This window comes from Numida meleagris, chromosome 3 (genome assembly GCF_002078875.1).
Source record: "Numida meleagris isolate 19003 breed g44 Domestic line chromosome 3, NumMel1.0, whole genome shotgun sequence".
NCBI classification, from domain to species: Eukaryota; Metazoa; Chordata; class Aves; order Galliformes; family Numididae; genus Numida; species Numida meleagris.
This window is the reverse complement of record NC_034411.1, coordinates 93414796-93486884: the sequence shown is the minus strand read 5'-3', so window position 1 is coordinate 93486884 and position 72089 is coordinate 93414796. Positions and strand designations below refer to the sequence as shown.

Below are 72089 nucleotides of genomic sequence, written 5' to 3'. Positions count from 1 at the left end.
ATTACTTTTCTTCCAAATCAAGAAAAACAAAAGCCATTACTTTCAATGACCACCGAACATGAAAGAAAACTCCCACCAATTTCAAAAGGAATTATTTTTTAACAACTGCAATGCTGATGCTGTACCATTCTCTTACCACTGTATATGCCTCCTTCAGCTATAAACTTTTTCTGTGACACATTTACAGTAACTTGACTTCTATAGCATTCTACAGGTTCAATACATTTTGATGTCACTCTTTCAATTCTATGTGGTTTATCACAATTTAAGAAAGGAAGTAGCTCAAGTTACAGACAGGAGCTTAGAGGATTGTTTTGAACACTGAAATGCTTGTTTCTTGCTGCTTTAAAAATCCCATTAGGTTGAAAATGCTTGTACAAATCTGGTTCACTGTTTAAATTTCTTATTCTCCTCCTACTCCCCAAATCTCTTTTTCATTACTTTCATTCAGCCCCTGGATCTATCCTTTCTACTCAGCCATTCTTGTTCTAAGTGCTTTAATCTTCTGAAAGTGAATATGAGTTTCATTGGTAATCTTGACTAAATTGTGGCTCCTGGAGTACTTTCTCTCCTGAACTGTGGGTTCTATCCACACCTATGGTTGATCGACCTAGCCTAACTGCACCATCCTTAATGCCAAGGCACTGTGTTTGGGGGATCTGATCATTTAATGATCATTTATTTAATGCAACAAAGAAATCAAGAAAAAAGGAATTTTCAGCACATAAAATATAGTCTTGAGTAATACAGCCATGACATTTCTTCCAGATGTCATCTCGTCCATAGATTCTTGTAAACATTGTGACTTTATATATAATTTGTATGCTTTCCTAACACTGCTGGAGAAAGTAATGAATATCTTCTACTACAGAAGGACACTGGAATACAAATGAGCATAATTAACACGAAAGAACAATGTAGCATTTTTAGCAGATCATTAAGAAAAAAATTAATAACACAGCTAAAGGCTAGTTAGTTTAAGTAGTTCCCACCTCTGATATGATACCTTATCTACTTCACAGTATGACACTGATCTGTTCTCTATATTTTTAGCCATAACAGAAGTTTGAGTGCTGCAACTAAACCAAATGATACACAAACAACCTGCATGTATCTGTCCTAAAAAGAGGTATGTTTGAATTTTGATGTAAAAGTGAAATTCTCAGTATTTTCTTAGTTTTAATGCCCATTTATTAATTTCACTGTTATTAATGTTATATTAATATTCTCTTGTTGGTTTAATACTCTTACGTATATATGTGATCTGTATTTTTATCTTAATTATATTTAAAACAGTTGTGTTTGGTTTATAAGAGATCCTAGACTCATAGCTTATAGTATGAGCCAAAATGGGAGACTTTCCAACAGTGTAACTAATGAGGCTGGATAGAAGTGAAATTCAACACTCAGTATTAAAATCCTTTTTTCCTCAAGTACCAGGATTCACTGACTTCTGCATTATCTATATTTTAATGTATTATGGGTGGGTACACATCCTCAGTGGGTATATCCGCAGCTTTGAAAGACTTAACGAATCAACTAGTATTGAGGAGGTATTCCAATATTAAAATACAAATACAAAGCATTACAGAATCTAATATATTTAATAAAAATTTTGAAGAAATTGATATTTGTGCCTTAATTCACCTGCACACTTAGAAATTTGATTTTTAGATTTTTTTTTTAAAACACAGATGCAGTTTACCTTTTCACATTTTCCACCAAAATGCATCTTGCATTTCTTGCATGCCAAAATCCCTAGGATGCAGCCACATCAGAACCACTGTTCTTTCACATAAATGTTTACAGCTTTTATAAAACACCACATAGCTAAGTCGTGATCTTAAAAATTCTTCCTGAAAACATCAAGCATACCAACTCAAAATGATGTAAATTTCCACAGCTTCACAGTTTTGAGTTGCTGTACATATTTGCAGAAGAAAAAACAACTGTACTGTTCCAGTCACTTTTGTACTGCATGATTCCATTTTGATAAATATTAACTTTCTATGTGGGAGAAAGCTAAAAAACAAGATCTCCTCATTTTGTTATATTTCATGCTTTTTCTCTTAGAGAAGCCATTTAAATGGTAAAAAAAGGAGGAACGCAAAATATTTTAGCTACCAAACTCCTAGCCAGCCAGTCACGGCTGCTGCAGTGGTATTAAAATCAGCAGAGAGAAAGCAGAGATAAAGAATCTGTGTCTAGATTGTGGAGTCCTCAGTACAGGAGAGATGTGGACCTGCTGGAGCATGTCCAGAGAAGGGTGATTAAGACACAACAGGTCAAATGTTGCCTGACCAGTTTACTACAAATCCTAGTAGCTTAGGGAGATGGGGAAAGGAAGATGGGCAACAGAGAAGAGATAGGAAATAAAAGCAAGGAGTCTTTGTAGAAAGCAAGAGAGAGATAGTCACCACTGGGATTCAGCATTGCTCATAGTTCAGATGTTGATCTTCAGTGGTGATGAGTCTTTGGAGGCTGTGTTGTTCAGCTGATGGCTGCTAACGACGACAGTAGAAACTTATAAACAAGTCCAAAGTGGTTGAGCCTTTTGGAGTGACAGCTTTCAGCTTTTGGATTGCAGCAGGAACTCCTTTATTCCCATCTTCCAGGCCCTGCAAACTTAAGCCAGCAGATAAGAGGGAACAGGGAGGCACCAGGTTGTATACCATCTTCAGAGGATATAATGGTATCATCCCCCAATCTCCCATACCAAGCTGCAGATATTTGGTCACAGGACAGACCTTCCGCCAGTAAACACTCCTGGCCACTTGCTTTTGAAGGCAAACATCTTCAAAGAAATGCTTTCAAGTGTAAAACTGTCCACAAAGTGATGTGGATTGCCACACAGTGACACCCACCACTCGCCTCCTAGAGGAGTCAGTCTTATCAGAAAAAATGCCTCAGAAAGCAAACTTTGAGCCAAGAAAAAGGGTCCAGACAAAGGGCCACAAAAATGATCCCAGGGAAGGAACACCTCCCCTGTGAGGTCCAAGGGGACCTGATAGCAGCCTTTCAGTATCTAAAGGAGGGCTATGAGAAGGAAACAGACAGACACTTTAGCAGGGTCTGTGGTGATAGGACAAGGGGAAATAGCTTCAAACTAAAAGAGGGGAGATTTAGATTGGTTATAAGGAAGTTTTTTCGCAATAACAATGGTGGGGCAATGGAATAGGTTGCCCAGAGAGGTGGTGGATTCCCCATCCCTGGAGACATTCAAGGTCAGGCTGGATAGGGCTCTGAGCAACCTGCTTCTAGCTGTAGGTGCCCCTGTTCACTGGAAGGAAATTGGACTAGATGACTTTTAAAGGTCCCTTCCAACTCGAACGACTATGACTTTAAGATCAGGCATATAAGTTCTGAAACAATTATTTTTTCCCCTCTCATTTAGAGTGGCTTGGTGAATTTTCAGCTCTAATGGGAAAGATTTGAAGAAGAAAATGCCTGTATTGGCTTCAGAGACTCTCTCTCATCTCTGCTTGACAGATGCAGTCATGTCTGTGGGCTGAGCTCAACAAGAGAGCATTTTGATTGCATGCAGTAATATTTCTCCTAACAGCTTATTCACTTAGAGTGGCTCCCGCGATGTGCAGCTCCATCCATGGTATATTCATTTAGTTCTCAAATGTAACAGAACTTGCTTTAACATTTGCATGCATTTGAATTTCAATGTTGACATGAAAAATACTGGAACTAGTTATAAAAGAACTTATGTATTTGCCCACTTACCTTTCTTACGACTAAGAAATCCCATGGAGAAACTGAAGTGATTGGCAGCTTCTGATAGTTACTTTAAAAAGATTAAGCTACTTTGGTTTGGGCCAACTTATAGCATTCCGCAGGCAATCAAAATTCCCATGAAATCATTAAGACCAGTAAAGAGGCTTACTTCACTCCCATTTACCTCAAAACCTACTCTTCCCAGTTGTATCTTTACAACTCCCACAAACCATTCTCAGCAAAATGGGCACTGCTCCGTGCTCATCAGATGCTCTCTGACAGGTGCATTAAATACTGATTCTCATGTCTGCAGCCCAGGCACTGAAAATGGATCTCTGTCTGGAGAGGGAGACTATTGGTGAGAAACTGGTATGCTGTTGAGCACATACAGGAATAGTCAATGTGTCTCGTGCTATGCAAAGACTGTATGAAAATTCTGTATGTAAAGTTGAAACATATTGCCCAGAGGGATTCCATAATGCTCATCTTCAGAAGTTTACAGACCTGCCTGAAGGTCTGCCTTCTGAGGTCTGACCTTGTTTTCAGCAGGTTGTTGTGTTAGAGAGCTTTTGAGATCCCTTCCAACATAAATGATTGCCTGAATGATGCTTCAGAGTTGGATAATTTATTACAGTAGTACATTTTACTTTGAAAAGTGGAAATACTCCGTATATTGACATAGAATCACAGAATCACAAGGTTGGAAAGGACCTACAAGACCATCCAGACCAACTATCCTCCTATCACCATTACTACCCACTGAGCTACTAAATCATATCTCATAGCACCTCATCCAGACACCTCTTGAGAACTGCCAGGAACAGTGACTCCACCACCTCCCTGGGCAGGCCATTCCAGTGCCTGACCACTCTTGCAGAGAAAAAGTTTTTCCTTATATCTAATCAAAATCTCCCCTGGTGCAACTTGTGGTTATTTCCTTGCGTCCTATTTGTTGTCTCGGAGAAGAGGCTGATCCTCTCCTCATCCCAGCCTCCCTTCAGGAAGTTGTAGAGTGTGATGAGGTCTCCCCCGAGCCTCCTCTTCTCCAGACTGACCAATCCCAGCTCCTCAGCTGCTCCTCATAAGACTTGTGCTCCAGACCCCTCACCAGTTTTGTTGCCCTCCTCTGGACACGTTCCACATTTGCTGCTTTTATTTTCAAGAATTCTAGCAATTTCTCTTACATTAATTACTTTTGTTTCCTTTCCTACTGGATATGCCTTTCATTTACATTCAAAGAAACTTCTGCCTTTTATTTCAATATTGCTGTACCTTGTGGCAAAATAAATTTTGATTATAGTATCCATCTAGACTATCCCAGGTACTCTTTCCTCCTCCTTCTTCTCTCTTTTTCATCTTTAACACTTTCAAATCCTGAAACATGATCAAGCTCATTCATAAATACACCTGGCCTCTAAATCACTGTTTGTCATTGTTCACTGCAGCCTTTACAGGGATTGTGCTAGAAATCAGTGGGAGTGGCTAAAAATCTTCTCATTCTTTTTCTTTTTTTCTCTCCTCAAGGTTCCTTATAGAATCTTTCACAACAGCATTTCTAACTATCAGCTTTGTTTCTATCTAATGTGCATGAATCTCTTTCTTATGCTATATTTCTACTTCGGTGAGGCTAAGAGTCTTTCCTCTTCCATAGCATGGACAATGACCAAAAATGATGGTGGTGATTTCTTTTCCATGCTACTGATCATCAAGCAAATATAATAATTTACATGATTTACAAGTGTCTTCCATGCAGCCACCCCAGGTCTTTGCCACAATCAATACCAAAGAGATACAACAAAATATTATTCATGTAAATTATATGAGGAGACTTTTTATACGTTACAAACCTTCACACAGACAGCAAGTATGCATGGTCTCTAGTACTGGGCAGACATGATCCAGACAGAACTTCTGCAAAGTAAACGTATTTTAGATATGAGTAGTGAACTATGCTGGCTTAATAAGCAATTATTAAAAACATCTTTACACAGTCAATGAATGATTTTGTTTTTGTGTGCAGTGCCCATGTCGTGAAGCAAACTGGAAGTTCTGTGACTGCTTAAACAATCTTTTAGAGAAATATAATAGATTATTTATGGAAAGGATTATTAGAGTCCATAGGGCAGCCTGTCTCAGTTATTCAGAATGACATTTTAGTCTCACTGAGACCAAGAGCAGAATTTCTTGCAACTGCAGATTTTTTTTTAAATATTAGATTTACACTTCTGCTTTTCAAGATACCAAGAATCTACACACTGCTATGTTGACAATACCAAAAATAGAGAGGCTGGAAAGGATATGAAGACTGAATGTAGTTGCCAAGTTTAGATGGATTTCAGCTTTAACAAGGTACATCACCTTATTAAGTTTATGTAGCAAGGTTTCTGATTGTGGCAGACTGCAGGAGTGGTTCCTATGAGCAGAGCCCAGCACTGCCCTATGTCAGAGTAGAGCAGCTCCAGCTGCTCCAACAGGGACCCACCACTGCCATAGCTGCCATGAGCAACACTGGGTTTGCTCTGGGAGAGCAAATTTAAGGAAGGGAAAACTGCTGCGCAACAGCTGGGGGAGAGGAGTGAGAAATGGGAGAGAAGCAGCCCTGCAGACACCAAGGTCAGTGCAGGAGTGCAAGGTGCACTCCAGGTGTTGAGCAGAAGCTCCTGGGAGAGGCCTATGGTGGAGCAGACTTCCCCTCTGCAACCCACAGGCACCACACAGTGCCAATCTCCATATGCAGCTATGGAGGAGCCCACGGGGCAGCAGCGGAGGAGGCCTGAAGGAACCACAGCCCCTGGATACCCCTGTAGGAGAAGCCCCAGGCTGGATCTTCAGCCCGTGGTGGGACAGTGCAGTCCTGAAGAATTGGCTCCTGGTACTGAGCTGGAGCCATGTTGGTGTTGTGCTTGAAGAGCTGCGGGAAGCCCATGTGGGACCTGTTCAAGAAGTACAACATCCCATTGCAGGGAACCTACTCTAGAACAGGGGCAGAAAATTACCACGAAGGAGTGGCAGAGATGAAGTGTTATGGGCTGACTGCAGCCCCAATTCCCCTGCATAGCTTGGGGGAAGGAAGTAGAAGAGGGTGGATGGGGGAAGATGTTTTTCATGTACTTGTAGTTTCTCACTACTCTAGTCTGTTATCAACAGGCAATAAGTTACATTAGTCTCTCTATGCTGAATCTGTTTTGACCATGATGGCAATTTATGAGGAATCTTTAGGTTCTTAACTCATGAGAGTATTTTTATCATATTTCCTCTCCATGTCATTTTGGAAGAATCATATCATAGAATAGCTTGGGTTGAAAGGGACCTTAAGGATCATCAAACTCCAACACTCCTGCTGCAGGCAGGGCTGCCAACCTCCATACCTAATACTAGATCAGGCTGCCAAGGGCCCCATCCAACCTGGCCTTGAACACCTCCAGGGATGGGGCATCCACAGCCTCTCTGGGCAGCCTGTTCTAGCACCTCACAACTTTCTTGGTAAAGATATCCCTGATATCCAACCTCAATCTTCCCTCCTTCAACTTAAAACAATTTCCCCTTGTCCTGCCATTATCTACCCTTTCAAAGAGTTGACTCCCCTCCTGTTTGTAGTTTCCCTTTAGGTACTGGAAGGCTGCAGTGAGGTCACTCCGCAGCCTTCTCTTCTCCAGGCTGAATAAGCCCAGCTCCCTCAACCTGTCTTCGTAGGAGAAGAAGGAGAGAGAGAGAAAGAGAGAGAGAGAGGGCAGCATGGTGGAGCTGAGCTACCTATCAGTGTTAAACCACCTCCAGTTCATGTACAAATATGGAAAAAAGAGAAGCTAGTGCCATGTAGGACACAGAAGAAATAAATAGAAGCAACTCAGTTCAGAACAAGACTGCAACTTGAAAGCGTGCTCTGATTCCATACTTCTTCTAGTGTATAAGAAAGCTCCATAATACTGAAAGGAGTCTAACTCTTGGAGGCTGATTACCTGGTTCTCAGGGCTTTCTTTTTGGAGCTACATACCCTCTTATCCCAAAACTCTACAGGAGGGAGGTGGAAGGAAATCAGGCTAGAATCTGAAAAGGGAACACTTTTTGCCACATAAAAAGACATAATTAAAACTGCAAATTTATATATGGATACCAATTTGAAGATTGTAACACTTCAGTCCCTTGTGTTTATGCTCCATAAACATATATCTGTGCTTCTCAGCATTTTCTTGTCTTTTTTAGTATGTGACTCCATACACCCCATAGGTACTACTTATCATTTAAATTTGACTCTGAATGTGAACAACTGACTTCTTTACAAATTTCATGGTAAGTCTCCATCTCAGAATTCAGACTTGGAGCAATCTATCTCATACTCTGTATTGGAAATGTTGCTAGGAGACTCAGTATTAGATGGGAGAATGAAAGCTGATACAGGTGTAATGCACATTATACATGATGGAAAACACAGCAATAATAGCAAGAGTGCCACAATCCCAGGCTACAGCAAATAAGAACAAGCCCAAATGCAGCAGCCATGAATGCAGAAAGAAAGGAAGAAAAACTACTTACCCTCAGAAGGCCTCCAAGGGCAGGGATCTCCACCAGAAAACTCTCATGCCTGCTGCCAACCCTTAAATGAGGTCTGGGAAGGGGTGGATCTTGGCTCCACCCCTTCTGGTCACTCAGGTGCATTGCATGCACCTGAGCTTCACAGGGTTGGCCTTGTCTTCCCATCAGGTGCTCAGTCACTGGTTCAGGCTGTGATTTAGTGTTGCCTCAACATACAGGCCAAAAAATGTATGGATAATTGTTAGTATAGACACAGCCAGTATACCAAGCTAAATTGTCTTTTACTTTACCTACTCTTGTCCACAGGAGTCCTGGGCTGCATCTGATTGATCAGCTTTCTACGGGCTTGAGATTGTGCTTGTTCTGTTGCAGATAATACCGCCTGATTTTTTTAGCACTACTTGTATGATTGGGAAAACTTGATGTGGCTAAATTTGTGTTTATTAAAAAAAAATCTTGAAGTATGCATCTTGCTATCATTTTCATATCTCGGCTCCAAAACATGGATAATTACAAAGAATATCTGTCAGTATTTTGTAATTCACTTTTGAAAGGAACTAATTTCAGTTGTTTCCTTTTTGAAAAAGAGAACATTTTCAGGTGAAAATTTTGAGACAAAAAGTTCAGACTCAGGACAAATCCTGCAGTGGCAATGTTTAGATCGCAGTGGGATGTCAACAGTTTACAGGCTGGTTCGGCCTGCTTCCATGGCTAATGGGGCAGGAGGACACACGTGCCCTGGGAAAGGGGAAGGGGGAAACGGGAAAAAAGGGAAAGGGTAGGGAGATGGGCCTAAGAGCAAAACAGTGGCAACTATCTGAGGAGAAACAAACTAATTCACTATATAAGATATTGGAATACACGATAACACAATATAATACAATATAATACAATATAATACAATATAATTGGAATTGAAGCTAAGAAATCAAATAAAATGAGAGAGAGCATCCGAAGACCAAAGGCGTTACTCAAAAAAGTAAGCTGAGGTGATACAGCTAGGACCACCCTGAGCAGAGATGAGCCAGAAGGTTGAAAAAAGGGGACATCTTGTAATTTGCAAACAGTTTTATTTTTCACTCTGAGCGGAAAATGGAAACAGAACAATGCAAAGTCCTCTGGGGCATGTAGTTCTTCTCTTCTATCAACGATCCATGGAACTGGAGCATTAACTCTTTAACTCCCAGTGCACTACATGATATTATGATGTGGAATACTGATAACAAAAAGCATAAAAGCATGACATAGGACGAAATAATTAGGAAGCATGGATCATAGTACCTCTGGGGAATTTCAGTGGTGTACCAGATCTGTTTGGAATTTAGAATTACTTCATTTGAAGCAACTCCATAACCATGTTAACACAAGGCTGTAGAATCAGAAATGTTGCCACCTGGCAAGCTTCCTGCTCATAGTAAATCTACTGACAAAGGAGGAGTAAGTTTGCCAGGGCTTTGAGTCTTGAAGACCTCCAAGGATAGAAACACATGACCTATCTGACGTACCTGTTCAAATGGTGAACTATTCCATTAGGAAAAGAAAGATTTTCCTTAGGTCATTAACTATTAGTGTGCAGTAAATGTGGTGAGGATATAGTACCCAAGCAGGGAGCCCCTGCACTATTGGTTGCAGGACTTCACCCTCTGTGTTCAAGGTCAGAAAATTTCTGTTGTTTCAGTCTTCAGACTTGTTGAGGTCCACATGGACCAAAACTCTGCTGTTTATTGTGTCAATTCTAATTTGTTATTGTCTGTACATTTGCTGAACGAGTCTTTCATGTCACTTATATTACTTATAACGAACATCAGTGCTACTCTGGTATTAACGCTTGCTTTATTGGTGTAATGGAAAGTAACTTTCAATCTGTTTTTGTAGTTTTGTAGCAAACTCACATTTTAAATTCTGGAGGGTGTATCTGTTTTTGTCTATGTTGTGCTGTGAAAAAATACCAAGTCATTTGGAGTTAAACCAAATATTTCTTTATGGTGCTACATTCAGACTTTAGTCTCTACATAACATGTATTTGATTCTTATTAGTGATAGAGACAAGAATTCAAGACCAATTGAGATTTCTTCTTTTTCTCCTAATATTATAGCAAGAAGATTGGTGCAGGTGAATTTGTCACTTCAAAGTGATAAATAGAACTCATTAGAAGTTATTTTGCAATGTCTTGCAGTAAATCTGTATTTTACCGCAGAACATTGCTATCCTGCCTTACAATGCAGAAGCAGCACATTGTTAAACCATCCCCTTGAAAGACAAGTCTGAATTTGAAGACAGAGAGCAAGTAAAAATTCTGAAAATACAGCCTGGAAGATCTCAGTGCTACTACTATAAACACATTTTTGATAGCCATTGGCAGTGACAATAACCCAAAATGCGATACTCAATCCTTGCTCACTCTGTGTGCTAGGTAACATTACAGGCATTACCTTCCTGTTTTGTGCATGCTTTCATATTTACATTTGTTTATCTGCCTTAGGAAAAGTAGTTTTTCAAGCATTCTGCTTTTTCTCCCCCATTTATTCTGATTACTTCATTCACAAGAGAAGGCTACAGATTTTTATGTATGTATTTATGAGTTTGTTGGCTGTCTACAAATATTCACTTAAAATAATTAAAAAGAAAAACAACAGCACATATCAAACAACTTTTTTTCCCATGCTGTATCAAATAAGAAATCAGTGTGTTAAAATCTGCATTATTGGTGCCTGAAATTCCAGAAAGAAGCTCAGAAAAAAACAAGTAGCAACAGAAGATAAAGTTTTATTAGAATGCAGTAGGAAAATATTTAGAATTAGTTCATCCAACAGCAATAAAAATGAACTCTCTTTTATGACTTTGCAGTCAAATATATATTATATGTTCCTAGTTTGGTTTTTGGACTAAGATTGCCAAAACCTAGGATCTTTAAAGATTCTAAACAGCCAGCATGTGAAAGTGATAGTTTAGATGAATAGAAAGCAAGGAAGCTGTATTTCCACTGGAAGTGCTAGTGGCTTAGAATGAAGCATTTATGTGCATGAATTGCAAATAAATGAAATTGAGAGAATACGATAGTTCATGGGGTTTGTTTTGGTTTGTTCTTGTTTTTTTTTTTTTCTCTCTTACTGAAATTTTATCTGGAGCTAGATAAATTGTAAACCTGGCCACCTTTTTATACCACAAAATGAAGCCTTCTCAGAGTAAGAGAGTTAAGTATCGTATTACTCTTAAATTGCATCAAGATACTGGAAGATCACATAGATTTAAATGTGCCATACTATGAATGAGGATATTAATGATGATACAGGATACTAAAACTCTGAAAAGTTTAAAATAAGATGAAATTGAACTGTGAATGCTCTTTGTTAAAAGAAGTTCAAAAGTGTCTGGATACTGAATGCTGTCAAACCAATGAAATTGGGTCTGAATTTTTATATTGTCTTCCACAATGTTCTAAGGCATTTATGTACAGACTAAATTATGAAGATCCTAAAGAGAAAGAAAAAAAAATGAATTATTTGCATTTATTGCTTTGTCTGACTTGCATGCACATGCAGAAGATCCCAAGTATCTAATTTTAGAAACCCGAGGCTGATGAATGACACAAACAAAACTGGCTGACAGCTGACAACTCAGAAAATAGCTTTCATGCTATACATCTTCATCAGACAATGGTGATGTTGGGCACTAACTTGCTCTGTGCATGCTGTTGCACAGTTTCTTAGATGCTGTTGTGTTGCTGAACGTTTCCTATGTGCAGGTGAGCACATTCCTTCTCCTGGCAGGCTGCATGCCAGCACCCCAGCCACACAGGCAGGGTCTCCCAGGGGAGGATGTCCCCCTCCTTGGCCTCATATTCTTGCCAGTCAGTGATAACAGCACTGTAAACAGGAACTACCAACTGAACTATGTAGTTGATGAAACCTGTGTCATTTCTGCAGGAGACAGTTACAAGGAACCCCTTCCTTTTCTCTCTGTTTCTCCTTCTTTTTCTCCGTTTTATTTTATTCCACCAAACCAGCTTTCAATTTGTTCTGCTATAAGCCATTGGCTATGAACCCTGTTGGCACATCTTTGTGCACTTGTCTCAGCATCCACTGTCCAACAGTGGCTCTTTCTTCACTTTACTAATACACTCCTGCATGCACTCATCTTTTCTTATCTTGATTTTTAAAAATTTGTATTCTTTGTCTCCCAAAGTTCATGTTCCTTAGTTTATGCAGAGTACAGTTGCCACCTGCTCTTTCATATATGTGCTAAAATACATAATGTCATCATCTCATCCTAGCTAATACAGTTTCACTAGCTTCCTGCTTATTTTGGGATTCAACTCAAAGGTCAGTCTGCAAGCAGGCTTATCCCAGTCTGCACCTAGTTTTTGGCTGACATCTCCAGTCTACAAGTGTTATCTCTAATCTTCCCTTCAATGGTACTCCACGTGGAAGGATATCATGCTCCTGGGCTAGGGCAAATTTTATTTTATCAGTAGGTATCAGGTTGTCTCTGTCATGTATTCAAGTATTTAATATATTTTCAAAAGTATGTCAAAATCAAAAGACCATAATTTGCCCCAAAATATTGGACATAATATTAGGAGAACATTCCAATGCTTCTGCAAGGTTTTAGATGTCCACTTCCATTTTTACTATTGCACTCATTTCCCCCAACCTTACCCTGAATTTGGAAGCTGGATCATTCTTTGTAAGCATATGAGACTGTGAAATCAAGTACACTTTTAAAAATTATTTTTGGAGTTCCACTGATTTCCTTTTTTTTTTTTTTTTGGTAATGAAAAATTGGATCAGATATAGGATTTTACTTCAGAAATCTATTCCATTATATTACAATTTTAGGGGGCTTCACATCTCATTGGTTGGATCAGCTTCCTTTTTCTGGGTAGATTAACTCCATATAGGAGTGTGTTTCACTGACTTGATCTACTAACTGAACAAGCACTGTTTAAAACAAGGAAACGTGTTGAATCTCAGAGACCAACCTGCGGATGGGTGATAAAAGACCACCCAAAAGGCTGGAGGTTTGTCCTTTTTAATCTAACACATAGATACTAGTGTAAGTTTTCACATTTGGGGATAGTCACAAACTTCAAAGATTTTAAGGCCAAATAGGACTGTTGAAGTGGTAGTTGCAGCATACATCTAATTAAATTTCATACATATAATGCTGTGAAGGGGTGTCTGGCTTGAAACAAGAAGTTACCTGTCATAGAAGACACACAAATTGAGCCTTTTTTTAAAAAAAAAAACAAACAAAATTCTTTCAAAAACTGGGCATAAATATTTGTAGATATACACATGCACTTATGCACATCTACACCAGGTCACTATGAGTTTTTGTCCGTATGCAAACTAATATACCTTACAGAAAATACAGTAGAAATTGTATTGGAAGTTGGAGACTTTCTGATGCAATTTTTCCGGGTTAAATTGTCTCAGTTTTACACATAATTATGCATATGTTCCCAAACCAGTAAACTGAAAGTACACAAGCTACTCTACACATAAGTGAAACATCAGTGAAAGCAGAGTAGAAATGCTAATGGATGTCTGTATAGTTTAGCTTTCAGCCTTAGTTCAGCTTTAAAACAATTTCAGACTATTTTTTATCTGCTAAGTAGGGCAACAGATGTGCTTTTAAAATACTCATCTTAAAGCTAAGATGAGCTAAATACTTGCTTCAGTTAATTGACATTTATTTTGCTATAGAGTGTGTATACACACAAGGAAACACACACATACACCCACAGACTGGGACAGGCAGATCAGCTTTAACATTTTGCACTCATACCTCTTTTCAGTGTAATTTACTGTACGACAACAGCAAAAATCAACACTGAACTGGCAAACATCTACATTTCTTTACTACCTCCCCTACAAGGACACACTGAGAGAGCTGGGGCTGTTTGGCCTGGAGAAGAGTAGGCACTGGGGAGACCTGATAGCAGCTTTTCAGTATCCAAATGGGGACTATAAGAAGGAAGGAGACAGACTCTTTAGTAGGGTCTGTGATGATAGGACAAGGGGAAATGGTTTCAAACTAAAAGAGAGGAGATTCAGATTGGATATAAGGAAGAAGTTTTTTATGATAAGGATAGTGAGGCACTGAAATGAGTTCCCAGAGAGGTGGTGAATGTCCCATTTCTGAAGACATTCAAGGTCAGGCTGGATGGGGCTCTGATCAACCTGCTGTAGCTGTAGATGTCTCTGTTCATTGCAAAGGAATTGAACTAGGTGGTTTTTAAGGGTCCTATCCAACTCTAACAATGTAATAATTCTATGACTCTACTGCATTTAAGTTTTTCAGCAATGGAACTTAAATAAAAATGTCTTCCTCTGAGTAATATTTCTTTTTCAATCTTAAAAAAAAAAGAAGAAACAAAAAATACAAAAAGGAAATTTAAATCCCATTTACATGACTATACCTATAGTGTTAGGTAAATTTTTAAATATAAAGAAGTGGTATTTATCTCCATGCACTGTGAATTTAGAGTGCTGACAAGATATTGTTAACTCATCATCTGTACAGTTCTCCTGCAGTGGGTTGGCCACTAAATAAGCTGCTTGTTGAGGTGGGTCAAACATAAATTAGCTCAGCACAGGTGTTGCGTTGTTCCTTTCCTCCAATTCACCTAATGGAGATATACTCTGTACACTCAAGCAATAGATTTAATCCCATAAAGAGTCTCTTCATTATTACCGCATATTTTTCAAGAGTGAGGATAGTGTAACAAGTCGTATCAGACATGGCATGTTTATGGGAAAATGATAAAAATAAAAAAATAGAAAATTCCACATAAGCAACACACTTTATATATTGGTCAGAACAAAATTAATTTCATATACACAATTGAGTCTAAGACACCTTCTTATACTGCTAATTTACTGCTAATTCAGCTTCGCTGGATATCAGTACACCATGGAACAACATCAAGCATCAAATTTCTGATTAGTGGTCTACTCGATGTTTTGGATGTAGCTGTGTCTTGTCTTCTCCAAACTATAAGCTATTAGGGTCTAGCCAGGAAAATGTAGGTCCTAGACTTTTTTTCAAGAAAACTCACATTAGGGACAGTTTTGGATCTTGAATGCAAAAAATGAATTTGCCTTCAGCCTTCAAGTAGATACTGAGGTGATAGAGTTGCCTGGACATGCTTCATGCAACGGGCCTGAATTGCAGGCAGTTCTCTCTGTGTGTGAGTATTTGATGAGGGGGGCTAAATGTCATTCTGATGCAAATCACTCACTGCATAGAAAACCTAGCTGTTCATTTGCTGTACTTGATCTTGCCTTTGGGCACCTATGTACATTTATAAATGTCTGAAGAAAAAGAACCCAGTGTTTCTGAAAAAATGGCAAATAGTAAATATAACTTCACTGTGGGAATAAGCACAGGGACTTAAAAAGGGTATATACATTCTTGTCTAGTATGAAAGCCAAATTATAAGATCAAATTTTATTCAACAAATGACTTACCCATGGATGGCCTAGACCTTTGCAAGAAGACAGTTTTTAAACAAGTCTTTTGTATGTGTGTATATCTGTTCTTGGAATGGACATGAAAGAATCCATCAGTTCAAGGGAAAGGAGGTGAAGAAAACACATCTGACTCAGGACAGGAAAGGGGAGAGGAAAGGTAAATCCAGGATGTAGAATGCATTAACTTTCTCATCCATCACTCTTCCTATCATGTTTTATTATGCTCCTAATGTTTGGGGTGTAACTTGGAAGAAAGATCAGATCTGATATTACTGAAGGCAGGAAAATGCTTTAGGTGACAAAAGCAGGGAAAATTTAAAAGTGAGCAACAGTCTCGTAAGTAAATGAACTGGATGAGTTTCTTTGTTACAAATTCTTGTTAAACATTGTGTGTCTCAATAATCCTTTCCAAAGTATTAAGCCCATTGATGCTCCTAAATTTCCAGTTTGCTGGAAATTTAATAACTATCATTAAAACTGAAAAAAAGTTTTCTTTCTTTTCTAAAGAAACAAGCAAACAACAACAAAACAAACAACCCCTAAAAATCTAATTTGTATTTTTTTCTAGAAAAGCTGCTGTAATTGATTATAAACCCAATGGTGTAAGAGAGTCCTCCTGATAGTTCAGGCTGGACTAATTGTCTCCAAAGTGTTTCCAGAGCATACAGGAAAAGAAAGACTTTGTGGAGATACAATTATTCATCATTCATTTCTTTAAATAAATTTCAGTCTTGCTTATTAGGTTTTAGTAATAGCAGGATTAATAACAAATTCTCTTAAAAATTTCAAGATGCATCAGAAAGTAAGTTCAGATGCAAGCAGTTTGCATAGGAATTGTTAAATGTTATGCAGTCTTTATCGTAACAGGGAGAAACCTGTGATTGAAAAGATAAGGAAGATTCTATAAAGTAACCAACAAAGCCTTCATTTGTTCCAGAAAAATAAAATATTCACTGTCTGCCCAGCTCCTGGCTGGTGGTGGGACTGCACCAAGCCCTGCCTGGCTGTCACCACTGACCCCTGCCCAGCAGCTCAGGCAGCCGCACTTTCTCCAGGCAGAATCATCAGGCTGAATATAGATATCTGTATTTTGAATGTCTACATTCCTAGTGTTACGCACTTCCAGAGTATTAATTTCATCCTCATGTAGACAGCTGAAGTAAGTCAGAAGAACTTTAACAGAAGAACTATACCCCAAATGAGCACATTTTCCCTGCGCACCCAAAAAGGGAGGCTAACTTCAGCTAGAGGCAAAAATTTAATTTCCCACTATATGGAAAAGCAACATGTAATAAAGTATATCATAGTTTGCAAGATAAAGCAACGCTTGTGAAGTAGGCAGACCAATGGATTAGATTCATAGGAAGGGAAATGACCAGCTTAAATCATTGTAATCTCAAAGGTTACATGTATATATATATGAAAATTTTAATACTTGTACTGTAATACAAAATTTGAAGGAGTACAGATGTTATTTTACTTGTAAAAAACATCCTTCCATCTTTCATAAGCAGAAGTGATGAAGAGCTTGACTTCATGTGTCATAATTTTTCCTCTTTTATCTTAAGCTAAATTACTTATGATATTGCTTTATGCAATGTGCCTTTAATCACAAGAAATCAAGGGACTTGTCTGCTGCAGGAAGATTTCTGGAGAGAGGGCCATACCTTACATGAGCTGCTTTAAATTCTTCTTTCTATTGTTGCCAGGGTTTTTCACAGAAAATATAAATAATCATTTGGTTTAATGTTAAACATAGAGAATTTGCAATAATCCAAGAACAAACAGGTATAAAAACACTATAAAAAAACACCGTAGGATCAGACTGTATAATATACTCACTTTAATACTCCCATTGTACTTAACTCAACTAAACAGAAAGATTTCCTTTGCTTTAAAAAGTGTAATACATAACCAGATAGAAGCCAGATATCACAAGCTTAGAAACAGGTCAAAGAGAACAGTACTGCTTTACATGGTTACGGCCCAAAGGCAGATTTCTTTTTTTTTTTTTTTTGTGAAAGAAAATGGCAGAATTTTACAGTGTGAGGACTTGTTCTCAGTCCATGAGAAATAACTTCATTTAATGAGTTTATTTGAATAATATGTCAGATGGATATAATGGAATAATTCATTCATAAACAGTCAAAAATAGGTCAGAACTGATTATGAATAGCATCATTCTGAAACATAACAATTATTTTAATTCCTTCTGGTAAGACTGTGTATAACTGTTGTTGTGACTTCATCATGTTTTTTACATTTTAGTTGAAGAATTCAAATTTGAATACATAGGATAGAAGTAAACATCAGCAATTATTTATACTCAGTGGTCTCTTTGTAGCGAGCAACAGCTTTGCTATCTTACCCGACTCTGCCTCCCAAGGTCACAATTTTTTTGGGTGGTCAACTGTCACAAAACGCCACTTGATATTTGGAGATTATGTGCAGCAGATCAGAATCCATAATGACAAGTTCATCATGGCAGAGTTAAAAAACTAAGGATATCTCCAGATCTATTCTAACTGGAGGATGACCTAGACCAGCTGAGAATCCTTTTTCCTAAAATTAATAACAGAAAGCAAATAAGTCCTGCAAATCTAATCACAGAATGGAAAATGGTAAAAAAAAAAAAAAAAAAAAGTTATTAATGCTATATATATATTGTTTTAGTCAAAGAAGGAAATGTTAAAATACTTTCCAGCTGACATCTCGGTTACTTGTCAACTCAGTGAAAAATGTCAGAAACTCCCTGAAGCTTTGTGGAACACAAGAACTTTGAACTATAGCTCTAAATCTCTCCACTCAAAGGATCATGGGATTTTAATGGCCCAGATGGGTCAGTACCTTTGATTTAAAGCTCACCTAGTGGGGCACTAACCTCAGCCTGTGCTTGTTTATGTTTATTGATATTTGGCTTTATAGAGAGCGGCAGTGTCCATGATTCTTCATTCCACGCACTCAAAAGGAAAGAAAATACAATACGTTTATTTCAGTCACATCAACTATTATTGAAGATGTGAAACTGAGCACTTGTAATGTATAGTGCTCAACCGAGCTGAACCGCAGGTAAGTTCTGGGAAGAAATAACAGTTCATTTTAAACGTTGGCTGAATTCTCTCTTGCCATTTCCATAAGACTGAACCAATATTAGTGTTTCTTTGTTCTTATCAGAAGATAATGTTCATCCTGTCCTTTGTGGCCAAGTCTCATACCTCAATCAAAACAGTGAAGTGATAATTAATTACCATTAATATTGTAACCTCAAGAAACAATGAGTGGAAATAAAGGATCAGCACTCCACACTTTTATCATAAAAAGGCAGAGAAGACCTTGCAGGCCACATATATGATAAGAAAGCTAGTGTATGAAATATATAAAAGGAGGGTGGGAAGAGTGTGACAATCCTATCTGAGCACTGGCTGCCTATCCAAGCACTGTACAGATTGGCAACGTTGCTTCGCAAATGCACAGCATCTAAAATCATAGCTTTCGCTCTGCACCATGTAATAAAGCATGAAACATCACCCTGGGGAAATACTCCGTACACCTTTGGATTTTCACATGCCTTTCAGCATGAGTTCAACCCTGTGGTCTGGACTTGCTTGCCTTGAGGTGCTTGCCTCTAATTTAACCCTGGGTTAATGCGGTCTACATGCAGGTTGACTGTCCATGCTGTGTGTAGAGACTTGGGATTCAAATCTATTCTGCAAGTTCAAGTGCCAGAGCATCTTCTCCTTTTTTTCACTCTACTTTGCTATCGTTCTGATGCAAACAGAAGTATGATCAGCTGTAAACAGGTATGTTGTGGTAAAGAGGCAAAGCTTTCCCAGAGGGTGGATTTTGCATCCCTGCAGTGATGGGTATGCAATGCATCTTCATCTGCCATCTGTATCCTAGTAAAATTGGTTTGCTGTCTTGGGAGTGGGCATCCATCAGCTCTGCAGATGTGTGTGCTTCTAGTGTAGCACACCATGTAAAATAAAGGTGACCCTCCAACATGGGAAGTCTCATCATCGATTCATTTTAAATTTCAGTATTCAGAGAGTGTAATAATGAGACTGACAGAATTCTGGACTAGATATGACAAGTTCCTTTGTAGTTTGTGAGCCAGGATGGAAAGAATAATAGTAAGAAAGGTAATTCTTCATTAGCTTTCCATCAAAATCCTTGCAGAATATTTAAAATACTGATAACATGGGTACCATAGCTGTGTCATTTTCAATGCTCTTAACTTACAATAAATGTGCAAAACTTTTCATATGTAATCTGAAATGCCAAAAAGCAATTTCTGTGAATATTTCACATAATAATTTAGTTTTAATATTTTTCATGTCCCCTCTCTTAGATTGTTTCAATATCTGAAATGGTTATAACAGCTATTAACCATTTTAAAAACAAGCTTCAATTCTGCTTTCATTCACACACTTCATTTTGCTTTTATACATCTCAGTCATTAGTGGAATAAAATAATGGTTTGAGTTTAGTACACCTGTAATTTGAAGCGCTGTAGTCTTTTTCTTCAATCTATCCTCTTCATCATCCTCTGAAAACAGCTCAGTATTTATCTCAGTTTTCACTTAAGTATTTAAAAGGACATCAATCCATCTATTGGGAAACAAAAAATACAGCTTGTCAAACTATCTGTTTCTAAGGACCTGAATAGCACGGAATCAGGGGATCCCTTAGCAAAAATTTCTTAAAGAGAGAAAGGATTTTTCTCACAGCTTTGACAAAGGTGCCAAAACTCACAGGTTTTTTCACTTCAAACCAGCTGATATTTTTACCCTTGCAGGGTACAATGTTTGAGAGTAACAAGAGGATTTGTCAGCTAAACACCTACTATGATGAGTCACTGAGTTCATCCTGCATTTTCTCCTTTATTTTACTTATACAAAAGTTTAAAGAAGTATCGTTTTCAGGATTTATGTAGATTTGATGTTTTCACGTCACAGTACAAGCATGCAAAAAGGTAAGAATGTTTCTCCAAAGGTTACAATCCGCCACTGTCATAAAATTCAGAACAAAAAATAAAGCCAAATAAAATTATGAGGCCACAGTTTTGAGTTGGATGATTGTGAGGAATCCTGAGACTAAATTTTATTGTGTTGATGTAAAATGCATGATAATAGGTAATAGGCCTTTCTAAAAATATTTAAAGAGGACAACATATAGGGAAAAAAATCATGTAGGCTAAACTATATATTTAGCACTGTACTGAATACTAAAATTTTCACAAAGATTAAATTCTGGCATACTTTTTTTTTCCCTAACTATGGAGACTGGCTTTGAAAATCACAAGTTATACTTTTCAAGTTACTGTGGAAAAATGCACAATAAATTCAAAATAATGTATTAGAAAGCCAGACAATATTGATTAGATATCTTCCATTGAAGATGGAACTTCATGAGAGAAGATTCAGTCCCAAATGCTGCTACGGTTACACCTCTTGATCTTATCAAACACACCTCAATAACTTAATACTTTTAGATTATAAGAAATCAGAAATGTATCCAGGAAAGCATGGGATGAGAGAGATACCCAGAGTCTAATCCATTACATCCCAACTTTTATATTCTTTCAGCATTGCTAAGGTAGAAGTGTAAAAGCAGCAACTAGGAGACAAGCTAATTTCAAAACACATAACAAAAGAAATAATCCATCACCTCCTTTTTTTAATTTGAAAACATTACTGTATTTTTTCTATGCCGTTTCTGTTTGATTAAGCATCTTGAACCGAAACTTGAAAATATGCTGAATGTTCTTTGCTGCATTCTACAATAAACAAACAAAACAGCGTAGAATGTCTAATAATATTCTGCAGAGAAGAAATTCTACAAAGAGTCAAAGTTTGGGAACTTTATGTCTGCTGCTCATTGGCAATGCAAAGAAAAAAATCAAGGACAGAGGATGTAAAAAGAAAAATAATATTTGCATGTGTAAATTAAGATAGAATATAGGTTAAAATTACCACTCAAAGTCCTTTGAAACTTAATAGTGTAAAAAAAATAATCATGATGACTCCTAGCATGAAAGAAACTAAGGATTCTTTATTCCAGAATCTTCAACATCAGAATGTATGCCATACATATGGTATCACACAGTACTTTTTACAGAACTATACTGACTGTAAGTTAATTTCAAATTTGAAAATAGAAGTATGTTTCCTTAGAAATATTCAGGGTTGACAATAGCTTGTAGTCTAAGAGCCCGAATACTCCAGAATTAGATCACAATTGTCTCACCATTGTATTGTAAGTACTCCCATCATTCTTGCTACATCCACTTCTTTTCTCTCATCTTCTGTTTAAACCAAAATGTCTCTAAAGAATTGTTCTAATGACAAATTGGTGCAGATCCTACTTTTATTGGACTGGTGCCTCTAGTCCTTTCCCAACACATATCAATATCAGATACAGAAGTTACAATTTCTGAATGAATGATGTATGTATAGTAATTAAGAGATCAGGTTTGGCATTGGTATCACACAGGTACCAAGGCAGAACCACAAAAAACACAAGACCAGGTAGTCAGTGATGCTCAGTATGCTCCTTAGACTAGGCTAGTGAAAAAATTTCCTGCCTGTCTCAATTACTTGTCAGAAGATGATACTGTGCTTGTGTAACTCCAAAATGGAAAGCATTCTTGCTGAGATATCATGAGATATGGCCAGGTCTCTGCTGCCTTTCCCCTTTTAATCCATGTATGTGATAACGTCAAACAATAAGGAAAGGACATTTCTGATTCTAGGCAAAGCCTGCAGCACTGCAGATAAAGTTCATAGGAAGCAAGAACTCAACTTTGCTTGGAATATGTAGAAATAAAATACATTCCCAATACCAGGCTGTGGGATCATAACTTCAGTTGAGTCCATGGCTGCCATAGCATGTATGCTTAGGAGAAATTTTCTACTATGTCTCGGGCACCTGGGGAGCTGATCTCCTCCTAATGCAAGAAAAGGGGTGAGTTGTTTCAAATATTCAAGGCCTCATTCTGGTTTTCTTCAGTGGGGAAAGCAATTTTACAGTTTCAGAACTTCATTCATTACAGAGAGCCTATGAAGTAATGAAACAATATTTAAAATCTGTTCAAGAACTGAATTCCACGTGTGCTACTTATAAAAAACATAAATTGAGAGAGAAAAAAAGGTGAGAGTATGCACTGCAATATACTATCACTTGTGTTGACAATTTTCTCAGAGATTTAGAATTAACTAGGTAAATATGCATAACTTGATTGAAAGCCCTTGTAAGCCCTTGTAAGCACCCTTTCCCAGAACAGAGCATCTACAGCACTCATTCAAAAGTAACCACCAAGTCAATGCCCAGAGAACAGTCTGCAGGGTCTCACCATCACATTTTTTAGTTATTTTAGCCAAATGAATCAAAGGTCTTGCTTTCATTCTGATATACATATATATATATATGTATATATATGGGACTGCATCATTATTTCTTGGCAGCTAGATCTTATTTCAGTAGCAGAGAGGGAACCACCTCTTACTTTTTGGTGTGGTCTTTCAGAGATCTGTTATTAGAGTATTACAGGTAAACGTGACATACCACTCTATCTCTGATCTTCTCTCAAGTTAATCTCAACTGTCAAGGACAGTATCTGAGTGGGAGTTGTCCTCTGATCAAGTCAGTGGGAGCTGAAAAGTTTTATCTGCTTTATTTTTCATGTATATCATAAAAAATAGGTTAAACTGTCTAAATAAAAGTTGTTTTTTTTTCCCCAGATCTCAAGCTTTAATAATAATAAAAAACTATCAACCAAATGTAAACATTATCTTAAGACAAATAGAAACAACATAATCTCAAACCCAATAGTTATCATGAAAGCACAAGAGTAATAGTTCTCATGAAGTTACAGCAGTAAATACTACCAGTTGATAGTAAAATAAATTGAGCCAAGTATCCAAGACCTAGTATTTTTCAGAGCAATGTTTCTAGAATATTAACACTAATGTGCTTCAGGAAAACAGAAGGCTTACAAGTGTAATAACTACCTAGTGAGCTGGACTTCACAGTCTTAAAAATTAAGAGAGAGACTTGATACATATGGATATTTATGCTGAAACAGACAAGTAATTGTTAGCACTGTGGGAAACAGCATGGTAAAAAAGAATGAGTTTCTTTCCAATTTGAAATTACACTTGCTTCAGTATGCAGTGCTGGAGATGATGTTAACGTACTTATCAAGACTACAGAGACGAAGATGAAACTCTTTCACACTTATATACACTGATCTTTAATTTTAAGCCTATTCACCTGTTCACGTTAATTCCTTTAGACTACATTACAACACCTTTAATGGCTTTATAGACTTCCACATGCTGTCCTGTGATGAGGTACAATCATTGCCTAATTCAGGCCAGCTGTCCTTGCTCTGCTCTACCCCCTGCTGCTGAACAGTAAAGGTAGTGGTTCTTTCCTGCCAATGGTTCCACTTTGCTCTGGGTGTGTTGCTATCACTTATCAGCAACTGAAAGAGTAGTGTGTTATTAATGATATCTCAGATGAAACTAGGACAATGATGCACTTCACTTTAAAAAGTTTCCGCCTATTGGTTAAGACTCCACAAATTATTAGCTTTAGCCTGCTTCATATATTTTAAATATCTGCATTGTATGTTGGCATAACAGTCCTTACCTCATGGTTAAAAATATGCGCAGATTAGAAGTTGGGATATTTCTCTTCAGTACTGTGTTTCTGTGCTTTTATTTTATTTTTTTACTTCAGACTTTGATCAACAACAAACAGAAGTGGCAAGGGGTAGTTAGCTTTTGTTTGAGGCAACGTAATGAATTCATCTCCTTAATGAAGTCACCCTATTCGAGTTTCCACCTGAGTCAAAAACATCATCCGAACATAGAAAAGACAGGCTTGAGCGTACTGATGAATTCCCTCAATGAAATAGGAGTGAAAGTTATATAGATATGCAGTATTGTACAGTTGACATTACTAGAGCTCTTCAAAATTTTATGAGCACTTTAGTTTTGAATATTGAAATGTCCATAATAATGTGAAGTGCCCTCATAACTCTAGATCACTCTATACTGCAAATCCCCAAATTCTTACTACTGTCAATTTTCAGCTGCTCATTTACTGCAATCAACCTGCTGGTTTAGAAAGTGCTGTACTGTCTTTTTTTTACCAAGGTTCAAAATCTCATTCCAAATATATGGTAATAGTATCTGGGTCTGAACAGAATTCATAAAAAAGCAAACAAACCAAGACACCAACAGCCATGATAAAACTTCTTACATTAATCAAAGTAAAAACACATAATTTTTCATAAGCATTTCTAAGAGGGAAATTGAAGAAATAGAATACAGCTGACTCGTGTTTTCCTTTCAGTTGTTAATACTTTTTAGAATAATCTTCTATCAATTAGCTAATTAACTACATCTTTCTCAGTGGAAACAGTATGAGAGATGATAGTGAGATGTGCTCATGTGCATATTTAGTAGTAGTTTACAAAGAAACCACACAAAATACTGCTAGGAAGTGCTTTTCATCATGCCCAATTACAGAATCACAGAACTGTTGAAGTTGGAAGACATCTTCTTTTGAAGAAACCTAGTTAAATTTTCTTGTTTAAGCAGGTTTCTTGGGATTACGTACAGTCAAGTTTTGAATAACATCAGGGATGGAAACTCCACAAACAATCTGGGTAACATTCCAGCGTTAAGTCACCCTCACAGTAAAAAAGTGTTTTCTTGAGTTCAGCTGGAAGTCATGGTTTTTAGGTTGTGCCCATTGCCTCTTTTCCTGTCAGTGGGCACTATTAAGAAAAGTCTTGGTCTCTCATCTAAATTACCTTTCAAAAGACATTTACACACATTGTTAAGGCCTTCTTGAGCCTTCTTCTCTTCAGACTGAACAGTCTCAGCTCTCTCAACATCTCTTTGTGTGAAAGATAATTGAGCTCATTCATCAGCATCATTTATCTCCACTGGACTCAAATGAAGACTCAGTTTGGTAACCCCGTGTCTCTATGTCTTTCTTGTACCAGGGAATACAGGAGGCAGAGCACTCCTGATGCTGCCTCACCAGAGCTGAGTAGAGAGTAGAGGGAAGAGTTACACCTCTGTGCTTTTGTTGTTAGAAGGCCAATGAGGCTCAGAAAAGCACAGTTGGCTTGGTTTGGGGTAATGATCAGTTGGTACAGTAGAATGCTATGTTTCCTGCCTTGAAATATAAACATATAATATAACTAATATTTGGAGCTGCCCTGGTTTCATGCCACTGCAATGTATTCATATATAATCTCTGTTCTCAACACCTCAACACCAATGAACTAATCTCTTTACATTAATCTGAAGGCAGGTTTTGTCTCTGGATTTAGAGCAGCAAAGAAATATGACCATGGCTGAACGGATAAAGAAATACAACTGTAAATAAAGATAAGAAACACCTTCAAATAAGGTATTCTTTTTTGTCTCTCTTTCTAGTATTTTAAAAGATAAAACTCTGGATATCTTACACCATTCCTTTTTACTTTTATCCCAGAAAGAAATAAGCACATAGACCAACAAAAAAAGTCTTGAAGAGTGGTGCTGAAGCACAACTGGAAAATCAGCTATATACACATCATATCACTGAAGAATGTTTTTTCTTTTTGTTTGTGAGAAGATAGATTTGCTGGAGAATAATCATCCTCTGTTTTCTTTGTGCAAATAACAATGATGGACAGCTCAATCCGGCGTCATATCTCAGGAATTCATTGAAACAGGTAACAAGAGATGTGCCAACAATGAAACTCCGAATCTACTTATAATTAGTAATATACAGCACAGAATATGCAAGTTTTGAGCACTTTAAAGTTTCTGTGCTTCTTTTGGGCACTTTAGCAAAGAAAATATTCATCCACTTGAGTCTGGATTGTAGGTGAAGTCCAGACTTGAGTCGGGATTGTAGGTTTCGACAGATGTAGTCTCTCTTTCCCCAGAGTGGGTATTACTTGACATAAGTGGGCAACTACTCTAATGCTCCCAACCTAAACTTTAAAACACAATACATTTTCCAGGGGTGCTGAAATATTAAAGAACAAGAAAATGTGTAATTTATGCTAGAGTAAACTGTTTTGCAATGTAACAGGTGGAACTAACTAGGTGAACTGAGATTAGTTCCCCCTTCATACACAGTCGGAAAATAATGTTTTATACAAATGAAGAATGGAAAATGACAACCTTCTCTGTCCATGTTATTTATTCAATACCTTCATTTACTTTACAGAATCTGATGGTATCTTTATGTCTAAGACTTCAGAAAATTGTAGGTATTTTAACAGGTCTTCAATAGATCTCAATTTTAAGATTTGTACAGGTCCGTAGAAAAAAACTGAGAAAGTTTTAATGGACAGTATATTCATGAGCAGTATCAATGCATGTTCTTCCATCTTCTGCCAGCTTGTAAGGTTCAGTACAGTGACATTTGTAGCTGCCTTTAGTGTTAATGCATTTAGCAGTCAGGGAGCATGGTGGATTAATTTCATTTTCACACTCATTGATATCTGCAAAATGAACACACAATGATCAGTAATCATTACAAATCAGAGAAGGATTATTAACTTATACCCACCTGCTACAAGTATTCATAACTGAAAGGTACCACACATTTTTTTGTGAGTTACACGTTGATATTCATTGTTTTTACCTTTTTTTGTTTGTTTGTTTTTCACTTTTTGAGCAGAATGCATTTATGTCCTATGGGTTTATGTGACTTACAGTTCCTCTATAAACTTTATTTATACCATGCTCTATAGAAGTAATGACAAAATAGTAACACTGAAATGGTTCTGTACATTTCCAGACATTATTTTGAAGAGTCTAGGATTCAGGTTAGATTTAGGTATATCTGTGATATTACTAAAAAAGACTTTTGCTCCTAGAAGGTATATAAATCTGTGAAATGGCAATATCTTGACAGAATGATGAGGGGATGAACAATTATCCATTTTTATCCATTTGAAGATAAACATAAATGCATTTTCCCCTAAGGCCATTCAAGTCCTTTTGCTTTCATAGTCTTATTATGCAATGAAAAGAGAATCAGTGTGGAGTGCAGGAAAGAAAATACACAATTAGAGAAAGAAAGTAGTCTTTTTCATATTTCTGCATTTCTCATCCTTCTATTTAATACTTGCTTACATAACTTCCTTTGGTTGCCTAAAAATGTCCAGCACAGTTTTAGATTCTTTCCCATCAGTGCTGTGCCAACCTGTTCAATGTCTCAGATTCCTTTTCTGTCTTGTCTTAACACTGCAAGCCCATATGCAGACAAATCTCTGAGCCTTCAGTGCCTTCTCTTTTTGGTTATATTCCTTTTCTTTCCTTCTCTACCACAATTTTTTAGCTGCTACTTCCATCTAAGTAGCTCTTATTTTTTTCATCAGTATTAGAAACTGACCCCGTAAAAGTGGTTTACTGGCTTAGCTTAACATTGTCGCTCAGACCACTTGGGGAAATCTGTCACTGAAAATGGGATCAAACTTTATCCTTTCTTAAATTTTAATACAAAGCAGCAGCTGTGTCCAAAGCTAACTGTCAACTGAGACAGTCAGAAGAGTAATCACACAAGGAATAATCTTAAATTTACAAATCCTTAAGAAATACTATCTCCCATAATGCCTCTATGAAGCAGTAAACCAGTCTGTTGTTAAGGATGAAGCATCCTTCGTAATTATTACACCTTCAAGACCACATTTTGGTTTAATTCCCACTGATTTCATCTTTGGGAAAGAAAAACCTGAACAGACTTTTTCTGCACTGTAGTTCAAAGGTGTTATTTCAGCTCATAGTCATGTTATCTGTTAACTAACTAACTGGTTTTATGGCCACTAAATAGTGTACGTCAGACCTTACCAGCCTACCCTACTGCTCAAAGGCTGTGGTACTTTATTAAAGCAAAGTAAACATGGTTATCTATCCAATGTAAGATAGCACTTAATATGAAGGTAGCACAATCTAGCACTAAATGTCTTCCTGAATCAATAGAAATGATTTCTATCAAAGCCAAACTTAGTAAGCAGGAATTAACAGCTCTCAAATTTCTATGCTTTTGTCAGCAGGCCACTTTGTCTTTTCCAGAGAAGCATATAATTTTGAAAACATCTGCAGAAATGCTAAGCTCTATCCTTCTCATTACATTGCTTGACTTATTCCTAATTCGCTGAACATTTAGAAGAATGGGAATGCATTGCACAGACATGCATGGGACAAAGTACTTTCTACTGTAAAACTGAAGTAGCATCTGCATAAGTGGGTTTTGATGGCTTTCTTTTAATAAAGGCATTTCTTATTTAATATATGCAGTAGCTTGTTTTCCTATAGCAGATATAAAGTCTTTTGTTTACATTGCTGAACATATTAAAAGAAATTAGGACAAGGAATGATTCATTCATATAAGTTATTTATTCAGTTTGTAGCCAGAACATTAGTCTACTGAAAGGATTTTATTATAATTCATTTAACAGCTTTATTTCTTTGTATGGTATTTATGTGGGTGGGATTCAGTGAATAAATAGGATCTGAATAAAGGAAAAAGCTGCAAATTTCATTTGACTTTTGATATACCAGGTATGCAATTAGAATGAATAGCTTTCTATTCTGCTATCACAGAAATACTGATAAGCACACTTTATTGCAGATCAGCTGCAGCCCTTACATTCAAATTAATTTACCACCGTCCATAACATATTCCTGAATACAGCCTTTTCAGGTTTGTTTTTCTCTCACGTTCTTAAAACTTGCAACAGTTTGAGTATGCGTATGGAAACACACACACATTTATATCATTAAGAACATTCTTATTTGAATTATAGACATTGAGAGAATTCATCCCTCATAGCAGTGAAGAGAGAACCTCTTGTAACAAAATATTTGCCATATTCTCTTTCGCTCAATCCTCCTTTCAACAGCAAAAATAGAGCAAAAAAAGGAGAGAAAATAGTAAATAAATTATCAAAAATTGTTCTATTATTCATTTTTAAAATGTTCATGAAGTGTTTTTTAACTTATTCCTTACTATTCTGCTTTTCTACCTGCAGAAGTGATCCACTGCTGTCAATTTTTTTCATTGATTGATTGACGGAGGGATTTGGGAATAGAATGATAATTAAATTGCTTAATTTCTTCAGTATTTCTTTGTCACTTTTGCTTAACTTATTAGGATAACACATCAACTACAAGAGCTAAGTTCCCTTTGTATCTAGAATGTCCATTGAATCAATTGTAGGAAAATGACTTAAACAAAAGTCTGATTAATTATTACACTGAATGTAGGAAAGAGTAATGTATAGTATGGACTTGCTTTTTTTTTTTTTTTCCTGCTGTTTGTTAATTGACATTTCCCTATCATCAACCTTATTGGTGAATCAGGATGGGTAGAGATTAAGATAGCAATTCTGGATCATGGAAAGTTTTACATTATTGCGTCATCATACTTACAAACCTAGAAGACTGACTATCTTTTTGTCTTACAAACAACATTCATTTACAAGGAACACAAAGGAAAAAGAACATTTAAACAATACATTTCAAGACAAGATTTCACTTCTCTTAAGCAGTGTTAGATGAGCTTTTAGAAAACTCAGAAACAAATACATATACAGAGAGATACCTATGCAAACAGGAGCCTGGAAGTTCCAGCCTTTACTTGTGCAGGTTAATTGTTCTTCTCCTTGTAAATGAAATCCATGTCGACAAGTATAAGTTACTGTAGATTCCCCAAATTCTGAACAATATACAAAATCACCATTTTCTACATGCTTTGGTGTTCCACACATTTCTTCTACAAATAAAAAATCACATTTAAAAAAAAATACCAGTTTACGTGCAAAAATGGACATTATTCTCCTATTCTTGCTATAAATTAACTTCAGTGAAATTACTCATGTACTTTAAGATGATCAAGAATTTAATTGTTCATTTCTGGACAAGAATTTGTAAGAAATTCCTCAGGTTTGACTTACAATTCTTGTAAAACTAACTTTGCCTCCAAACAATGTGGTCTACAGAGCTCTTAGTTAATGTATTTTCTATACTTCTACAAACTCCTGCCCCAGTTAACATAATGTCTGTGTATTTCACAAGGCCATCTGTTTTATCAAGGTGAAGATGACAGACAGTATCCTTTTTCAGAGGAGGAAATTGAGAACTAAGTGACAGAAGTGCTAGGGCTCCATGACAGACCAAGAACTCAAGATCTGCATAACCACCACAGTCCGTGCTCTAACTACAAGTTGTTCTCTCTCCCATCAGGAAAAAAAAAAAAAAAGATAATTACCAAATTACCTTCCTGATAGATTTCTTGCCAAACTTCTAAATTCATTCCATCTATATTACTACAATGTTTAAAATCCTGTGGAAACTTTCCAAGTTGAAAGGCATCTACAGGCACATCAGAAATCCCTGTGTTGTCACAAATCACGCGAGACAAAGAGTGTTTTTTGAGTTCATTCTTTTGAGCTTCAGTGAAAACATTATCATTTTCCCACCAAAATCTGGAAAGGTTGATAGAAATATTTCAAAAAGATTAAATTCAAAGAGCTGATTACTCTTACTGTCAGAGTATCCTACATAAGAGACCATTAAAAAAGAATTACAGCAAAATGTAAGTGGATACAACAATAATAAATGAAAACTCCATAATTGGCAAATTTGCATATCCATCTTACAAGTCACAGGAAGGCTGCTGTTAGTGTGAGGTACTGATCATCTCATGTGTTTTTTTAAAGCAAGATAAGTAAAACTATTAATTAATTCACATGTGCAGAATTGCTTGCAGCTACAAAAGAAAGGTGCAGTACTGAGAGAAAAAAAATGAGGAGAATTATTTTAATTGGATTCTTATCCAAACCAGCATTCTTACACATTCATAAATTGTTTTAAACATAAATTACAGGAGAATCACAGCAGTAGCTATAACAGATACACACAATAGCATTTGGACTCTTCTTGCCATTACAGAATTGTTGCTACGAAGTTTTTGCTGAATGCTTCTCTGTATGACATGAAGTTCTTCATTTGCTAAGAAGTTGTAGGTATGTAGATTAGTTACAGCAGAATGTTGCCATTAGTTATGTTTTTGATCACAAATCAGAGAGAGGAGCTGCTTCTTCCTTCTGGTCACACCAGCAGTGTACTGGCAGAAGGGAAGAATCAGTTGGTGGAAAGGTATATATTGTACATATTACATAATAGATACATGTGTGTATGCACATGTACAAATAATTATAAAAACAAAAAGAGGCTTAGTGAGAAAGTGAAAGGAAACACTGAAAGGGAAAAAAGATAAACAAGATATTATAAATTTCATAACCAAGAAAGGGATGCCCTATGAAAGATCACAGAGACTGTGTTTGGCTCAATGTTACACACCAAGATGTAACGAATGGCAAAACAATATTTTTGAAGAGTTTGATAGCACATCTGCATTTAGCAGTGTTAAGAACTGCTACATTGCTGAAGTAATTCCTCGTGGTGCTCAGGACAGATAGAGTTTTCCCTGCTGCTAGGCAGGATCTGGACTAACATGTCCTAGGACCATAGGACTTGTTCATCTGTAATATTGCAGGAAAAACACTGGGATCTCTGGAGATATCTGTACTTTTATTGTTTACATCTCTCTAATGAAAAGGGAACCACAATGTTGGCTGTGGATCTTCTGCGAAACCTGCATGTCTATTGTGTGTGAAATTTAATACAAACACCTTGTAACAGTTCCATGAAAATGAAAGAATCCTTTTTGTGCTCTGGGAAACGTAGGGGCTGTTAGTATGCCCTGGGAGGCTTTTCAGGACTAATTGCAGTTTTCTGCTAACAGAAGTCTTCTCAGAAGTCCAAAGCCACTCAGAGTCACAAAAAAACCTCACTTAAATAAACTGTGTGTGTGGAATTACTGCAGAAAAAGCTTCAGATAGAGGCAAATAGTTACCTACACTTGAGACGGTTTGAAGAGACAACTCTCCCACTCTGCCTGTGTTGGAGTAGGATGAAATCTACATGACCAAGGATAGGTTGAATGTCCCACAGTACAGATGCACTATGATAAGATCTACAGAAAAGAGGGGGGCTGGAGAGAGAAGAAAAAGGCACCTCCCTTCTGCTTTCCATCTACACAGTGTTCCCAAACTTCTCAGAACATCCTGAAATGTCACTGACTGTTCCTGGACTCCTTCCCATAATCAAAGTCATCAAATGCTTTGCATTACTCAGCTCACCTCCACCCTTCAGTTTCCTCTTTCATTAAAAGCTATTTTACTTTCATCAGAAAATTCAGTTTTATCTGCACTGCTGAGAAGGTTTGAGAAAGATTATTATTTTTAATCTACCCAGCAGCTAGATGATTGCTCTAACAAAGGTTGCTCGAGCAGATCTGTAACGAATCATGAAAATTTTACAGGTGAATTTTGCAAGATTACAGTTAAAAAAAAAAAGAAGAAAAATATAAATAGAGGCACAACCCTCTTGTGCTAAGAATGGTAAAGTCAGCTACAAACTTTTTACCCAGTTATTTCAAACCCTAAGATCAGACAAAGATTCAGAGCAGGAACAGAAAAGAAGGTAACAGCTGATGGAACAAGAACAATTGTTTCCAAGTGACTTGGCTAAGGTCAAGACAGGCTAGGGTCAAAACCTGTATAAGGGCCTGGGTTTATTACACTGGAAAAAGAAATCCCTTCTTTTTTCTTATCAGGTTACTGCCAGTAGATTTTAAGGTTATGAGGATGGTGTTCAGTCAGTTAAAAATTCCACTAAGTCTTGATTTATGAACTTAAATCAGTATCTTCAAAAAGATGTCTTGAAATTCCTAATTATTGACATGTCAATAGGTTTACCTGGTATGCATGTAGTGTTACTAATCCAGATACAATATCCAACACACTATGCAGCAAGCCACTGCAATGAATTTTAGACTTTCATTCTTATACTTACTCTGTGACAACTTCAACATGTTATACACTCCTAACTTTCTTAAATAGTTCCATATCATAGTTTCAATAACTGAATACCATTTCATGCTTAAGTAAGTGGACACAAAATTTATAGCATAAACTTGAGCTGTTCTTTTACTATTAGAACTGCTCTTTTCTCAGTTTAAAGATAACACATTAAATTGTGCTTAAGTTTAATTAATGTTAGTAGTATCATGCGACACTGGATAAAAGAGGAAAGGCTGGAAGGACCTCAGTAAATCATCATTCTCCAGATAGAATTAAGAATGCTAATACAATTCAGAAGACTTATAACCATGTTTTTGTTGCAGCTGAGTGGAATGTTTGTTGTCTATATGGCTTAATAAGATACTATCTTTGATTAATATTGCTTTTTCCTGTGAGCTAACTAATATTTTTTAAAGTTCAGATTAAAATTCTGTCTCAGATGCTTATTTACATAATGGCTTCTTTCCACAGCAGTGACTTCTGCGAGGAGTGTAAAGGTGAGCATAAGGGCCAGATGTACTCAAACACCACTACTAAGGTGGTGTGAGTAGTTTACAATTAGTCTTCTCATGAGATTCAAAATTGCTGCCACAAGTATATGACAAAAATGAAAAACAAAGGTTGGTTTTATAATTGCTTCAGGAACAGAAATGAGATAAAAGCAGCATCTCAAGCCCCACTGAAGCCTGAAACAGCATTTCTTCTGCCTTCCTGGTATGAAGCGTTGTACTAGCACGAGACAGGATGGTGGCATTTGTATGGGACTTGGTGAAGGGCGACCCCCTCCTGATGTGTCTGATGGGGCAGTTCTGGAAGCACTCTGCATTCCTGATACCCATAAGACCATGTACCTGCTGTTTTTATTAAGCTTTCTAGGAAGCCTAGGCTGCAGCTCTCCACCTCTCTCTTATGAATTTGCAGTTTGCTGTGGAAAATGTTGAGATCCCTTTAGTTAAGGACCCTCAGCCTATTGCATCCATCAGAGATTGGATAGTTAAGATCTGTACATCCATTCACCCAGAAGTAGATGTGCTCCTGGCACAATTAACTGCTGGTGGCACCTTGAGTTTCCACCAGAATTTCAGAGTTGGTCATCTCAGTGTTATAGAAACAATCCCCATGTCTGAATTTGAGACCACGTACAGATCCAGGAAGAATAAGCAAAAGTTAACCCAAGAAAAGTGGAGAGACTAAAACAAAAATTAGGTATTGGCAGCAAATAATTTGTTTACATAGTTAAAAGTATGTTTAAACATCATATTGCCTTACATGCTAAGTATCCTCATGCATCTGTAAAATGACCATCGCTACTGAGTGGTACAGAAAAGATTCAACATCACGAATAAACTTACCGATCACCATCCCTCAGTGCTTTCATTTGCTTTCCAATTAAACAGGCAAACAGGGGACCTGTTCTAGCACCTGGAAGAAAGTCTTCTACTAAACCACCAAGCCAAACATCAATATTGCTAGGATTATGGTACAATTCCATGATTTTTTCAGTTACTTTCTGATTAGTTATTATTGTATTCAGGTCAGTTTGAGTTTCCAGTTTTGGTAAGCCACAGAATTCTCGCCAGTCATTATAGCCTATAAATATGATGATTAAAAAGAAGATTAGATGACTATTAAGCATGATATTTGAAATGAATACATTCAAAAGCACTGGATTCTGACTACCTTAATGACAATCATGAACAATTACTAAAAATAGTCTTGCTATTAAAATGACTGGAGAAATTACAGCAGGATCTGAGACTACAAGACATACAAATATTACATCATTCTCATGAAGGAAATCAAGAGTATAAGTTCTCCCATATTTAAGCAATGCAAACGTGAAATAAAGGCATATATTTTGAGCTAACACAGGCAGGAGCATTCATTTTGTTTTGAGATTTTCAGACCCAGGAATACAGGATTTGAATGAAGAACAGGGAAAAACAAACAAAAACAAACAAACAAACAAAAAGACAACCTGAATTACATTAGCAACCAAAGCTCTTTACTAAGGAGATTGTCCTAGGACATGTCTAGTTCCCTGTAAAATAATTTTTTTGTTCCCACTGTTTTACATCACTGCAATTAACTTTCCCCACCTCACAGTAAAACTTGTATTTCTGGTCCTGGAGACCAAAACTCCATTTCTACTCCTATGTAGCTAAGACTTTTAAACTCCAGGCTGGAGTCAGACTTCATTTCTACTGGCCAGGTCCGTATTGCTAGCTACAGAGTCATACAGCTTTAACAGGAGAAATGGAGAGGTTTGTTATCCAGAAACATAACAACTTTTCTCAATTAGTCAGTTGTACTCTGTGGGCAGGATATCAGGCTCAGAGCGTAGAAGAGCAACCATGTTCTTTCCTTATTCATGCAGACAAGTGGTCTGATCAGGCAGGGGATCAGGATGCAGTTTTACAAAATAAAATGAAAGAATCTCTGTCTGCTTTGCTGAGGGTTGTTGGCTCTGCACTTAGAAACTGTGGCATACTTACAGGAGGATTTTACAAAGGACTGTGAACATACTGTGTGTTTATCAGCTGATGTGATTAAATTAATCCAAGCTCCAGCACTGTTGTCTTCTAACTCTCTATGCCCATGGTCTGGTGGGCTCATGGTCCTTGAATATTAGTTCAGCCTTACCCTGCGCTAACTGGAGCAAGAAATCTAATGCAAAAAAATGGGCACAAAAAATGTAAGGTTTCTAAAAGTTAGGTGTACTTTTAGTTAAGCCATTAACCACTCCTGGAGACACCTCAACACCAAGTAGGTACTGCAGTCAGAAAACCCCACTCCTCTGGAGTGGAATCCAGCAGGAAGGAACCTCAGGTGCCAGAAACACCCAGGTCCACTCACCAATCCTGGTCTTCCACATTCTAGACTGCAGATTGGGGAGGTTATTTTAATTTCAAATGCTGAGGAATATTTTGTTTCCATCAAAGTTGAAAATATTGGCTTCTTGTATTTTAAAGAGAGTTACATTTCCTATTAAAAAAACCTGTTACTTAAAAACTTACATCCCGAATACAGACATTGATAGCTCAGTTATTGATTGGAAGAAGATTTAAGAAAAATCAATAGACCTGGGAGTCCATGATCACGGCCACGCTGTAAATTCAATGATGCTAAATCAAGCAAACCATTATTGGACAACACAAACAGTTTATCTGTTAGCTCTTCATTCATCAGTTGACCTTGCACCTGCAGTTTCGCTGAATGTGCAAGAAGACCCCTTATCAGTGGATCCAAGCCTCCTTCAAACACAAAAATAATATAATGTTACGGCATGCATATAAACCACTATAATGTTCTCAACAAATGCAAATGTTTGTGTGCTTCTCTGTTTTTAAACATTGGCCATATAGACTTATACATTAAAAAAAAATGCAAAAATTTGCTAATGATTGAAACTGTGGTAATACAATGAAAATGTTCCACCTGCTTTAGATTGCAATTTGGCAATCTGATAATACATTTATCCACAAAAAAATGCATATAAAAGATCAATTTATTGATCTATTTGTTATTCTATTCCTAATTTAAGACTGGCAACATTAAAGAGATTGTAATATTTGTGGGAAAGCAAACAAAACAAAACAAAGAAACACACAAACAACAAAAAACAGATTAAATAAAAACATACCTTCTTTAATAAGCCTCCAAGGACTAAAGAAAACTTCATGCAAATGAAGATTTGGGAGTTCTGGATCATCTAAATACTGTGCATTCAATCGCCTTACTATTGGTTGGATTGTTGCATGACCAAAACGAAAAGCAGCTGTTGCAAATACGTTAGAAACTGTAGGATTCACTGTGGGATCATAACCTTTATAAAGGCCAATATACTGATTAAAAGCATCTGGGCCAATGATTTTGGGAATATAATCTCTTAAAGTAATAATCTGAAAAAAAATGAAAAAGAAACATCATTTAGTGTTTTGATAGATGAAAGGTGATGATTCCCATATACAGAATGCCTTTTTCATCACTCATTTATTCCCAAGCATTTGACAGGACTAACAGTAGTGATAATTTGTAAATAACAAGATGGTGGTACTTCTTTATGTAGTCTGGAAAAAATGACTGGAGTAAACCAGTGGCAATTTTCAGTACATAGTACACTAATCAGTTTCCTCTACCATCCTACAATAATGCTAGACAAAAACCTGCTGGGCAGATTACCAATATTGCTCTCTTCCAATCCAAGTGGGTAAATCCAGCTCACAAGAGCTCTGCTGAGATTTAAAGCCTGGGCATAAGCTATAATGCCTCTGAATGGCTGTTAATATGCACAGATTCTATTTTCAGGCACATATATGTGACATAAATCCTCTTTTCTGAATATTTAAAATGACCAGGCTTTGAAATTCTGGTTCTGAGAATCCTTTAGTAGACATTTTTATGCTAAACTGAAGCCTATAGACTCATAAAAACCCACTTCAAAAATGAAAATGGTGATAAACACCTTCTGCCAAAATTTTCTGTAATATATTATTACAAAATAATATTATTGTTACATGAAAAAGTATATGAGTACTTCACAAAAAAAAAAAAAAAAAAAAGGAAGAAGATCTAATGTACCAAATAAAATGGTTAAAGATTATACTGCACTCAATAAAGAACAAAGGGATAAATATCAAGCATAGTGAATTCAGTAAAATACATTATAGATTCAATATAGTGTGCAAGAAAATAGAAAAAAATGTACTTTGAGCTTGGTATAGAGAACACTGAAAAGCTAGCTGTCATAAAATTAGGAACTGAGAAACTTGTATCTTTTTTTTAGGCATGACAAAGAGGCAAGCAAGCCCCTGCAGGATTCAGTCACTTTTCTTATAAGGCAGGGGTAACATCTTTATGTTTGCAGGTATATGAGGGTAGGTCATGCAGTGAACACAATATTTGAAAGACAATAGGTTAGAAGTCCTTTTACAGATCATTTAATACAGCATACAACAAAATTCAAATAATTGCTGGAAATTAATACTGACATTGTCATTTGAGAAGTTAACCTTCTGCTGCATTCACAAAGATTTTGCAAGACAGCAATTCTTTCTAAATTTAGATTCAGTTACTTTTTACAGGCAAGATATGGCACATTGTTTCATCACTTCAAAGGGCAGAAACAGAATTTCAAAGCCTGGTTCATCTTGACATGGGGTTAAGTGTGACTTAGAAGAATGAATGAGGCAGGTGTAACACAAATCCAAACACATGGGTAGAAAAAGATATAAGTACACCTTAATAGCTGTGCAAAGATCTTAAATAAGATTAGATCAGCTCTGATACAGCAAACATCCTGACACGGCAATCATTTTTTGGCTCATTTTAAATGAAATCCTAAGCTAAGCAGCTCATAAAGGCTGGATTGCCCAAACAAAAGGTCAATTCAAATTTTTCATTTGCTCCAGGGGCAAGATCTTAATTTCAAATTTCCTTGTCAGCAAAAGAGGAACTGTTGTTTCAAAACATGAGAATTAAAAGGCTAAAGGTAAGAAGGAGTCATATACCTACCTTCAGCTAGGAGAGACATATGTATGGTGGAAACTTATGGTTTCTAAATAAGACTCCAGCAATCAGAGGTGAGTTTTAGACAATACAGACTAAGGTGATATTACAATTAACTATGCTACCACTTATTACTTATTTTGAGTCTATTTATGAGTAATAGGTTATGTTTGGGTGTTTGTAACACCATAAGAGCTTCATGTGGGTATAGTGGGTCTGAACCTGCAAGATATTGAGTAGTCTCTGCTCCTTCTAATATTTATAATACTAGCGCTAATCCAAGCTCCTCTTAGGAGACATTTGACATCGTATAGCATCAGCTCAGATTTACAGAGAAGCCTCATTAAGAAATTAATTTTAATCAATAATGTAAATATTTCTACTGTCTCATGGCAGTAATTGCTTCAAATGTGCAATGTAGTAGGAAAAAAATGAAAAATGGCCATAGTCTTTTAAACAGAAGTCATATGCTTAGTATTTAAATGACTCTAATAACCAATATGATCAGAAAGTAACAGGGATTAAGAATATTTGAATATTATTCATTTAGTCATGTCAGAGAAAAGAAAATTCTGGTTTCCTAGCAATACAACAAAATATTTGGTAATTATAAAGACTGAAACAGAATGTAAATGATAACAGACTATCAGAAAAGGTTTTTTACAGATTTGTCATAGCATAACTGAATCCTGACCTGCAAACACAACAGTATTCAAAGTCAAACAGGCTGCTAGTGTAAAAGGTACTATCCTTCTCATTCAGAAAGCAGAATTATATCAGGGATTTTGAAATGTCCTTAGGAACTCAGGCAACATCCTGACTGGATTTCCCTCCAGGACAGACCACTTTCAGCAGAATTCTTCCATACATTAGTTAATTGAAGCTTTCAGCTTATTTTTGAGACTTTTTTTTTTTGTTCATGTCAAAAGCTGTTTCAAACGAGGTGCAAAAGATGAAGAAATTCATATTACTTCCTCATTAGGTTCAGCAGACTTTTCAAAACCCCTCCAGCATTTTCCAAAAAGGTTGTGAATAAAGGCACAATAGATTGAAAAGAAGATAAAAAGAAGTCCGCAAAAGAGAATATAAAAATATATGAATGACTGTAAGAAAAAGTAAGGCTTATAGGACAACTAATCTTTGCCATTGGCCAGAGGTGACTGCAAAAAATAGCATCCCACTGAGATAGCAAAGAGCCAATTAACTCAAGCTCCTGTGCTTGGGAAAGATTGCAGAAATAGTACAGAACAATCAAACATAGCAATCTCTTAAAGTGCTATGCACAGTTGGTTTGAAATTCTTATGGTTATATTCAAAGATTTACAGGTGACGTTGAAGTCCTAAACACTTTCCCACAGGGTGACTGTACAATAATTTAAGTTTTAATAAAAAAATGAACATGTTTTTATAGTTCAGTGACTAGTCTGAACTATACTTGCTATGAGCAATGACAATGCGCAACACATTTTTTTTATAATATCTACCATTTATTTATCATTCTTCATTTCATAAAGTTTCTCTGAGAGGAGTTATTAACCATCCGATTTCACAAACAAGTTTCATTCAAGTCACCTGCACAAGAGACCCATTTTCAACAGGCATATAATTACATGGGAGAGAAGTAAGGATGCAAGATGCTTAGAGAACACAAGTACGTATAGAAGGAAGTGAAACACTGAAAACTAAATTCAGTTGACAGCTATGGTTGTGATCTACTGGCTGTAACACCATTATTTCAGAGATCCTTCTCTGAAATCACAGTGATTCTAAGAGAACGTGAATCAGATTGATCTGTAAAACTCCTGCATTGCTCTTTGACTAGAATCTCCTCATTCAACATTCACAATTCAGATGGCACATCAGAGCAAAACCGGTACACATGCATGCAGTTTCAACTCTCAAACCATAAATGTATGTTGTGGTTTAAACCAGCAGGTACCTCAGCACGACGCATACAGTCGTTTGCTCACCATCCTACCTTCCCACCTTCCCAAAGGGCATATGGGAGAGAATCAGAAAAAAAACAACAACAACAAAGTAGAACTTGTGGGTTGAGATAAAAGCTATTTACTGAGACAGAAATGAAGAGAAAAAAATGAAGGATAACAGTAACGTTGATCATATATATGTGCAGGTGATGTACATGCAGCTGTTCATCACCCACTGACTGACGCCCAGCCAATCCCCAAGCCCAGCCAAGTTTTTTTTTGCATGATGCCATACGATATGAAATATCCCTTTGTCAAGTTGAGTTCTGCTGTCCTGGTTCTGTCCTCTCCCAGCTCCTTCTGCCCTTCAACCAACCCTTTGATGGCAGGGCATCACAAGAACCTATAAAACTGAAATTACCTTGGCACTTGCACAGCACTGTTCAGCAACATCTAAAACAATGTGTTATCACGGTGTTTTTGCTCCTAAAGCACAAACATAGCATCATACGTGGCATGATGAAGGAAAAAAGAGCACTTTGTCTCAGCTGAAACCAGGACAACAAAATAGCAATATTAAGACAGCAGCAGTTCCAGAACTTAGTGTTGTTGTTTTTTTTCCTGTTTTGCCTACACTTTTTGTTTAAAGGAAAAACACATTTTAACTACTGTCCTTCAAATAACTTGAAAGGAGGAGTCCTTCCAACCTTAATGATTCTGTAATTCTGTGCCCCAATTTTTCTCATTTGGATAACTCAGAACAAAATAGGAATAACTAAAACAAGGGGTTAGTTTCACTTCATTTAGCAGATGACAATGAAAAAACGTCTATTTGCGTAAAACACTATTCAGTCAGGGTATGTATTTTTATTACAGCATATTGCAGAGTTGGTGATTGAGAGTTAAGCATGTGTCATTCACATGCAAGAGGAGAATTGAATTAATCACTGTTGTGGCTTATGTAAACTACCACTTATCAATGAAGCATGTCTACAATGCAACAAAAAATGTATTTTGTCCAAGATATCAACAGGCAGTTGTTATATTTGGTAACTTTGTCAAACTCCCATTATTAAACTTTTGTCACTAGAAGTATTTATGCTGACAAAAAATATCTAGCAGGAAAAGCATGGTCTAGAGAGATTTTTTTTTTTTTCATTCTCCTTAGTCTAGAAAGAAAGGAAGGATTTTTTTGCTCAATTCTCTATAATTACACACCCACAGGCAAAAATTACACTTGAAATTATTCATTCAAAAAAGAGAGAATTTGAGAAATGCATAGCAACTGAAACAAAATTTTAGAGTGGAAATCTCAAGATAACTTCAACTAGAGCTGTCATTAGTGTGCTGGTTAACGTTCCACATTAATAGAGATACTGCAATTACCTCCCTTGAATGAATATCCCTGAACCAGACAGATATAACTGAAACACAGTTCTAATGAGCCATAAGCAAATCTCATTAGTCTGTGATACTGGTGGAGATAACGAGTAGCCTAGATTTATGTGGTATAATGCTCTGCACAAAGAATTTTCTTTCAGGCCTTAATATTACTGGACAAGTTCAGAAATACTTGAACACTCAGAGGTCTATTTTGGATTTTCACTTTTCTTCTAACAAATACTAACAACCCTTCTGACTCATCAATGCAATTATTTGATGCAAATAGCTTATTTACATAGAAGATTACATGATTAATGTAAATAAAATATTTATAAAATGAATACAAATTTTCTAGATTTCATTTTTCTCGACTAAAACTTCTGAAAGAATAAAGTGTCTTATTGCAATAGAGAAATTTTCCTACCACATCTTCCAGTTAACTTTCAAAAAGGAAATGTTTTGAAACCAAATAATCTGTTTCTGAAAATCAGAAAGCATATGAAAGTCATCTACCTTTCAGTTTATCCTTGTTCTGATATAACATTAATGGTGAATCTCCATTAACACAAAAACCCTAGTTGGAATTGGAGAAATGTCAGATGGAACAGCTTGCTTATTCAAGCTATCAAAAAGGGGCTGATGGGACCAAAAGAGGATGGCTAGATCACAAACCTGAGGATGAAAGATAAGACAATGAAAGAAACTGTCCCCTAAATGTCAGGCATGCTAAAGGAGTGATGGCCAACAAGAGGTAGCACTTATGGTGCTTATTATGGGATGCAGGAAGGAGAGAATCTGTGTAGAATTTTGCATGCTAAGTTTTAAGGGGACTGTTGGAATGTGTGAGATGCTAGGGTATTCAGGAATGGGACTAAAGGGAGAGGTTAAGGGACTGGGGAAGAACAAGCATGAGAAAATAGAGGGAAAAGGGGGTAAAAAGGGTTGTTTGAGCTTGAAGAGTTTGCTGACCAGTGTGCTTATCTGATGGAGCCCTATCACAGAATCACAAAATCACAGAGTTGTAGGGGCTGGAAGGGACCTCTAGAGGTCATCGAGTCCAACCCCCCTGCCAAAGCAGGCTCCCTAGACCAGGTTGCACAGCTCGGTGTCCAGGTGGGTCTTGAACGTCTCCAGAGAAGGAGACTCCACAACCTCTCTGGGTAGCCTGTTCCAGTGCTCCGTCATCCTCACTGTGAAGAAGTTCTTATGCACATTTGTGTGGAACTTCCTATGCTTCAGTTTGTGGCCACTTCCCCTTGTCCTATCTCCACGCTCCACTGAAAAGAGTCTGGCCTCGTCCCTTTGCCTCCCGCTCCCTAGATGTTTATAAACAATAAGATCCCTTTTGAGTCTTCTTTTCTCAAACCTGAACAGACCCAGGTTGCTCAGCCTTTCCTAATAAGAGAGGTGCTCCTTGCCCTTTATTATCTTTGTGGCCCTCCACTGTACTCTTTCCAGGAGATCTCTGTCTTTTTTGTACCAGGGAGCCCAGAACTGAACACAATACTCCAGGTGAGGCCTGACCAGGGCAGAGTAGAGGGGGAGGATCATGTTCCTTGATCTGCTGGCCACATTCTTTTTAATGCATCCCAGGATGCCGCTGGCCTTCTTGGCCACCAGGGCACACTGCTGGCTCATGGCTGACCTGTTGTCCACTAGGACACCCAGCTCCTTCTCAGTAGAGCTCCTCTCCAGCAGGTCATCCCCCAGCCTGCACTGGTGCACACGGTTATTCCTCCCTAGGTGCAAGACCCTACACTCTACCTATGCTTGATTACTGCAATTTATGCTATATTCTGCAGGAGAAGAAGGAGAATTGTGAGGAAAACACAAGCCTGCATAACTATTTCAGGAAGAAAAGGGGAAAAGAAAGGGGAAAGGAGAAAGGAAAAAGGGGGAAGAGGGAAGAAGGAAGGGGGAAGAGAAGAGCTGGAGATTAGACCCGAAAGTTTTATTAATGGAACAGTGAGAAATTCACAAGTATTTTTACACAGAGCAACTACTTGTTTATGTAATTACCACAAGAAAGTAAATATTTTGGGCACTATGTAAATGCAGAGACATAGCTTTTTTAATTATTTCCTTTTTCAAAAGCTACAAAGAAATGTAGTTAAAAGAGCTTCTTTAGACTTCAACAAACAAAATAGACATGGGAGAAATGTGCAGAAATATGAAGAAGAGTAGAAATTGCCATAAAATCAGGGCACTGAGGTCTGGGGTCTGAATAAGGAGAACACTGCATTCGGGGAAGTATAGGACAGAGCAAACTTTAAACATGCCAGATGGGAAGCATAGAAAGAGTTGGCACAGAGTATGCAGCACAATCTCTGAAACCACTCACAGAAATATAATTGAAGTTCTGTGATTGATTCTACTCTAGGATACTCACTGCAATGTGTCAGTAAGCAAATAGGCAGCCCACCTGATGGAGAGCTCCAACAATTTTCCGTGCTTCTTGGTAGACGGTCTCAGCACTCCAGTGGCTGTTGATGGCTTTGAGGGCCCGGGCCAGGCGGTTGTGCTCTCTCAGCCACAGTGTGTGCATGGCTGTCAATGATGTGACTTCACTCGATCGGCTGTCCCCAGCCATAAAGCATTCAATCCTTTCGTCTTCACTTGTGTTTGAGTCCTGTGCACAAGGTGATGGAACCCAGTCTGTAAAAGGCAGGTATTCCTGACCATTATCATGATGTTTACTGTTTACTCTGAGAAGGCCTTCTACACTTGTTAAATTCCTCAGCTTGTTTTCAACAGTGGAGGTGCTGCCATAGACAGTAGAAGCATCAAGGAAAGAGGTTAAGCCATTTATCTGTTGTCTTGGATTTAGGGCCGATAGATTTCCAAAGAGAATACTGTGATCACCAGTGCCACATGTAGGAGAGGAGCGGTAGAAGGGCAGGCAATCCATCCCTTTGGATAATGTGTCATTGGTTGTTATCTGTGTAACAAAAACATGTATTTTCTGAGCTGAAGGCAACACAGGTGTTGAATTAAGTTTTGCATAAGTATTTCCATCCATTTTCAGTTGTTTCCCTGGTCTAATGTAAGGGTGTGACATTCTCTAAACTCATAGAGATGTTCTTCTCTCTCCCCAGATTTAAGTGAAAAGATGGTTCAACAACTTTTAAGAAACGAAAGAAATAAATTAAAACATTTGCTCTCTCATAAGATCAAATTACTGATGTAACACCTTTTGAATAGTTCTATGCCTGAATTAGCCCATCTTCACATTTTAAATTCATCACAAAATGTATCACAGTGGAGATGTGAACATCTGGTCAAATGATGTTCTGCTGAGCACCAAGTGAAACATCAGGTTTACACATGTACATAAAAAAGTAATGAAGAGTTTTGATGTCTGCAGGAGCATGCCATAAGAGCATTGTTTCAATACTCAATTTTAATCTGGTGACCAAACTGAAAAAGTCATACATAATTATTACTCTGCCTTCTGATCTCACAAGCATTCTCCCACATTACTTTATGGGGACAGCTTTTCTTAGAAGTTTTAAATCACAGAGTTATAGAAACTTTTGAGTTGGGAGAGACCCTAAAGGGTCATCCAGTCCAAATCCCCTGCAGCGAAGTGGGACACCAACAGTTAGATCAGGTTGCTCAGAGCCCTATCCAGACTGGCCTTTTTGACTATCTTTATAAAAAGCAAAGAATGCTTTTTATATTCCTCCCAAGCAAAAGCCTTCCCAGTGCTTTGAACCGCAGACAGCCAAGAGGCTCAGGTGAATGGTGGTCCAGTGTTTCTCTGCTAGTCAGCATGGACGTAGGCTGGTTCAGACTGTTGCTCAGTCAGCTACTCCAAATTCAGGTAAAGGGCATGGGAGAGATGTGTGGAAATTATCTAATAGAATCTTGTGGTACAAGTAAGGGCATGAGGGGAGAATACAGCCTAAACCAGACAGCTGGAAGCTTTGCCACAGGTGAACACACAGAAAATTATGTGAATAGCTTAACAGCTGTAGGGACTGTAGCAGAGATGTTAGAGGGGGAGAAAGAAATAGAAGAAAGGTTTTATGTGCACTGTATGCTATTTAAGAGGAAGGCTCAGATGAGCAGTTCTATTTCAAAGAACAGAGTTCATATCTAAATAAAAATCACCAAGTTTCAAAATGACTAAAATCTATCTTCATTGTCAAATGCATATTTGACATTATGAACTTTGTTTTTCTGAAAAACTCATTATTTCCAGATGGTAATAGCTCTTCGTTGCGAACCAACAATGAGTCATAGCGATGAGTTAGTTCTGGGAGTTTCAGAAAGATTAATGTCAACTAAAAATATTACAAAATGAAGTTTTGGGGAATATAAAACTTTTTTTTTTTTTTTTTTTTTTTACCAACTGGTCAATGTGAAATAGGTATAGATAACACCAAAGCTGCTTCAGTATTAGAAAACAAAAATGTCTTCAAATATTTGACTAATAGTAAATAAATGTTTTGTGAGTGGATCCTTTTCCTTTGTATTGTATTTTCTTGCTGTTCACTTTTGAAAACTCCTTGGCAGAAGACAGTGAATACTGCAGGTGTTATATAAAATATAATATAATTTATTCTTCATTCTTCTAACAACAAAGGGACTAGTCATTACATTGGGAATAAAATATCATGGCAACTTTGGAATAGAATTCATGAGCTTAATTTGATAAAAACCTTACCTCATTTATTATACCAAATAATACTTTCTTACTACTGAGAACTTGTCGCAGCAGGGGTTCGTCTCAATAAAGCATTTATGTTAAGAAAGAATTTCATATGTTTTTAAAGTTTTGTTTGGTAAAAAACTTCTATAAATATTTCTGCACTAGTTAAGTATTAACAAATTAAAGTAGGTTATTTTTGAGGGAAATGCCTAATTTATTATCATTTTTCTTTCCTTCACTGATTGCTAAAGTCAGTAATTTTACTCCCTTGGATTCTCCGTATTTTTCTCTATGATTAAGCATCTTGCTATTATTGTGTCTTCTTTTTCTCTTCAGTTGGTAATGCAAGCAGGAAGATCATTTCACACTACAGATACCTGAACTCGACAGCCACAGTGTTGTATGCATTTGAGTGCCTCCTGCTTCTAGTTAAGAGGAAAGCTTGGAAGAAATCAGGTATCATTGGGAAAAATGTAAGAGTCGCCTTTAAGTTGTTGAGCAGCGTGGCTCTCAACAAAACATAACAACAGTGAATGAAGTTCATAGTGAATAATCTTCAGTTAACTGCCTCTGCAATTTCAATTCAAATTGTTCTGTGCCCCAGTGGAGAAAAGCAGCAGTAATGAGCATTAAGGGACTGCAGAACTGCATAATGTAGTCTTTTCCCTTTTCATGGGATAAGCAGCATACAGCCAGCAGCTGAATGTGCAAATAAGAGATTCCTTATGTTATTATTCAAATTACATCAGGAATAATAGGAGAAAAAGATTTTTTTCCATCTGAAATGATTACAGAATAACATTTTCTTCCAGTACTAAATGAAGAATATTCACATCATTGTTTTCATTTCATTGTATAATTCTAAAGGGAAAAATATCAGAAATAAATCAATCTCTGGCCATGGTAGTTTTCCCTGTACAGCTGCATGTTGATTTAAACCAATTAAATGTTAACTGTTATGCACAGCAGAATCTGCTTACAGTGAAATTTTTTAACATGAAGGAAGCACTAATTGTTTCAGGAGACCACAATGTCTAGATCGTGACTGCATTTAAAGAAAAACCTTTCTTGCTGTGAATTTGTTCTGTGTCAAATGCTCAAATCCTTGAAAGGAATTTTTGCTGTACTTAAGCAAAAGTAAACTTACGGTTATGGAATTGTGTCCTCAAGGAAGACATAAATGTGTGATTTTGGACATGAAGATTGGAGAAGAGTCAGTGGTCGCAACTAAAAGCTAATTACTACCTCAAAAATGCAGAAGAGAAGGCAGATGCTCACTTTGTTAGCTGTTGAACACACAGACTGATCTGTTCTTAGCTGGGACAGGAACTTGCCATATCATATGTCACTTTTTGCAAATCACTTCACTTCTCCATGTCTCCCTCTTTCTTTTCCAGCTTTTCTGTAGCTGAACTAACTGAATGAAAGCAATTCAGGATCATATTTTATTAAATTTATGTGCTATGCCTATCTTAATGTCAGCAAAGTAATTAATACTGAATAATGACTATGAACTAAAGACTATGAAAGACTTTCTAATGCTTCACTGTGTCTCACCTCTAGCCTAAAAGAATCATTGGAAGAATGACAAATTCTCAGCATCCCAGTTCCACGTGTCAGGCCTTAAAAAAAAGCTAGTTTATTATTATTATTATTCATACTATGGTATTCCAAAGAGATACAGAAAATGTCCCACAGGATAAGTACAGGCTTGATGTGAGAATCACTGAGTGACTCTCTATAGCCTTTATTATGAAATGTCCAGAACAGGAAATCATAATGTTTCCTGATAACCTATAAATAATCTACCTACACTTGTCATTAATATTAATGCACTTTTGCAAATCTCAGTCTGTCTTTGAACTGCATTGTCTCAAAACATTTTCCAGACATCTTCCCTAGCCTGCACAGCCAGGAACTGCCTTTCCCAGGTGAAAGCCCTGGAGATGCCATATGGCTGAGCACATTTGTCCTCTCCTGTGTTTGAATTTTCCCTTGGGTGCTGCTGTTCTAGGTACACAGCAAGAGTGCAAACAGCAACCTCTGCATTCATGTTGTTAGATAATATACCATTGGTTTCAATATCTTTGGAAACCAGCTGCAGTGTCTTCATACAAAAATGAATATATGAAATTAACCATGGCTGTTTTCCAAATTTGACAGGTAGATGTTAGCTTTAGTGAAGATTTGACAAAAGTAGTCACAAAATACTAGATATATAATAAACGCAAAAGAACCACCATCCTCATATCTGTCCCTCTTTAAGCTGTTAATAACAGATGAACAAAATGAGCCTGAAAGATTAATGGCACTGTAGTAAAGTAAGGAATCCACAAGTCAGGAAACTTATCTAAAACTTACAGGACAGCGTCTGAATTTCTTTATTTTTCTTTCCCATGCCATTCTGGTTGTCAGACACTGAATCCCAAAGGTGATAATGAGTTATGTCCTCATCCTTCTCCTCTGCTAGGCTACATAATACTGAGCAGGAGCAGCTCCTAGTCCAGATTCAGAAATAAATTCAGGACATGTACATATATTTTGTCTTCACAGCAAGTTGAAACACACTGGGTGATGAAACTCTTCACAACTCCAAGATAGAAATAGGAATTATGCCCTTTGTTTACAACATCTTCTTCCTATACTGTAATGCCATTGTCACATGGGTAACATTAGCTTTGGAGTCCTTTGTAGAAGATCTCTTAAACTGCTTCCTATTTGAGCAGATGGGATTTCTAGGAAGCTTAAACTAGTCAGAGGTCAATGACTAGACTCCCGTGGTTCCTGTGATTCATGTTTGATTCAAACTATGAACAATGGTATGAGCCTGTTCTCAATTTAAAAGTCTAATTACTTTTTAGTAATGAGAATGAGAGCTTTTTGAAATTAAAGATCAGTATTGGTTGTATATATGTCACATAGAAAAACAAAAAGCATAGTCTTTCAAAGATTTCTGCAGTTTTATATCTACAGTATAGTAAGCAAATCATATTTTAAAAGAGTCATTGTGGGTAAATCAGGTTAGCCAGTCACTCGTACATGTAATACTTAAGATATAATCTGAGAATTTTATTCTCTAAGATGTCTACGTTCTTTCTGAACACTCTCAGGATATGACTGCTGACTTTCAATAGTCCAAATCTCTAAGAGAGAATAAATTTACCTGACTGTTGTAAAATTGCAGCCAGTCATTAATTTCACTTAGCACTCCTTAGGGTTTAGATTATCTCACTGAATGGAAGATGAGCCACCTTTCAACACAGGGCCTTATTCAGTTCTCATTACAGTCAGAAGAATATTTTCCTTTGTGTTTAATTGAAGTGGAATGAGGCACTTATATCAAAAGGAGACTCTGGTACACTCATCAGTTACATTTTGTTATGGGAAAAGAGTTTACTACTCTGATGGAACTTGCACCCTATGAAAACTTCTGTGCATAAAGAAGCTGATCAGTAATCAAGCTCCAGCCCAATGAAAAGTAATTTACATTGCTCTGGACACAAATTCATACATCAGTCCAAGGGTTGTGATGAGCACGGGGCTCACCTGCAGAATAAAGTAATGGTTGATCTGCATCTTGAGAAACAAAAAAATGTATTTTGACTATGCTACTTGCTTTTTTTTTTTTAATGAAAGAATGTCTATACTTTCAAATTAATGGGACAAGATAAAATTCTATATTTATACCAATTAATATTCCTTCTAATTCCCTACCAAACTTTGAATTCAAATTTGCCATCTACCCAAAGCAAAGATGTGATGTATGTAAGTTTCTTCAACTCTTTGGAGATTGTTTTACATGTACACTGAAAGGGTATCTTTCTGCAAAAGTTTGCATTAGCTGCCAGAAATATCTTTGCCTGCACTGAGTGAAGGTAAAATCCTTTCACTTTATCTGGCTGGAAATTTAAAAACAGAATTATTTATTACCTATTTCTCTATTTTCTATGATAGAATTCAGAACCTTGAAGTATGAAAACAATAACGGTGGGGGGATACATAAAGTTTCTTAAACTTGAGAAGTAGAAAAATATGTTCGTACTAAGTACTGTAGCTGTAGTTTGTTATCTCTCTAAAGCAATTTAAATCTCTACCTGTTCCACGTTATAATTACACTAGGTTTCAATATTTTATCACCATCTGTTGTATTATTGATGATCTATCAATTTCCCTTGCAATTACATTAGAGATATACATATGCTAAAATATTTTACGTTACTCACCTGTCTAGAGCCTGGAATTTATCTTGAAGAAATTCATTTAAAATCTTACCTTTATCGGAAAGCATGGATTTTGTTTTTCACATGTCATCTGGCAATCCATTCCTGTTAAAAAGCTGGTTCTGCTTATGCTCTGAGGTGTGAATGAAATGTCATGGTCTATGTACTGTCCCCACACCATAATGATGTCAGAATATAGGTTGTCTTCAGTGACAGCCTCATTAGATGCGTGAATTATCTTTCTTGTCACCTCTCGAACCTGGGAAAAGAACTAATTTACCTTGAGTGCCAGATAGTGTTTACTTCTCACAATCTGATAAAACACTAAAATCAGGAGGAACAGTAATAAAAGCTATCTCCTTCCACAACCCCTCCTTGGAATACTTCACACTGTAGAGTACTTTTAATGCCTTGCTTAAAGAAAAGAAAAAAAAAGAGAAAACAACAAAAACAAAATCTGACAGTGTTAGTTCTGTTCAGGAGCTGAAATACCAGTGCCCAATGCAGATTTAAGATGTTTCAGTTAAGTTTTTCTATGTATTTGCCAAATGAGCTGTGTATCTTTGATCTGTTCCTTCCCAGAGAATTTTGCAAACCTTGTGCTTCTTTTATACTGCCTGTAAGTTTTTTTTCTATTTATTCTGTTTTCTTTTCCTTTAACAAATGGATTCTGCTGAGCAACCTCAGATCAGCATGGATACACAGTGGTTCTGGGCTGCTCTGTGTAAAGAGAGCATCTTATGCAGCCCAGAAGACAAGCATGGTTGCAAATACTTGGTAGCTGGAAACTGCTTCATTTTTCTTGTCTTGAAAGGGCAGCACATAAAGTACGGTAAAAGTCTGTAAGAAATATGAGGGTTGTGTGACAAATACATAAGGCAGCTACAGTTAAATAGAATCGGTGAGGACAAAAGGCAACATGGGACTTGCTAAGAACACCAGTCTTTATATTGAAATAGTCAAGGGTAGAGATACATGGCATTCATCAGAAATACAAATCCTTATATCAGTATTTGAATAGCTTTGATGGTCAAAAATCACAAACTTTTTACTTGCAGTTCAGAAGATCTTCTAATTGGAGTTAAATTACTCAACTATGTTGTGTCCTACCACTTTATAATAACCCTCAAACTTCAAAGAATCATAAAATCATAGAATCATAAAATGGCTTAGGTTGGAAGAGACCTTAAAGATCCTTGAGATCCCACCCCCCTGCCATTGGCAGAGTTGCCAATCACTAGATCAGGCTGCCCAGGGCATCACCCAACCCAGCCTTGAACATCTCCAGGTTGGACTTATACCTTACATTCACATTATTTACTTGTTTCTTTTTAAAGATTATGGGTAGCTAGTTAATAGTACAAAAAAGACAAAATTAGGTAAATGAGGAAAAACAGCTATGGCACTAGTTTTATCATATCTTCAAATAAAAGTAGAGAAGCTTGCTGGTTGTCAGATATGATCAAATTCTATGCAACCATGTAAGGTTTTTTAAGTGTGTTTTAATTCACAAGTATGTACTCTAACAATCTAAAAATAGGCAGTTTGTAAAGCCTGGAAATTTACTTGTGCAAATGTCAGATTTTCATCTTCAAGTACTAAATTATATAGCTTAGAGAAAATGTTATTTAATTAATAACGAGTTGCAGGTGACATTAACACTAAATTCTCTTCATCCTTATTAAACATATGGTGGTTAAAATAACAGGACTTTGAGCCCATTGAAAGTCAGGTTTCAAGAACTGATGGCAAACCAGGAATAGTAAATCTAGCTCAAATCACTGTACACCGCAATGGGGAATTTTTCACTCAGTCCCCTACGCAGATACTTTTTGTTCAAACTTCCCTTCCTGCTATTTTCTAAGCATACTGGCTGCAAAGATTTGTAAATACTGCAAAATCTTCTTAGCTTAGTAAACTGAACTTTCTAAAAAATAAAATTCTGATTTGATAGTAATATTTTTCAGCTAAGGTATGTTAATCAAGGAGGCAATGTATATTTGTACACACATAATGCATATAGATTGCTCATGTTGTATATGCATTATATTTATTAACAGCCATTCTTGTCTTCCCTCTGCTCCTCCTTCCCTGAATAAGGAGTCATAAAATCATCAGCATGTTTATGTGGAGCAAAATTCTGGAGACCACATGGTGCAACTTTCTGTTACAAGGAGGAATTAGGCTATTTAGAGCCCTGCCAGGCTCTTGGCTCTCAGGTATTTCCCATGAGGGATACTCCAGAAGTAGTCTAGTTAGTTTATTGTGACATTTAATTGTTCTCACAACAAAACATTTTTCTTATATCAAGAAAAAAATATGGAGCAACTTGTAGCTGTTGCCTCTTGCCTTGTCAATATGCATAACTGTGAAGAAAGTACCTTCCTCTTTTCTGTAATAGCCTCTTCAGGATGAGGGGACTGTGTCTAGGTCCACCTGTGGTGCCTTTTCTGTTTGCTGGGCAACACTGACCATGTGTCTATTGGTTGTCCTGCAACTCATGGGAGTCCTGCCTGCTCTTACTATGGTCCAGCTTCTTTTGCTGTTTGCTTTTTGATGTAACTGGAGGCTTTTTGTGGCAGATATGGTTAGAGCCAATGTTTCACATGGTATGCTTTCTAACCAGGGGTAGCTGGACTCCATTGTATCGAATTCTGGGATCCCATCCTCGAGGTTGGCTGAGTCCATCTTCATAGGTTGGTGGGAGCCATCTAGCCAAGGCTGTGTTGGATGCTCCCCATCTAGTATGTTCCCTGGTAAAAGAGAAGAAAGCAAACAAACAAAAAATTGCACACAAAGAACCTTCACCTCCGTATAATTCTGAATATAAAACAATCATCAGCCACAGGACAATATTTCCTTGTAACGAGATGTTCATATAATGATCTTTTCAAAGGAATCAATTATTGGTCTTCATGTATGCCAACATCAATTTAACAGGAAGGGATGCTATCTGACTTATGTTTCTAATTTATGTTGGTTTCCTTTTGATGTCTTTGAAATATTTGCCCATGTTGTGACATCCTGATAATGAGATCACATTCCTATAGAGTCAGAAATACTGTTAAGGGCTCTTGCATTTTTAAAAAGATGCTTGTTTAGAGCAATAGCTTGGAAATCAAGATTTAGGAGAGCATGATGGAGCCTTACTATAAAAGTGAAGAAAGCTTAAAAGAAAAAATGGGTACTAGTCATACAGAGGTGATCGTTTAACAAGATCTAAGAAGAAAGAAGAATGAAAGGAGAATGATGGCTTAAGCTGCTAGATTCAGTGGCAGAGCTCCTTCTGGTTGCATCTGTTTTTTTGGGAAGGCCTATGAACAAGCCTAAGCTCCAGTACGCATTTAGTTATTAATATCATCGAGCATTTCTCCAAACAATACCTGACTGGGCATACCTTGGGATTACTGCAGACCAATTTTCCATGCTGCAGCCAGCCTTTTTGGAAGAGTGTAGGAGAGTAAAATGGTTTAGACAAGAGTTTAATTGTAAAAGAATGTAGACAGCAGTAAGGTCATCGTCGATTAAATGGTCATGAAATTATTCATGATCTTCTTTATTTATTAGTCCAGTCACTGAGTCCTGGGATTGACCCAGTTAATTCTCCCTCTATCGTGAAAATTTCTATTGCATTTTCCCTAAATGGAGAATATTTTAGGTTGTTTTTTTTTTGTTTGTCAATTTGCTTTACACAATCTGTGCAATAGATTTCATAATTGCAAAATATATAAGATATTAACAAGAAGAAATACAGTTTTAGAAATGTACCCAGTTATCTCTGACAGTTAGTAGAAATACAGCATATTATAACACATTTATATTTCTATTGGGATACTAAAGAGTTACTCTATTAATCCTTCATTGATCTCTAGCACATTGAAATGACTCAATTTGCCAAGTTATATGATACCGTAATGCACTTAATTATCCACAATAATTCACATTTGAAGGTTGAAGTATGTTTCAATAAAGCATTCAAATTAGTTACAGTTGATTTGTCTTTATTGAAATTGCATAAAATACTGCACATAGTGTAGTGCTATTTCACTCAATTAAAAATAATGAAATGTTAATTTTGCTGCTTAACTAGTGATTTTTCTCTTGATTGCTTTTATATTGTAGCAGCTCACTGGAATGCTACTTTGCAAAACCCCTCTCAGATGCCTTGTTATTATTCTATTAAACATGTTAATGTCTTGGAATCTTGTATGAGTTATAAATGTTTTATCTAGGGTAGATGAAATAATGAGAATTCGGTATCATTACACACTTACAGAGTAGTCAAATTTGATAACGATACACTCTGTTTATGGGAAGCGGAACTTTTCCTTCACTTGTGAAACAGTAGAATTACACTATCTGGATATTGTTTTGGATCCCATAGGAAGAAAGTGGAATTTTGAGATGCTGTTTAATGATTTATGTCTTTTGAATGACACCTAGCTTCCATTTAAGTGAAGCAGCCATCCTAAAGGAAACATCTCAATTTCTTTTCATTGTCAATGGATTCAGTCAGGATTGGTCATTCTTTCCCCTGGGTGAGCCATATTCAAACCTGTAACTCCTACAGTATTCGAGCTTCAAAGTAACGATCAGGTCGTTGCCCAATTATTATGCTCAAACTATTAAAGACACAAAAATGAAACAAGAATCTGACAGGTCATCCAAGCTCCTTGCATCAACACAGAAAAAGAGACACCTCATGAGTGCCTCTTAGGAACAACTGAAGACACAATCTTGCAGTAGACATAACAATACCTCAGAAAGGTAAGATTAGAGGACATTAATTTGTGCCATGAGATGCATTTCTTTTAGTACCTGTAATTTGCCTATCTTTGAATCCCTTTCATTGCCCTAAATATTAAAAAAAACAAACAGGTCAATGCAGTTAATTGGGATAAAAATGAACAAACAAGCAGACAGAATCAATTTTCATGTACCTTATCTTCCAGTTCTCTTCATTAATACTGTGCATTTATTTTGCTTATTATCCACACATATGCCTTCAGACACAAAGTATAACTTGTTGATTTGTGTTACTAGTGAATGTGGATAACATCACTAGTTGGGATCAACAGCTGGGAACGTTTGCTGTCACAACAATATTCTCCACAGAAAGCCATGCTCATGCTGTTCTGTTATGCCTTTGTTCTAGGAATTTTATGCAAAAACAAACTCAGTGCTTGCAGAATAAATACTTTGTAATTATACTGATTTGTCCCATACATGCAAGCTGATTTAGCAAAGAGTCTGTTAAGAAATTTCACGCTCACTTTTAAATATATTTAACCAGTTTTTTTTCCTTACAGGCCAATTAATTTCACTGTGAATTTTGTTTTTAAATGCTACCTGTGAAATCCAGGATTTGCAGACCTAAAGTACAGCTGCACATTCTTACTAAAATCATTAATAAAATTCAATGTTTTCCACTTGACATTACAGCTGTAAAACAGGGAAAACTACAGATCAGTACTTTTGGTTAATGTTTGAAGTTGGCTTATGTTATAGAATTTTTTTTTTATGTTACAGTGTAATGGACCTTTTCAGCTGATGTACTTCAGTAAAGCTTGAGGTATTTCAAGGTACTCAGAAAGTTTTAGACTAAGATCTAGCCTGATGGTTTCAAAGTCTCTGTTTTTTGTTGTTGTTGCTACCCTGCACCTTTTATAGATGTTTTAAGTGAAGAATCTAAAGACAAAGGTGAATGATAGTTTAAACACTGGTTTGGTACAAGCATACAACAATACAAAGCAGAAAACAGCAACTAAAGACTAAGCAGACTCCATGGACTGTGCTTATTCCAGTCAATTTTAGAAACCTCTATATACATCCTTGTATTACTAGTGTTACCACAGAGAAAAAGATGTTTTACTTTACCCACAACTGTTTTTCTCTCCAGAAATGAAGAGAAAGACCTCAGCAGCAATGCCTGCATATTAGAAGTTTCAGTTGTGTGCTTAAATTTGGCTGCTTGGCCAATATTTTCAAGCTCCAATAGAGTTGTCAGTGCAAATATTGTACTAACTGTTAGTTCAGATTCCAAGCAATTTTGCAAGCGCCTGGGGGAATTCATGTATACCCACATATATTTATAACATTGATGCATATTGGGTTGTGTCCTTTCGACAAAGAGCTTAACATGCACATTCCTTACAAATGACTTGTGATGCAGAAATACTGATTCATCTCATAAAAACGGAGTGATTGAATAATAAAACTGCAGAACGTTACCACTGTTCAGTCACCATATTGCAGAATGCCTTAACCTGTGTAATGCTAATGGTCTTCCATTTACAGCTCTGTAGTAGTGTATGATTGCAGCCTGCCTTTCAGTTTGTGACCTGAAGCCTAGGTATCCTGAGGCTAAATATAAATACAATTTATCCTTATACTTGAAAGGTCTGTTATTCTCCATTTTACATCCTCACTGTATTGAAACATTCTGAAAATAGTCACATCTGTTAAGGTGAGTTTTGTAGGAAATAATCCTGGCTTATATTAGGGTAAAAATAAGTAATTAGTAAATTACAGTCATTCAGATAGCCAATCAGCATGCTCATATAAACAGATATATAAAACTAAATATATCATCCAGAATTTTTATGCGTATGTTTACTAAGTGTTGAGTTTGTGAAAAAATAAAAAAAAATGAGCATCTTCTTGATTTTCTTATTGCTCATTGTGAAGAAATAATACTTTTCTGTTCAATATTGTTCTATCCAATTTAATGAAAGATGAAAGTTGGGTTAACTTATACAGAAAAGACATCTACTGAATAAGTCCACCCTATGTTTAAAGTTCCTTCCATAATCTTAGAAGCTTTCAAAGGGAGAGCCTCAGTGCAAAAATTAGCATACTAAATTTGAGATGAAGAGGCTCTTCCCCTGGGAGCTTTCAGAGGCATCTCATTTAGAGATACACTGATGCCAAAAGATTGAAGTCATCCACCCAGTTTTTCTAGGAAAAAGAAAGGTAAATTATTGAATTTAAAGAAAAAGAAAGAGAAAAGAAGAGAGCAAGGAAGAAAGTGAAAGATTTTTCAGGACACAATTCTTATCATACATACCTGTTATTGCAGGCACCAGTGATGAGTCGATACTTATTAGCTAAGCAATTGTGTGGGCATTTTGGTGGCAACATATAAGGCAGACATCCAGAAATGTTAGCAATCATAGTAAGCAGCTCAGCTGATAAAAGATCTGTAAGGAAGAACCCAAATACTCTGTTGCTATATGGCTTCCGTAGGAGAAAAGACATTATTGTCAGCAGCAATTACAGCACTCTCTTTTCTTTCTAGGAAAGAGCACTTAGAGACATGTGCTGCAGTGGGTAGTCTTAGGGACTTAGAGGAAACATGAAGTGAAGGGGAAGAGCTATTTTTATAATCTCATGAGTAGAGAATAAAAGGGAAGCTGTCCATCCAGAGCTGAGACCTGAGGTTGACCTGCTTCTTTCTCTCCTTTAATCTTCTCCTCTCTGCATTCCCTTCTCTTTCCCTGCATTGCAGTCACATCATTTGACCAGTCCTTATACTTAAAACAAAGGTGTAAAAAATGTTGTTCAGGAGCAGATGCATATACCAATGAACAAAATCTTGGGACTCTAAGGATGCTGAAATTTAAAGTGAGGATGGCTGACTATATAGCTACATGCAGAGTGGGAGAGGAATAGAATTACTGCCCAGAATTTGAGGGCTTGGGAAAAGAGGCTGCATTTCTTTCATGACAGGACTCCCAGTGTGAGTCCTTCTGATGAGTGGCAAACTCACATTACTCTGTGAGCTCTGGAGAGCTGGCAACTTCTCTCACACAAACATGTATGTAAATACATGAAGGACAGGTTGGAATCAAAGGTGCAAATGAAGGAAGAGCAGCATCCTTCCTGAAACTTTTGCCTTCCAAACCGACTGTAACCCTCACGTGACAAAATAAAATGGTAGAAGCAGCTAGTGACTATTTCTCCTGCCTCCTCACTGTGCTGCATGTCAGCAAGTCCCACTACTTATCTGTTCTGTTCATCCAACCCTGAACTAAACTGATTTAGTCCATTAATCAAGTGAAAAATGTAAGTCAGAAACAAACAAAGAAAAAAGGTTCAAGTGTCAAATCAGATGAAAAATGTTCTACTGAGCAACTAGAATCTGTGCAAGGTAGTGGTGAGAGTGTAGAAAGAATAGGTTGTTTGACCAGCTACATAATGTTGCTATTACATCCTAGCTACCCATGTTAAATTTGTGGATACAGATGCACTCACATGTTAGTTCAGGTTCAAAGTCATGCTCAGAATCCAATTCCTACCATCAGTATCACTGAGGTATTGATTCATATGTTTTCTTTAAAATGTTTTGTTTTTTGTTTCACAGAAAACTACCCTTTGACATGGCAAATAAAATGCACTGGGTCTATCCAACTTCTGTGAAAATTGCTTTAATTCTGTTAAGAGGTTGTTGGTTTTGTTTTTTTTAAACACTGTGACTTAACAATTCTAGTTCGTTTGAAACTGCACCAGTAGAAAAATCACTGCATACCTGTGAGTCTGTAGATACATAAATATATGCACACACAAATAGAAATGTTTATGGTTCTACAAAAGCCTCATTCATTTAGTAAGCCAGATGTTTCCTCAAGGAAAAAAATGAGAAAAAAAAAGAAAAAAATAACTGTAGATTATGTTTGTCTACAACACTAATGTTTCAATATTTTGAAAAACATTGTCACAGTATAGTATTGGGAGAGAGAATACAAATTATAAGTCTCCAGCTTGCTTTAAGCAAAGGAATTATATTTTGAAGGAAAAATCTGAATTTTTGGCTTTCCTGACACCAGGGACTCATCTTTAAATTCATCTTGAATTAACAGCAACAAGAACCTTACTTAGGCAATTATACTTCACTGAACTTTCTTGACTACCTCCTTTTATTTCTCCATCTAACATAAAAGACAGGTGAAATATAAACAAAGTGAAAGTAAATTTGCAACTGCAATGCATTATTTAATTAGTTTTGGAAATATGAAAGTATTTTCTTAAAATAAGGTATCTGTAAGACCATCTATTTCCACAGGTAATATATTTCAAGGTGTTGGTGTCACAGAGTGATAGAAACTATATTATTTCACTTGTAAGCTCTATGTCCCAGAAGCACTAAACCCAAAGATATTTCACTATAAACAAGAAGTTTGCAACAATGTGGATATGCAAGATTATTTATAGACAGCATGGTCATGAGTTCACAGGACGCCAATAGCAAAGTACTGCTCTCTTTAACTGTAAGAGCAGTCAACTCTTCAGTAAAAAAATAAATGTAAAATAGTGACTACATGAGGTGCTTTTAAGAACAGGGAGAGCATCCTGGCCCCAGGATGTGGACAAGATATGTATATCTGCCTAAAGTAAAAAATAAACAAACAGTACAATTTTAATCTAAAAGACAATATTCAAGAAATCAACAGGGATTTTTACTGATGTCAATATACTATGTTTACCAGTTGGATGCAATGAACGTTTGTGCTTCTGGCAAACTTTTTCTTTCAACACTTGAATTGACATTTCCATTCGTTCTGCTGCTTGGGAAATATCTTGACTGTCTTGTTCTGGAAATTTTGAGAAGGCCAGCAGTGAGGCAGGACTTGCTATTCCCTTTCCTTGGATATTTCTATAACCAAGATAAAATAATAAAATTATTAATAGGTGTATTTGTCTATGTTGAGTAAATTCTGAGTTTGAGGTGTAACTTGGTCAAAGGATGTGCTAGGAAAACAAAAATGAAAGCTACATTTCTACTTTGCAAGAAAAATTCTGGAAAGTGCCCTTCCATTGAGCACACACAACAGTGCTGAAGTTTGTGTGAAGCTGTCAGGATGAGACAGAAACTGGTACGGTGGACAAAGCCTGCAGCACAAAGTGGCTGAGAAGGCTCATGCAGAATAATCACAGTATAGAACCCCCACACAGAAACATCTAAGTGAGTAGGCTTCACTTTTATGTGACATTTAATATCACAGACCACCTCAGTCATTACAAATAGATTCACGACTTGCTCTATCATCAAGGAAACAACCACAGTTGTCCAGATGCTGCCTGCAGCTGACAATTAGAAACATGTCTCCTCCCAGAGATGGTCCAAACACCTGGCTTGTACTGACTAGCTGTAGATGGAGTTTCAGCATTTAGTTTAGCAGGACTTACACGGCAATATGCTACAATATCAAGTCTGATCTTACCTTTAACTTTAAGCAGTTCATGTTTGATTAGACAATCTTTTCCATTTAAACATAAGAAAAACAGAATCACAGAATGGTTGGGTTGGAAGGAACTTTAAATATTATCTAGTTCCAAACCCAAACCCCCTGCCAAGGGAAGGCACACTTTCCACTAGACCAAGTTGCTCAAAGTACCATCCAAACTGGCCTTGAACGCTTCTAGGGATGGGACATCCAAAACTTCTCTTGCCAACATGCTCCAGTGCCTCATCACTCTCAGAGCAAAGAATTTCTTCCTTATATCTAATCTAAATCTACCTTCTTTCAATTTAAAGCCATTACCACTTGTCTCAGCACTACACATCCACATAAAAAGTCACTCTCCAGTTTTCTTGTCAGCATCCCTTATGTGCTAGAAAGCCACAATGAGGTCTCTGCAGAACCTTCTCTTCTACAGTCTGAATAACCCCATCTCTCTCAGCCTCACTACACAAGAAAATTGTTCTAGCTCTCTGCTCATCATGTCACTCCTCTGGACTTGTTCCAGCAGGCCCATATCCTGCTGATGATATGAAGCTGGGAGGAGAGGCTGACACACCAGAAGGCTGTACTGCCATTCAGTGAGACCAGGGAGATGGGGGGGGGGGGAACTTTAAGGGGTTCAACAAGAATAAGTGTAGAGTCCTACACCTGGGGAGGAATAACTTCGTGCCTCAGTACAGCCTGGGGGGATGATGTGCTAGAAAGGAGGAGGATCCTTCTCTTGCGGAGAAGAACCTGGGTGTCATGGTGGACAACAGGATGACCATGAGTCAGCAGTGTGCCCCTGTGGCCAAGAAAGCCAATGGTATCCTGGAGTGAGATACAAAGAGAGTGACCAGCAGGTCAAGGGAGGTGATCCTCACCCTCCAATCTGCCCTGGTGACACCACATCTGGGGAACTATGCCTAGTTCTGGGCTCGCTAATTCAAGAAAGACAGGGAATTTCTAGAGGGCATCCAGCTAAGAGACACAAAAATTATTAGAGACCTAGCGAATCTCCCTCATGAAGAAAAGCTGAGAGACCTGGGATTGTTCAGCCTGGAGAAGGGAAGTCTGAGAGGGTATCTTATCAATGTTTATAAATAATGGACTGGAGTCAAGTGACTTTGAAGGCTTTTCTAGATGTTGAATGAGTCCGTAATTGATTCAAGAGTCTTAGCCTGCTCAGTTATCTTTTATACAGAAACTATTCCTGTCCTTTCAGGAGAAGAACACAAGAACTCTGAGACTAGAGGAAAAACTAGGAATTTTGCTGGAAATCTGGAGTATTTAAAGTTCTGAAACATCTAGTAAGTCAAAATTAATGAAACATGCCATAATCAAATGAAAGAACTGGGGCTTAGTATTTTGTACTCACATTAGGAAAATATTGGCCATACATCATGTAAAAAAACATGCATGTCCAAGTAAACATCTCTGTATCAGTGAGTTACATGGCAACATTTGTTAAAATTAGCTAGAACAAAAACACAAAACCAACTACCCTTAAGGGCAAGGTATGTCCCATACGTTTTCTTCAACCTTTTGCTGAATCTTATGGATTGTGTAAGATTATTACTGCGGTTATTAGTTTGTCAAAGTTATCTTTCCTCCTTCCATTCCACCTCCTAATTCAATACATGCATGCTAGTACCTTCTAGCTCAAACCCATGCTCCTAGAGATGAGCTCTGATTCTGGAAGGAGATACTGTTTTTTGTCACTAATTTAAAAAATTATATGGATATTTTTGTAATGTAGAAATAGCCCCATGAAGCTAAGACAATGACCTGCTATATTATTATTTGGAAAATAAGAGATATTTAGGTGGAAGGTAGTTTATATTTGCCAGATGCTCATTTACTGAGGCTCACTGGAGATCAACATTAAAATATATACATATCTATATACGAAAATTATCCAAAGTACAAGCTATACATCATCATTCAGCATCTGATGTTCTTTTTCTCAGAGATTTCTTTACCTTAAAAGAATGTATTTATAAAGTAATTTTTTTTTAGAGATTCCAAGACAGAACAAATGCCTTAGACATTTGCTGCCATTCAGATCTCCCATAACAGCAGCACTGTGCAGAATATAAAGGGAGTATCATTTCTTATTTCTCAAAATATGTACGTACATGTCTACTGTTGCTGTAAGTCCAGGTTGTCACTGACTAAAGCAGGATGCCAAGTGGGTTTCTGCAACTGTAACCATAGCAATGGATTCAAAACATTGAAAATGATTTTGCAATTCATTATGCATTTAGACTCATAGATGGCCTGTAGCTTCTATAATCTTTGAGTTGGCATAGATAAGGACCAATACAATAAAACATTAAGTTGGGGGTTTTACAATTCAGATACTCTGAAATTGTTGAAACATAGTAAACAAAGAACAACTCAAGAATTTAAGTGATTATATTGAACAGCTGATGTGAGGAAACCTATTTGTCCAGTTCAATCACAATTCAAGGTTAAACTTAGGTTGGAGGGAAAAAAAAAAAAATCAGTTATTTTGACTCAGACAGCTTGTAGTTCAGATCCTTAGATCAGGAATTCAGCAGACATCAGGTTGGACTACTGTACATGGAAAAATTAAGTTTTCCCATTCTGACCTGAAAAAGATACTGCCTTTTCATCTCAGAACTGCCTTTTCAGTCTCAAAAACAGCACTGAGCTCATCCGTATTGCACTGTAGTTTCCTTCAATTATTTGTAAGCCAAAGTAAAATGAATTTGCACAGTGTTGCGACCTCTATAACTTCCAGAATTTCAAATATGCAGTCAGACACACTTATTTCTTGTTTTTAGCCTTTGTGCTGACTAAAGCTTGAATTCAAGTATACAGCATTCTTTGTTACAAAGGGAAAAAGCCCTAGCAGTTTTAGATTGATATGATATAAAAATGCAGAATTATATGATTTAAGGAGTTAAACACATTCTCTCCTCAAGATAATAATGAGATTAGATAGTAGTTCAGTCCTTGGTACTTTGCAAAGCGCCAAGGACTTGTGTCTAAGAGGCAGGTGTTGAGCACATGTACCAGCCCAGATTGAAACAGCAAGTCTCTCAGTGATGCTGATTAAATCCACAAGGACATGAATTAAATAAGAGCACACAACAGAAATGCAGTTTTCACTTCTAGCAATGCTTATTTTTAACATTCCTAATATTTTACGCCAGTTAACACAAGAGCAAATTATGTTCTTATGGACATGAGATTTCTAACACTGGCACAGGACACTCATGCCTCTGATTTCAAAACAGGAAAGCATGTGTTTCAGAGCTGATAATAATGCATATCTTTGGATGCTCTGCTGACAGTGCAAGCCTTTGGCCCTTTGGTTGCTTACAGGGTTAAATCCAAACTGCAGGAGACATAAACAGTTCACAGACTGCTTTAACTAGTAATGTTCTGCTCAAGAAATATCCAAAGATTAATTACAATTCCTGTCAGAGCAGATGCTTAATTTAACAGTTTTAGATTGCTGATCTAATTTTCAAGTGCTGCTGTTAAAAGAAGAAAAGAAATGGAAAGGAAGGACAGAGAAGAAAAAGGAGAAGGTAGAGGAAAGGAGGAGAGTTACAAGAAGGAAAAAAAAAATCTTATCTGTTTGCATTTTCTGTAATATTTATTTCTCAATATATCTATAATTATTACGGGAGCATCTCTCCTTTGAGGAAAGGCTGAGAACACTAGGACTCCAACCTGGAGGTGGCTCAAATGGGACTTTCATTGATGTCTGTGAGTTCTCTCCAGAGGTACTCAGTGCCACGATGAGAGGCAATGGGCACAAACTGGAACACGAGAGGTTCTGTCTGAGCACCAGAAGCACTTCTGTGCTGCATGGTAATGGAGCACTGGCACAGCCTGCCTAGAGGCTGTAGGGTCTCCTCCTTGGAGATCCCCAAAAGCTTCTTGGACATGGAGGTGGGCATGCTGCTCTGGGTGTTCCTGCTGGAGCGGAAGCTGGGCCAGATGCCAACCTCAGCCAGTCTGTGACTCTGCTACTATTATAAAGGCTTTTAAAAGGAAACTCTGTGATAGGAACTTGGCATAATGCCATACTTTAGAGCCTGTATATCTGTATATACAGTATTTTGAGGAAAGTTATAAAGTCTAGAGAACCAGTGATTTTTGTGTGGTGAATATAGTCTCATTTTTATCAAACTTCTGTTAGGAAAGCTTTTTGATGAATACATTCACTTTTTATTTTTTACCTTTTTAGTGCATATTGTGCAGCATAATCCACCAGATTAGAAGCCTTCTGGAGAGCCTCAGTAATGCAGTTATTTTCACTTTCTCCTCAACACAAAAACAAAACAATAAATTATTAAATATTTATTGAAATACATTTATAAAATAGGTTTGCAATATCATCATGTGAAATTTTTCCCCATTAAACATATCTCCATTATTTAATGCTGTGTTTCCTGATCTTTCTGAAAAATAAGGTAAGAAAAGTAAATCAATTCTTCCATAACTTGAAGTGTTAAGCTTTCCTTCATTTTTTTTCCAGCACAAATCCAGCTACATATATTGTGTAGTACCACACTTTACAGGTCCATCTGAAAATGCAGTGTTATGTGAGGATTATGTTGTGTAGGCTTCATGTGTGCATTGTGTTAGGCTGTCCTCAGACTGAAAGGACAAATCTGACCTTCCCTCACCAGTAGCTTGAACCATTCATATGATTTAATGTTATTCCCATTTGTTACATCTGAAAATGCTTTTAAGTTAAAAATAGAGACTGATCTTTACAGTTAAGACAGACTTTTAGAAATAATATAGCAGGATTTTTAATTATCTTTAAGGATTTTTATCTCTGAGGAATATATTTTGCTTAAAGTATTCTTCATCATGTAATATTGATTTAGACTCTAATCTAGAAGAGAAGATCCATCTTCTATACCTGAATTCCACTCTCTCTTCTTTTTCCATTTATTCATATAGTCATTTTGTACTAACTTAAAAAGGGAGCAAACAGAGAATCCACTATAGAAAAATCAATCTGATCCTGTTTCACAAAGATGGTCCAAAATCTCTTTACCATCTAAAGTAACATCTTGGATATTGGCTAGGGGTTATTTTTTAGACTGGATATCATTTTACTTTATTTGTGATTCTACAATAACTTCAGATGAAAACATTCCTAAGATCTTTCCCTTCCAAACCATATCTAACAGTTATAAAAATCAATTAAGAAAGTGTAAATATTGAGAAATCCTGTTTCTTCACAATCTCTGCTCTACTTTAATGTAAAATCAGCCTCTTGAAAATTATCCTTTCAAAATTCAATTTTGTATCTATTGTACTAGTCTATTAAACCTCACTGATTTAGATTGATCAGATGCAAATTAAATAGCTCTGATATTCAAAAATATGGGATTTTATCATTTGACTATAGGTGCTCCTGCAATCTGAGATGCTCTAAAATCCATCCAGTAACTAGAGGGTGCTAGCAGGAACAGATCCATTGAGACGTGCAGCCTTGTGGGACAGCAGCAGCACGCTAGTTGGCACATCCCATAGCAACTGCCTGTAGTCCAGAGTGAGTAAACTGACACTCTGGTAGAGAAATCCAGCAGTCATGCTTCTAAACACTACATTTTACATACGGATGCTACTAAGAAAATTAAATCATTCCTAGACATACATACATAACTGAGATACACTGCATGTCCTGTGTTCTCCTTTGTCAAGCGATGACGCTGCATTTTCAAAGAAAGTGCTCATGGAATAATTCTCATGGAAATCAGATAGTGTATTTTGCACTTTTAAAGAAAGATAGATTAAGATAAACTGCTCGATGAAATAAAATTATATGTATTTTATCTGTTACTTACCAAAGAGAACATCTTCGCCTATCTGAATGAAAGAGAAGAAAACAGCTGTGAAGGCTATAGCTGCTGAAATTCCCAATATAATGAACACTTTCATCTAGAAGAAAGGAGAAATGTTTACAAAATATATACCTTCATTTTATAGATAATTATAAGCCATATTATGATTTCTTGTGTATAGTAAATTTTACTATTAAATTAGATTTGTAGCCAGATGTTTGAGTATGTTATTGAAATTTAAAATATTCATTTTTAGAAATAATTGTACTCTTTTCCCTATTTTCATTCTTAATTAGCTCTTTTCCCCTTGGAGAAACTTCTAGCACAAGGAGACAACACTTTTCTTTACAGCATGATACTTTCTGACAGTATAAGCAATGCTTAGCCTACATAATAGAAATTAAGCAATACTTTACCATTTATTTTGAAGTTGTGTCTTAATATGGTTTGATTATAACTTTTGGGTTGCACACAAGGTAATGAGACTGGCCAAACTGAGAATAACATCTACCAGATCTGTCTATAGTTCTGCCCATAGATAACTGTAATACCAAAGCCGTACAGCAAATATACTCACATTGCAAATATGTGCTACATTTTCCATTTCAGTACACTGGTTTGCTGGTCGTTTTTACAGCAGTGCAAATACATATATAAATTATCCAAGTAGTAATATTTTTCACATACTACATTGTGAAAAATATAGAATAAATTAACCAATCAACTAAAAATTCGGGGAAGTAATATTACCAAAGGAAGTCAATGTGAAAGCACCCTTATTTTCCACAAGTTAATATGATGAAGCAAACAAGTTAATAGATGAAGCAAAAACTTCAGTCTGACCTTTTGTCTGCTGAGGCGCTGATCTTCTGCAGTTCTGTACTTTATCGATGGCAGTAACTCTTCTGAAATATTAAAGTGAAGTACTTTCCTGGGGCCCAGTCTACACTATCACCTTGATGCAGTGCTACTCACTCAAGCTTTAAAAGTGCAAATGATTTCAAAAATCTTTTTCTGCCACAGTATGTTCACATGACGCAGAAACTGACGTTAGTGCTTCATTTGTTTATTTTTTCCTGTTAATGAGCCAAGAGTTGCCTTTGCAGTTATTTCTGATATCAGATTTTTTTAAAAAAGGTAAGGCAAAGGAAGTTTACTGAAGTACATCTCGGGTACAGTTTTCACTAGTTCATTTTGTCAGTAAGTTTGGAACAGAAGGTAAATCCAAATCCTATTTTATTTTTTCCTGGCATTGACGCTTTACCACAATGACCTTCATTACCTCTGCTGATAGCCCCCAGGTTGCCTATCATGTTTCTTGAATGACCATTTACTTTGTATTGCTCTCTGGAACAATGTATTTTACATTTCCAAGACTGCTTGTTTTTATTTATTTATTCTTTTTCAACCCCATTACTTCTAAAGTAATTTATTCTAAAGTCTTTGACCTAAGGCGTTTTTTTTTTGTTTGGGTTTTTCTTCTTCATTTCCTATTTAGGCTGAGAGATCAAATTCAGCCCTGGAATCAGGATTGAGATTTCCATTTCATTTTTACTGGTCTTTACAGGGAAATCACAAGGTGGAGCCAAAGATCAGCGCTTTACTCTCTACCGTGGGTGATAAGTAGAGGCTGAGTAGCAGGGAACATCCTGGAGCTTCAGTACATTATGGTGACAAAAGAAAGCCCATGAACGCGTAAACGGATTGGAGGTAAAACACAAGGTTATTATTATAGCAAACTGAATTTCAGGAATATAACCATAATCCTGTCCCCTGCAAGGATGAGTGGACTTGGGTGAAAAGAAAGCAAAGTAAAGGGAAAGACCTTCACTGGATAAGTAGGCTTCTGCTACTTAGATGGGGGGCCTTTTCCTTACATAAGAAAACATAAAGAAGATTGACATTTTCCACAGCACGGCAAAACACTGAGAAAAGTAGATACATTTGAAACATCTAATAGTTAAAAGCTCCTTATTCTATCTCCTTTCATATACTTCCCATGTATCATGAGCCTCATTTCTGAGAATTGAGGGAATTTCTTTACATGTAAAAATGGGCCTATTTCTCTGCAGTTTCAGTCAAAAAAAAAAATCAAAGCTTTCTTGTAAAGTTCAAGCAGATCTTCCTTAACATTTAAATAGGAATCTTAATCTTTGCTCATTTGTTACACTTGAAGTATTTGTAAATATTGGACTGTATTTTGTTACCAGAAGCAAATTGATCTATGATGACAAACATGAATGACAACATTTATGTTGCTTCTTTTGCTGATAACATAAATACAGTTTGCATCATAACTCATTATTTAAAGAATGTAAGTGTTTATCTCCCCTCTCAGTCCCAATCATAGCTTTACTTAGAGAATATTTGAGGTCTTTATTATACTGGATCAGTACAGATACTGATATATTCTCACTCTTATTGTAGCTCATTCAGAATTCTGTTATTGTAAACTGCCAAAAGAGAATTTAAGAGCATAACATTTATTGGCTTAAGAACAACTTCAATTTTTGAATCCAAGATTCATATATTGCCTACTTGTCAGTGAAGATTAGTTGGATAAATATCTTGCTGAATGCATCCCTCTTATTCCGAATCTTCCATTATTCACCCATCTTCAGCCATTATTACTATGTCACACCTTTCTGTTCAACAGTGAAACTGCACAGATCAACAACTGTCTAAACATGAAAGACAAGTATAAAACAACACTTATGTTAACACTAGAGTTGAAAAAAGTAGCAATGAATCCTAACAGCTAACAATATTAGTACTGAGGTTTTAAGTTAACTAACTTATTAAATGAATTATATTTCCAAGATTTGAATTTGCACATGAAGAACAGTACTGCATCTATTTGTGTTCTTAAAAGTTAAAGACCTGTAAGGTAAATCCTTGAGCTGTTAATAAAAAGATAAATTCAGTGCAAGGAAACACCCCTAAGCAACAGAATTAGGATTATTCACGCATACAGCCTTACTAGGCTCTCTCAGATATTATCAGTCCTTACAAGCATTGGGTTAGAATGAGAGACCTCCAAGATAAACCTGCACAGCCACAGGAGCTACTTTTGATAACAGAATACACTATTTTTCAGCATTTAGTAGCAATCTTGGACTCTAGCATGGTGTGAAGGAGTGTGCCTAAATTGTAATAGAAAAATTAGTCTCTGATCTCTCTGCTTATTAAAATTCCATGAGTGCTTTTGCAGAGAAGAGGTAGAAAGTATAACTATAAGGAACTCCAATGGAAACAGTTTTGCTGAGGTTCCAGCTTACCACTGTACAAATAACAACAATCAGCCTCATTTCAGTTAATTCAGCAAAGCGTTGCAAAGCCTATAGAAAGTAAGAAGATAAATGAAAAGCAGTTGACAAGGAGAATTTATCAGTTTCACTGATACCTTGAATTTAGGCACCTTAAGGACTCCAAAAAAAATCTACAAAGATAAATTAGGCTTTTGAGGAGCATCTACTCTATTCCTCGTGTCTGAATTTATGCCAAGCTTGCATAACAGTGTGAAAACTCTCCATAACTAAAGAACAAATTATGATTTATGTGGAAGCTTGTGGATCAGATGAATATAAGATATGTATATACAGAAGGTCTAAAATTCAATGGCATGAATAAAAAAATTTAAAATGAGACAAAAATCATTCTTCATCTCAACAAATCATTGATTTCACTAAATTCAGTCTCTTTCAGACATATCATTTTAAGGGAAAGCTTAATGGTAGGATTTCTAACCTCTTACAATTATTGACCTTCTTGCAGAGACCACAGAGGTATCATATAATGAAGGTGATGGCTTGGATTTAGGGATGGTGGGTCAGTACCACATATGTCATGTAGTCATAAAGCTGATCAAGTACTAACAAGGTAAAAAGCATGATCTTTTGTAATTTAAGAATAAAGTTGTCTTAGGAAGACAAAAACAATGACCACAAAATACAATTATGACAGACCAGTTTTGGTATTCTGTCTGTGAATGAGGGTTAGTGTGATCAGCAACAAATCCACAAGAGGATTTAAGATCCCAGAAGGAAAACCGAGAAGTGCTGGTGCTGAAAGTGATTTGTTGCTGTACTTAAAGTGCACAGAGCTAGGCAATATTCCTGTCCTCCTTTTGTAGTGTTCTGCAGTGAATGAAATATTCACAGAAATCCTGGTAGGAACTTTGACACATGGATCTCTCATGACAGAAGCTCCTTCAATACCAAATTGGAACTTTGTCCAGTGTCTTTCACTTTCTACGTCCCAACACTGAGTTACTGTAAAAATTCTAGCAGTGGCAACATGTTTCCATTCTGTACTTATCATGTGAAAGATGAAAAAAGAGGTGGTGTAGTAAAGGTGCTCAAGTAAAGGACATAAATACCTATAAAAAGGAGAAGAGTGGGGAATCCTGACTGGACAAAGGCTCTGATTTGCAGAGAGAAGTGTGAATGCTATACCATGAAGCTTGTTTTATGCCACGTCTGTGGTTCTCAACAGTTCCTATTAGCTGGATCAGGAGTCAGTATGATGGCACTGGTGCATCCTATTCTGAAGAGCCTTGATCTCTCTCCACACTGTCCAAAAAGCCTCAGTTTTGCTTGGCTAGATACCTTTCCTCAGACAGTACACCTGTCAAGGCTGTGTTACCAGC

General features: G+C 36.8%; 1 protein-coding gene across 6 annotated transcripts; it reads right to left on the bottom strand.

Annotated features, from left to right (window-relative positions):
• On the bottom strand, positions 26932-68450 carry TPO (thyroid peroxidase). 6 transcript variants are annotated; one of them, XM_021392546.1, is made up of 14 exons: positions 68285-68450; positions 67445-67538; positions 65819-65903; positions 60861-61030; positions 58445-58577; positions 54002-54131; positions 51431-51649; positions 44927-45442; positions 37329-37587; positions 36769-36939; positions 35038-35275; positions 31035-31243; positions 30361-30528; positions 26932-27253 (listed from the first exon to the last, which is right to left on the bottom strand). In XM_021392546.1, the coding sequence occupies exons 2-14, from the start codon at positions 67536-67538 to the stop codon at positions 27093-27095; spliced, it is 2553 nt and encodes an 850-aa protein (XP_021248221.1). In that variant the 5' UTR covers positions 68285-68450; the 3' UTR covers positions 26932-27092. The 6 variants fall into 6 exon arrangements, with proteins under 6 accessions (XP_021248221.1, XP_021248220.1, XP_021248222.1 ...); XM_021392545.1 differs by having other exon boundaries at positions 30361-30531; positions 65819-65900; positions 68285-68444; XM_021392547.1 differs by having other exon boundaries at positions 30361-30531; positions 51431-51637; positions 68285-68442.

Bases quoted from the DNA above. Each gene is read 5' to 3' on its own strand.
- TPO (XM_021392546.1), bottom strand. From the start codon at position 67,538: ATGAAAGTGTTCATTATATTGGGAATTTCAGCAGCTATAGCCTTCACA. The intron at 30,529-31,034 runs GTAATTTGGTAA...TATTTGTAGAAG, and splicing joins GCAAGAAATCTATCAGGAAG to AAATGTGTGGAACACCAAAG. The intron at 27,254-30,360 runs GTATCTCTCTGT...TTCATTTTGCAG, and splicing joins CCAGGCTCCTGTTTGCATAG to ATATCAATGAGTGTGAAAAT.